The sequence below is a fragment of the Trichoplax adhaerens genome, genomic scaffold, assembly GCF_000150275.1.
Source record: "Trichoplax adhaerens TRIADscaffold_5 genomic scaffold, whole genome shotgun sequence".
Lineage (NCBI taxonomy): Eukaryota > Metazoa > Placozoa > Uniplacotomia > Trichoplacea > Trichoplacidae > Trichoplax > Trichoplax adhaerens.
The window spans coordinates 486,355-544,083 of record NW_002060947.1 but is presented as its reverse complement, the minus strand read 5'-3'; the positions used below and the strand labels follow the sequence as shown (position 1 = coordinate 544,083).

The 57,729-nt window shown below is 33.4% G+C and overlaps 7 protein-coding genes across 7 annotated transcripts in view; 4 read left to right on the top strand and 3 right to left on the bottom strand.

Annotated features, from left to right (window-relative positions):
- The window catches only part of TRIADDRAFT_56158 (uncharacterized protein), a gene marked incomplete at both ends in the record, with an annotated part of 9,530 nt that extends 703 nt beyond the window's left edge, over positions 1 to 8,827 (top strand). Inside the window, 15 exons of the mRNA XM_002112698.1 lie at positions 1,569 to 1,592; positions 2,529 to 2,596; positions 2,833 to 2,898; positions 3,122 to 3,181; positions 4,052 to 4,099; positions 5,205 to 5,266; positions 5,410 to 5,485; positions 6,089 to 6,199; positions 6,362 to 6,475; positions 6,572 to 6,631; positions 6,901 to 6,955; positions 7,100 to 7,157; positions 7,240 to 7,319; positions 8,472 to 8,562; positions 8,707 to 8,827. Of these exons, the coding sequence (XP_002112734.1) occupies positions 1,569 to 1,592; positions 2,529 to 2,596; positions 2,833 to 2,898; positions 3,122 to 3,181; positions 4,052 to 4,099; positions 5,205 to 5,266; positions 5,410 to 5,485; positions 6,089 to 6,199; positions 6,362 to 6,475; positions 6,572 to 6,631; positions 6,901 to 6,955; positions 7,100 to 7,157; positions 7,240 to 7,319; positions 8,472 to 8,562; positions 8,707 to 8,827 (1,094 nt within the window). The remainder of the gene's footprint in view (positions 1 to 1,568; positions 1,593 to 2,528; positions 2,597 to 2,832; positions 2,899 to 3,121; positions 3,182 to 4,051; positions 4,100 to 5,204; positions 5,267 to 5,409; positions 5,486 to 6,088; positions 6,200 to 6,361; positions 6,476 to 6,571; positions 6,632 to 6,900; positions 6,956 to 7,099; positions 7,158 to 7,239; positions 7,320 to 8,471; positions 8,563 to 8,706) is intronic.
- An 11,916-nt stretch (positions 8,828 to 20,743) lies between these two features.
- Positions 20,744 to 26,792, top strand: TRIADDRAFT_56157 (uncharacterized protein; the record flags this gene model as incomplete). Its single annotated transcript, XM_002112697.1, has 12 exons — positions 20,744 to 20,798; positions 22,755 to 23,039; positions 23,241 to 23,540; positions 24,010 to 24,086; positions 24,196 to 24,421; positions 24,500 to 24,615; positions 24,717 to 24,900; positions 24,992 to 25,288; positions 25,875 to 25,988; positions 26,093 to 26,275; positions 26,372 to 26,554; positions 26,665 to 26,792. The coding sequence occupies 12 exons, from the start codon at positions 20,744 to 20,746 to the stop codon at positions 26,790 to 26,792; spliced, it is 2,148 nt and encodes a 715-aa protein (XP_002112733.1).
- A 1,232-nt stretch (positions 26,793 to 28,024) lies between these two features.
- Positions 28,025 to 34,757, bottom strand: TRIADDRAFT_56156 (uncharacterized protein; the record flags this gene model as incomplete). The annotated part of the gene is made up of 21 exons (XM_002112245.1): positions 28,025 to 28,103; positions 28,241 to 28,444; positions 28,631 to 28,731; positions 29,385 to 29,480; positions 29,684 to 30,039; positions 30,223 to 30,335; positions 30,451 to 30,599; positions 30,905 to 30,979; positions 31,075 to 31,245; positions 31,342 to 31,432; positions 31,548 to 31,651; positions 31,898 to 31,988; positions 32,065 to 32,135; positions 32,392 to 32,442; positions 32,572 to 32,643; positions 32,720 to 32,849; positions 32,931 to 32,986; positions 33,089 to 33,161; positions 33,296 to 33,336; positions 33,448 to 33,524; positions 34,718 to 34,757. The coding sequence occupies 21 exons, from the start codon at positions 34,755 to 34,757 to the stop codon at positions 28,025 to 28,027; spliced, it is 2,241 nt and encodes a 746-aa protein (XP_002112281.1).
- Positions 34,758 to 42,339: 7,582 nt separating this feature from the next.
- Positions 42,340 to 43,185, top strand: TRIADDRAFT_56154 (uncharacterized protein; the record flags this gene model as incomplete). Its single annotated transcript, XM_002112696.1, has 4 exons — positions 42,340 to 42,360; positions 42,593 to 42,661; positions 42,773 to 42,880; positions 43,012 to 43,185. 4 exons carry the CDS (start codon positions 42,340 to 42,342, stop codon positions 43,183 to 43,185), a joined length of 372 nt encoding a protein of 123 aa, XP_002112732.1.
- Positions 43,186 to 45,088: 1,903 nt separating this feature from the next.
- On the bottom strand, positions 45,089 to 47,598 carry TRIADDRAFT_56153 (uncharacterized protein; the record flags this gene model as incomplete). Its single annotated transcript, XM_002112244.1, has 3 exons — positions 45,089 to 45,486; positions 45,750 to 45,812; positions 46,653 to 47,598. 3 exons carry the CDS (start codon positions 47,596 to 47,598, stop codon positions 45,089 to 45,091), a joined length of 1,407 nt encoding a protein of 468 aa, XP_002112280.1.
- A 1,612-nt stretch (positions 47,599 to 49,210) lies between these two features.
- TRIADDRAFT_26014 (uncharacterized protein) lies at positions 49,211 to 52,369 on the top strand (the record flags this gene model as incomplete). The annotated part of the gene is made up of 14 exons (XM_002112695.1): positions 49,211 to 49,320; positions 49,651 to 49,787; positions 49,946 to 49,996; positions 50,228 to 50,324; positions 50,393 to 50,474; positions 50,553 to 50,657; positions 50,751 to 50,843; positions 50,918 to 51,067; positions 51,168 to 51,269; positions 51,357 to 51,449; positions 51,543 to 51,661; positions 51,783 to 51,922; positions 52,037 to 52,230; positions 52,310 to 52,369. Coding segments are annotated over 14 exons (1,533 nt in total), but the record flags the coding sequence as incomplete, so codon positions are not given.
- A 167-nt stretch (positions 52,370 to 52,536) lies between these two features.
- On the bottom strand, positions 52,537 to 55,230 carry TRIADDRAFT_56151 (uncharacterized protein; the record flags this gene model as incomplete). The annotated part of the gene is made up of 1 exon (XM_002112243.1): positions 52,537 to 55,230. The coding sequence occupies one exon, from the start codon at positions 55,228 to 55,230 to the stop codon at positions 52,537 to 52,539; it is 2,694 nt and encodes an 897-aa protein (XP_002112279.1).
- Positions 55,231 to 57,729: the final 2,499 nt, after the last annotated feature.

The following is a 57,729-nucleotide window of genomic DNA, read 5'->3' as shown; positions in this document are numbered from 1 at the left end:
TCTTAATAGCAATGGAAATATAATTAAGGCCTATCTGGAAGGCATGATTAATAAAAATACAGCTATATTTAATAAGAGTGCTCTAATACAGTAGCCTTTGATTTTATTACGTGCAGTTAGTAATGACAATTATCAAATGATAAGTCGTGTTCGAAACCAAGATTAATCGTCTTGTACGTCCTACCGCTTATAATTTTTACCTTAGTAAGCATATATATACAGTAGTAAGAAATAATCTAGCTGTAAATTTTCATTTTAATATATTGCTTTGTGTAGAATATATACCCTTTCATTTGAAACGGGAACTTTACTATAGCTGTTTTATTAAACGATATTCTTTATAGTCTATCGTCATTTCTCACAGTTTAGTACGATCCAATTTCAATAGTATTCCTAAAGTATTCCATTACTCAACGTTTTAGATGCAGTCTTTGCAATTTAGCTTTCGCAATCAAAAAAATAGACATAATCGATATAGTCTTACTAATGCTCACTCACATCTATAGTATCAACGGTTCCTATCATTTAATTCCAAGTCATTCATGACCAGCTTTTAGATTATAAGCGATGTTGTGATACTATAACCATTGAATATTAGATAAGATTAACTTTGACTTGAGACAGGATTTATACGCTTAATATACTTTATCAACTATCCAACATGAATGAGATATTGACAAATATTAACCTGCTACAAACTATTCAGTGTTCTAAATCGTATCTTCTCGTAGACTTAATTTATAAAAGTATGGATACTGCTAAAATCAATTTATATCTAAGCTGCATTTATTGGTATTGCTAACTAGTTGCTTTCGGCCTACTTTACAATAATTTAAACGCTGATTTAATGGCTATTAATCACTTATCTATGTCTAATATTTTACTTTGGAGTCAGAATGATTGTTTTCTGGATAAAAGTATTTATAAAAACATGAAGAATTAACCGTGAACCTAGTTCTATCGATGCTTAAAACTCTTCTTCGTTATCTTTGATTCAAATTGTTTGTGGTACTTCATAATAATACGTATGCCTACCGTAAAACATCTTATTACTGTCAACCTTAATGGCGTGCAAGATAGTATTTCCCTGCTTTGAATTAAACTATAAGGTCATACTGATTATTAAAAATTTTAAGCACAAGATGGCCTTTTACCGATAAGAATTGTACAGTTACATCTTAAGAGATCAAAATAAACAAGTCAATAACTCTTTTAATTATAATCAAATTAAAATATTATAAATTTTTACACAATTCTAAGTCCTAAGAGACCGACTATGCTTTTATAAGCAAATATGTGAATGAATAGAAGAACCAACTGAGATCCTTAACTCTCTCTTTATTCCTTTACTGTATATAACGAAAACAATTTTTAAAGATCACCAAAACTATGCAAGCAGTGTCTTGACCTATCCCATGTATTAATATTCGACTTCTATAGAGCTTTAATCATTTAAAATAAGTAATAAAATTGATGAAGGAGCATCGTCAAGAAAGCTTAAAAATATTATAATTTTGTCATGATAGAAATTTAACGGTCTTACATTATCCCTTAAATTAAAATGATAGGGAACGTTAATAATATAGGTGCAGGTAATCACATTTTATTTTGATTAGTATACAATCTAGAAATAATAGAATTTAAGCAATAGTATAATAACTTGGTACTAAATTTTAATTAATTTCATCTTCATGCATAGTAAATAGTTACCAGATAGATAGTATTGTGCATCCCGCATATAGAAATATTAGAAAATTTCTGCAATCTAAAACGTTCAATAATCAACTATTCAGATATCCGCTTTCTGTGCGAAAGTAGCCACGTGATTTTTACGTTTAATTGCTTATGTTTCAATGATGGGTCTCAAAATAACTTCTTCAATTTTATGTTAGCTTGACGGCTCATTGAGGCCAAAATATCAAAAGAAATAGTTTATTCAAGCGGAATCTTGCTCTAATGCCGATGATAACTACGTTTCCTTTGTACGATATATTAATGTTATTTTTATCATAGTTTCTTTATTATTACAAATAGCTTTCAGGCTATGTGTTTTTAATTATACGAAAATATTATATTTAAGTACATACTAATGATGTTAGTATGTTAGTGGCTACATTATATGTGATAGTATACTCGTATTTAAATATGCTACTAAGCGTTGTTGCGGCTATGCAAGTATTGCATAATGAATAAGGAGATTTATCCAATGCTATGTCGATCTATCTGTATTAAACTGGGTTAATATTAATAATTCAATATACCACTATGCCTGATGATACTACCCATGACCTACTCGAACTTAGCGGATACGCCTTGGTTGAATTATGTTCGAATATACGTCTACACAACTTTACTATCCTACTGCATATTAAGATTTACAGCATGTTAGTGTACTTATTTTCGAAATTTTCTCAATAACAAATTGATATTAATTTATGATGTATACCGATATCGATATTACGGTAGACATTTTGGTTCAGGAGTATGATATAGGTACCGTAATTAAAAAGATTCGCTTTTTTTCTAAGTGATTGAATTATGGCTTCGCCAGCTGAATCATGAAATCGATTCTATAAAGGAGTTATTTCAACAGATTGTAAGTATATGTGTATTACGATTACCAATACAAGTATGACTAGTATTTGATCAATTTTTTGCTACTATGTATAATTTCAAAATCAATACACTACGAATTGCAAAAGTCAATTTTACAGATATTCTAACATACAAATAAATAGCATATTAAGTGATACGCTACCTTTGTAGCTTAAAAATTGAATGATTGAAAATATTAAATCATTTTGTATCATATTATTTTTGCAATATCTTTAGATGAAAGATGAAAGAAAGGGACTTGATATTGTTAGAAGACTAAGACGATGTTGTGAAATTCTGAAGGTAGCTAATTTCTATATTAGATTGTAAATTATCTAAACAGTATTCATTTTCAAATACGTATCATTATTATCATTCGTAATTGTTTTACTAAGCGATTGAAAAGCATATGTTGTAAGAGACGAAGTTAAAACAGGAAAATTCTCGCCTATTATTTAATAAATCTTCCTCAGCATGCTGTTTAGTAATTTGTTTAGAAGTAATCATATTTATTCTCACTATGCAGTCTTTAGAAGAGCATATATCTCGATTAATCTCAATCATGACAACAAAAAATGTATCTGAGGTTAATATCAAATTATACTTTAAGTTAACACCCATTATTTCCCGTGATGTATATATATAACATCAATGCAATATATACATGATCCATAGAGCTTTATGGTTAATTTCCAAACCTTCTACAGTAAAAATGCAACAGGTAAATGTATTTTAATTGTAATAATATTACATCAAGTTCGAACAGAAAATATCACTATTAATACCGTGACGATAACAATATCTAAGCGCGATAATGTTACGATTAATTTTAACCGCAACAATAACAGATATCGATGTTAACTACTTATTTATCAGGAATAGCTCACACAGGAAAATCGATCGTTAATTATTAATTCTATGAGATGAAGGATATGTAGTACATTGATCCCATTGTAATCACCAAAATATTACAAAAAACTGCATATATAACTGTAGTAATCTGCACAAAGATATCTTCAATTAGTACTACTAACTTTTCAGAAGGAACAAAAGTTAACCACGCATAGGTCGGTCGCTAATTATTACAAATTAAAGATGGAATCTGTAATTCAATTCAGAAATATTCATCTATATAATCTAATATGTCTTTTAATAACGATTTATTCTAATGCAATTAGAAGAGTTGTTGAAGTCTACTATAATGACGTGAATGAATGGTTCTATAAATCATATTATCGCATATCGATAATTTGCTACTAGTATGCAGAATAGCAATAGCTAATACCAAGATATTGAATTTATTAAAGTACATCAAATGTTTTATAGATTATCGTATAACTACGTAACAGATAGTACTGGACCTTGTTTATCTTAGGCAAAACAGATTTTAGTTTCAGTACAAAATTTAATGCTGATACATATTACATAATAAACTTATCGCCAATGAATATTATAGTCACTAGCTACCTTAAATAAAATTCCAGCAAAAGCTGTGCAAGCCCAGGTTTTGCTATTAGTCTAAATTTTGAGGTAAAGCCATATCGCTACTAATTATGCAATGATAAAGCAAAGGATTGAAATCAAAATCAATCTATCTTCTAATATTCTAAAAAAGTGACCGATTTATTTCTTCTATATCATGATATTGCCTCGACTATAGTAACACTAGAAATGCCTGTAATGGTAATGAAAAGCAGGCTTATTGGCTTAAGCGTTTTCAAAAACAGGATTTTTTCGTTCCAAGAAGTAGTCCGCTGATATATCTTTTAACTTACTTGCGAGCAGTTACAAGAGTGTATAAGTTACCAGATTTGAACTTTTACTTGCATATACAAGTATACATGTACGTTAACATTAATTAATGATACTAGTTTTCGAATATCCTGAGACCTGAAACATGCATTATAACTTTATACTTTAAAACACCTTATTATACCCACATAACACGAGATTAATTACCATAAGATTACAGTCTGACCTGAAGTTCACACATAAATTATATACGATATCGAAGAAGAGCAGTTATATGGAGTAATTCTAAATTTTACCTACATTTTAGATCTGTAATATTGTTACGCACTAAAATCAATATCGTGGCACTTATCTATAGAGAAATACAAATGCAGTAATATATTACATGATAAAGCGTCTTAAAATTAGAAATGATCAATAATTCGATAATTTATGATGTTCATTTTATCTATGCAATCTACTTCTTCAATTAAGAACAAGACTAATTAAGTGCGGGAGAAGAAATCTTCACCTTATTTACATTATGATCTAACTATATCTATAATTTTGGAGTAATCTAGCATCAAATTACTCGCATAGTCTCTAGTTATCAACCACTTTAATAAGCAATTCCTAATCAAAGCTGCAATATTTTCTGTAGCCATTCAGCACGAATACCCAATTGACACAATCTTGAATTTCAAGTTAATCTACAATCTCGGACTTATAGTATCAATCTTACAATTTTGCATATCACTTAGCGATTTTCCACAATCTATAAAGCTATTTTTGAGAGCCGCACCACACATTAAAAAGAAAATATGTATTAAATTGATATTATAATCCTTCGCTTACTAACTTTTCATTATATCTAATAGTTAGTAAGCAATGAAGTAGCCATTTTAAATACAATGCACACAGTGGAATTTTTTGAATTCAGGTAAGTAAGATATATTGTGGTTGAACGTATGAACTCGTATGCTCAATGGACTTTAGAATTTTAGATATTAATAGAATTCCAAGACGTCTTACTAGTAATTCGGTAAAATAGTAAAAATAATGCTTATAAACTAAACCGACTAGATCTACTCTTGGTCGTGGCTCAGGTTTTCAAAGTAAAAATTTTCGGCTATTGGAGAATAAACTAGGACTAAAAAGGGTAAATTACTCAATTAGTAATCTTAACGTGAATTTATCAGTTCATAATATAGCTGATTACAATATTTTGAAAGACTATTTTAGCTGAATAAATTAGTTTTACTCTATAATATATTGAATAGTTAGAATATTTACAATTTAGGCTCTTTCAAAATGAATTTATATTTCTATAACATGAGCGCATTATTATTACAGTATGAACTGTTGTCGATGAAAGTAATTTCGATATTGAAACCTATAAGCATATTACTTTAATATTGTGAATAGCTATTTTCTTTTTTCATTCCCTTAAATGAAAATGTCTAGCTATCGACATGTTGTGCGCAGATTTGCTTAGTACTGCAATAATATGAACTCATAATTTTGAAAATATGAGTTATTCATTTTTTGACATCATTTTATCATCTAACCATTAACAGGGTTGCAGAATCCAGTCAAAACGAAAGCAATACTTGTAACTATGATTTATCGATAATTTATTTTAATTATTTAATATCTTAAGGACAAATCTCTGGCCATAATGAATTGTATCGTACTATAACTTATACAACTGAATTTGAACAGGAAAAAATTTAATAACATGTATTATGCCTTGTGATATTAGAAAACCATTAGTTCTCTTCAATTCATTCTTAATAGTGAAGAGCTTGCAGAATATGATCAAGAATCTGTTATGGCTGAAGAAAACAAGTCTTCTCTTCGTGATGTAGTAGAAGTAGGCTGATCATATAGCTGCAATCGGACTATTAGATAGCAATTGTAGCATATATTCCAGATAGAATCCAGATTGAATCGTTGCTTAAATTATGTGAGAAACTTCATTTTCTAATACTGTTTGCAATTTCCTTGCGCCATCATGCACGCTTGACATTTTTAGCTTTGGTTGGAAAATAGCAAGGTGATACAGTTCGTGTTCCATAAAGACAATTTCTGGAAAAAATTTACAAATGTTGTAACAGCGATGTTAAAAGCTAATCGCGAAATAGCGGAGGTATCCTAATGACTAAATTAGCGTACTCTACTCACTATATGATTTACTTCGCCTCACTGCAATTACTAATATTTATTATCTATAAACTTATATCAGCAGAGAAACGACGACAGTGAAGAAAAAGTTGATTCAATTAGAGAGTGCGAAAAGATGGAGGTAGCTCAATGAATTTATTTGATGATATATTTTAAGTTAGTAATATTAAGAGATAAAAGCAATATGGAATAATACATGTAGCAGGTACTTTGTATCATTTCGGATATTTGTAGCGAAAAGAATTTTTGACAATGATGATAGTCAATTTAAAACGAACTCACCTGTTATTCAGAACTAAAATTAGTCTTATATTATGGCCATCGGGCAAAAACATATCGTACCACTTTTGCCTAATACGTAACTTCCACATTACGATATTATTTCTACAGAGATGGTATGATTCATTATTTGATCCAGAAAAGCACAAAGCTTGCATAGAAAGAGGTAAAAATTGTATGGTTCTGCTTTATATTGAGTGCTTCTCTTATAGATGGATGAATAGTCATTGATTTAAGTCTTCTACGAAAACTTGTATTTAGTTTAGAAAACTCTTAGCCAATACATTAGCAATGATTACTTTTTTTTAAGGAGAAAGAAATTTTTCTCTGCAGGCCTTTAGAGCTGTTATCGCAATCTATCGTTATAGGTTTGTGATCTTAAGACAGATACTTTAACAATACTTGTCACTACTAAAATTATGAATTTTTTATTACTTTGAAAAATCTTAGGTATGAGATGCGATTTCAAGTGCCTTTCATGATTATAAATTTATTGCAGGACTTAGATCAAGCAATTCTTGAATTTCGTTGTAAGTTAAGCTATTCATCATCATATAATATTTTATAACCAAATTTAGTTGAGCTTCATTAATCGATACGATATCTTCATTATGAATTTTTGTTCTTTCGCGATTAATAATTATATAAGCGATAGGCACTGCATTTATTTTAGCCGTTATAAATATCTACAAATGGTATTTAAATATACTGCCATAACACAATTCTATACGTTAGATCTTTTTTAATGTTACGTGGAATGCTACTTAATATAATATTCTTCTACAGAGATTCCTAAAAATATATGATTAGCCGAAATAGTGCTTGTCTACATATTAAAAGTGTATCTATATTAACAGTATCTAATATTTAATCTCGTAATACTGTTCGGTTTTATAAAATGAACGTAAGGGTCAAGGAGAAGTTTAAATTTTACTTAGACGTTATCAATTTTATTAATAAAAATGCTGTATAGTTGAATAGCGTAAATCTGTAGCTAATGTTTGTTAGGCTGTTAGATATCTCTTCATCTGTCAATGAAGGTTTAAGTACTTTCTTATAAACAGTCTATATTCGATAAGAATTTGACTATGAAAGTTTCAGTGCTTTGCTCTCTATTACAAGATTACTAACAGAAAATTTGCGACGATGCAGCTTTATCTTTAGAATTTTTATCACCCGTTCTTACGGAGTAACTATTGCGTAGTAACCATACGATAGTTTTCGCAAAATTACTCATCGAGTAATATATCGATATTAATTTATCTATGATGTCTTGTATACTTTGAATAGATAATAGCTTAGTTTTATATTATTATCTAAGTACTGATTGCTCACGTTATTGTGACTGCACGATAAACTAACTGATTTTGCAATAATGTCTGAGTTCAGTTTTGACTTAAGTGAGACTATTGGTTACTTTTCCTCCTGATGATGGAGAATTTATAAGTATTAGAGGTTGATATCAGAAAGAAAAAACCCGACAGTAAACTCACAATGTTTCGTTTTCTTGTAGTAATTTTTAATTTTTCTCGTTAAAAATTTCGAGTTATAACGTCCATCAACTAATATTTGCATAATATTTTACGATATTTTTAGCGCAATATATCCATGTACTCGTATGTATTACTGCATCTCACTCGTATGTCAACATAACTACCAATACTAATTTTATGAAAATATAGTGAGCCATGCAGCCATGGTGCATAAAATCATAGGTAACAAATCTGGCTTGGCGCAGACTTCCGGCTATACTTATTTAAAAGCAACCACAGGGTAAATTAAAATAGAGTTACATTCAATTAAGAGCTGATACAGCAGAGATACTTGCAGCATTACTTGTTACTTTACAAATTAACATATTGGCTTATGTTTCGAACTTTTACTAATAGTTATTATAATTATTTTATTATATTACAGGGAAAGGCTCCGAGTTTTTGTCGATTTAATTAATATTTCTTCCTTCTTGATCGAAGATGACAAGTTACCAGATATACCCGAAGATCTGTTTAAGAAGCTCAATTTTCCTCCGTTACCATGAGAGGCCATTTAAAGAATACATTGAGATATTTTCTCATAAAACTACCGCTGCCAATTCAACTCTATGATTATCCAAGTGATAAATTAAAGAGTGTTCGATCACAAGTTCCGTACAGTATGCCATGAAATCAACATTAGATCCTTAATTCCTTTAAACGAAGTTATGTACCAGAATTAACTTAATACACAAATTTAATCTACCCGCCTATACCAGTTTATTAGATATTTATCGTAACTCTATCAACTTAATATATCAAGCGCTATTTGCTTGTCAAGAAGTGTTATTAGTTAATCGATAGCTTAATACACAAGAAAAAATGGGATGTTGGTAAAAGAGCAAGAATTTCTCGAAATTTAAGAGGATGATTTTTCAAAAAATGTAGTATACAATGTTTGTAACATCTATAAGCAATTTAACTGTATCTTTATATAATATTGCCATCTGTTTGGAGTATTTTAAACATAGTTATATGCTAAAACGAAATAAAGTAAAGATGAACATCCTTATTCAAGTACTATAATATTTTAAACTTCTATTAAGTCTTAGAATTAAGTTGTCTACTCAAAATTCTATGATTAATTAGACTGAGCATAAATGTTTCTATTTTACTATACTTTAAATCTCTCATTTAATTCAAAGTGAAATGAGGTAAAAACGAAGCCGGAATAATTGGCTTCTTTTTCAAAGAAGTCTCATTTAGAATTACAGTGCCGAAGTTGGACTAAAGCATAAACGAGTATTATGGTCAAACCTATACTATAAAGTAAATTTGTAGCTTTAGCAAATACTAAAAGATAGAATAAGCACTAATCATTTAAAAAATTAGGATTCTACTATATTTCTCATTTATAAATCGTTAGAGGCCTTAACAGCTTAATTCATTTAAGTTTGAATCTCTTATAACGCGGAAAAGCAATCTTAATTCCTTGCAGTATTGAATGATTAGATGGTTTACTATGACGCTTACTGTATATAGGTTTATTTTCTAGCTAGACTGGCAATCACTTAAACTTTGAAGCTCTTTTACCTATTAACTGCTTAGCAGCCATCAAATATCTTAGCTGATCTTCCTTTATAGCATGAATTATAGCATCTCAAAGCGTGTTTAATCTGTAACTGTTCCATTATTATTACATTCACTAAGTATATTATTCAGTGCCATCATGTCAAGACGATACATTGATTGAGATTCTGTACTTTTCAGCTTTATCGTCCATTTCTTAGTTAATAATTTACTGAAGAGTCGTGCAGAAGAATAAAGTAATTTTATAAGAAAGAGGATTAATATGACTCCCGCGCAATTAAACTGAATCTTTTAAAATAGCACAGTATAAGCGTCAAATCATGCTGGTAATAATCATTAAGTGTACTATTGAAGTAAGATCAGTGTAATTAACTTAGGGATCCGAAGAAAGTCCAGAGATAATTAGACAAATTTTTAGCTTCAAATCTTTGCATTTTACACTTAAAATTTTATTTTTTATCTAAATAACTTAACTAATTAGTGTAACTCGTTTAAATAGGATAAGATAGTACAATTTCAGTTCTGAAAACGTTCTATGAAAGACTATAACCTTAGGCAGACGGGCCACTACAAACTACTGTACTATTATTTTTTCTACTCTAGTTATCAACCTTACAACAACGAATTATGCTGATTTTTGCTTAGAGCCTATCACGCTATTGAAACCCGTTTCCATCACATTTCAAGCATAAACTGCCCTTATCCTATTTACTATCAACGATTTTGTGCCATTTTTTGGCTTGAACTATACCATAACTGCCATAACGCTAACGAAATAGGATAACAGAACGGTATGAGTCATCAACTAATAGTAAATGTACTGCTGTTTAGTTGCTGACATTGATGCATTAGTGGATGCTTGTATCGTGATTCTGATTATAATTTAATTTAAACTTTGACTAAGTATATTATAGCATTGATTTGTCTACGGTAAATAATACTATTATGATGAATGCTATGTTAACTGATAATATTATGTAAATTATCTTACGATGGTTGTCTAGCGCTGACTCATTTTAATTAGCATCAAGGGATGCACGCTTGCACAATCATGCTAGACGATCTAGTCTTAGGCCATGGAGGCATATTGACCATTCATATACGGATAAAACTGCCGGAAAACAAGGTAAAATTGACCTAGTATGATCTTATGAAAATGAACAATAGTATTAAGAATATGTTAGGTTTGAATAATATGTCTTAATTGGTCGATTAGCTTGAAGCAAAGCCGAGGCATGCAAAGGAAGATGGGTAGCGAAACATAATTGGATAACGCTATTGGCTAACCAAATGTCGATCATTAATGACCACCGAAACAACGTATTATGTTAAAGGGATATGATTCGGTTATAATTATAGCCTTAGTTATTCTTGACGGACCGCTTGCTATTATATAATTAATTATAGCTTAATTGGTTAGGAGCTGATTTAAAATTGAATTACTGTAATAAAAGACTTACAAACGGTAACTGAAGTGAACACTGCTTCTATCAGATTAACCTTTAGAGATTACTTGAACGTTATTGAAAACTAGCATAATCTGCAAAAGCTGAAAGCTGTTCTATGTTAGTTCTATTTTTATGCCATCGTATTAAGTTTTTGGCTAGACTGAATTCAGACGATGAATAGAGATCTTAAGTATTGCTCTATTCCGTCTATGACATCTCATATAGGGTATATTAAGTTGCAAATCGACTATAATAAAATGTCAGACAAAGTTGAAATGATATTCTATGAGAATTGAGTCGTAGGCCAGCATATTGTATCGATTAGTGTTTCGCGTATGTCATTTGAATATGGAAAGTATCCTGATTGCTTGATAGCTAATTAATAATGTGATGAAAATAAGTGATGACTGCTAATTGTAGCGTTGTGTTCCTAGCACCTTATTCTGTGCACGATTAGCGATGTAAGCTGAGCATCAAAGGTACATTGTAATTTAGTCAATCCTATCTATCTCTTTGAGTTAACTTTTTATTTCTTGTTTAAATTTTGAAAAGTAATTGATATGGAATTGAAGCAATGAAGCATCACACCACATGAATGCTATGTCGTATCTAACGCAACTCTTTACGAACGATCTAGAAATATCTTGTTACGATTCATGTTGAATAATTCAAAATGATAGCTCTGTCACAAACCAAGCAAGCCTAGCGATTTCGATCGAGGTGTTCTATTTTATTACAGCACGGATGCCAGATTGAGATTGTGTTTATGTGATAAAGAATGACTACAATTTATTGCAATAACGTATCGTCAACTCTCCATCGATCGAAGACCGATTTTAGTCTCGGTACCTTACATTTCAATCAGTTTTGATTACGGCTAAGGAATTGAAGCCTAAAACATCTTTTCCATTTATTTCCTCATCCTTCATCATTATCATTATTATTGATCGGCATAGTATTTTTTTAAAACATTGGAAAATGACTACAGTTGAGTGCTATTTCATATCAACTTTCTATTTGTCGATGATCGATTTTAGTCTCGTTAAGTTTCATTTCAATCAAGACCAAGAAATTAAAGCCTAAAATATCCGATCCATCTCTCTTTCCATCCCTCATTGTTGTCATTTTATAATTATCGATCAACATAGTTGATTTTTTAAACTATTAGAAAATGTCTACAGTTTAGTACGATATCCTATCAGTTCTCCGTTAATCGATGATTGATTTTAGTCTCTTTGCGTAGCATTTCAATCAATATTAATCATGGCCAAGAAATAAAATGCCTAGAAAAAACTACCCATCTCTCTCCCCGATCCTCATTATTTCCATCTCGAGATGCTAATTTAGATAATTTCACGGCTAACTTGTACCCAATTTTCTATCCTCTGCAACAAACACTTTATGACGTGGCTTTTCATCCACTCTCATGATAATAGACTGTTGTAGTTCTTCTTGATAGCAACCTAACCTTGATCCTGCCTTGCTGTATTCAAATCATTTTTATCATTCATCGTATTTAATGTCGAGAGAGAGAGAGAGAGGAAAAAATAAATTAACCGATAGAATAGCTTTGATTATAATATGTAATCAAGATAGAAAAGTAAAAGAGAACACAATTGATGATGCCATTGAACCAATCGTATTGCATGTCTATTGTCTAGACATCAGCAAACAATCATTCTACTTTCAATACAAACAATCGATGGAAAGTGAAGACAGTAAGTAACGGTTGGCCCCCTACCGCTTATCTATTGCAAAACGGCGCCCTATTATCTCTTGGATAGATATTGACAATAATTAGAGAATAATAACGCCTGGCGATTAGTAATCGATTGCAACTCTTCGAGGGTTTGAAAACAGGTTTAAAGCGTCTAGAAAGGAAATCTTTACTTCATCGTAGACCACCACAGCAACACCTGAGACGACGCGATCGAGGTAAGTTTATCATCAGTGTCATCATGTCTGAGTTTAAAAGATAGAAAATGTGAGTTATTAACATCGGATTAAAGCCTTATAGCTAATCGATTGCAAGAACTATTTCTCCCTTGTATTGACTAAATCAATGAATATTTAATCTTTCATCTGAACATGGGCTTTATTTATCTTTTTATTCATGTCCTTGATTAGTAAGAATAACACCATTTTCCTTTTGGCATTGTATCATGACTGAGTTCTTACTTAATCAAGTTATAATGATAGCAAGGAGATCAAGAGAGAGAAAAGCAGCTCTATTTCCAATTATATCCAATAGGGCTTACAATCCTTCTACACACATAAAATTGCATTTTAGTCTCATAGTGTGTGTAGAAAAGTGATACTTTTTTTCTCTCGGTCGAACAAAAGTAGTCTGATATAATCCAAGGTAATGGATACGGAGAATTTTTTATCCTTCATCGTTTTAGTTATAGTACAAAATGGAGATTGAAAAGGCGATGCTATTTATATCCGGATTGAACTTGCAATGCTTCAAAATTTATAAAATTTTATTTCTGTCTGATTCGATAGTCAATGGATGGTTTTTCCATCGGTCTTACGATACTAGACTAGCAAAACCCGTTATAATATCCATACAGTGTAGAAATCTATCCTTTTGCTTGTATACGTTATAATAACAAAAAAAAATGAGAGAGAGAAAGGAAAAAGACAGCACTATGAATACGGTAACCAATTAACTAACTATAAATCCTTCTGCACCCATAAAACTTTTATTTTTGTTTAATTAGATAAAAAATTGGTGAACTTTTTTCACCCCTATCACTATATTAGCTTATTATAATCCCCCACTTAGTTTCAGCATCATTTATCCTCCCCGAAAAATTAAAAGACATACAAACAATTGGTATAAAGAACTGATTAGCGATTTGATCATTTTCCTCATCCTTTCTTTCGCATTAATTTTAATAACAAGACTACATTATACTCTGGACGAATTTGACTCACCTAGTAGTACTGCCATCATCCTACCGCACGATTAGAAGACACATTGTACGCTTTTTGACATAGCTAGTCCTAACGTCCTTAATTCGATCTTTTGTTCTAAAAACGATCATTTTGGACCATGACTATCTACGCGTACATTCTATTTGTTAAAAGTTTGTTCAAATGCAATTCTGGCGTTAATGAATTCATCATTTTCGCGTTAACGAATTGAAGACTGTTAATGTGGTCACGATTACACAATTTATTATTTTTATGACCTCACTACCAGACATTTGCTGTGATTAAATATCACTTTTCTTTTAATCATAAGCCTTGCGAATAAATTCCATTTTTTCCTCTACTTTTTCATCAGTCTCAATTCTTCTCAGTTCTATTCTCTTCATTCACCGATTTTTAATGACATTTTAAGTCGCACTAGCTTTTCTATTCAATTATTTTATCGATACGTTAGCCGATTAGCCTATTCTTAAGTCTGTCATTTAGTAATTGAATCTTTACGAATTTTCATCGCTTCTCTATTTACAGTTTCGAATTTCTGATTGCAATTTTATGTGGGCGAATATGAACGCCAATTTGATCCTATTGAGAAGTAGTAATAAAAACTGATACCAGCGTGCTCGATTTCTTTGTTGTATTAGGATGAAATAGTTACTGTAATCAATATTGAAAACATTTTCTACCGTCTTGCACCTTTCATATATAATTATTAATGGATAGTTACCAAAATGAGGAAAAAAAATTCAGTAGATCGATTTGAAAAATGGCTAGCATAAGATTAAGTTCTAGGCTTAGCTGATAGAAAGCATTTTCGTAATTTAGAATGATGACCTCTAAACAACGTGGACGAGTTCTCATGTTTTTTATCGTGATTGGTGAATAAATTTACCCTGCGTGTCAATATTATTTTATAAAATCATCCTTTATCCGTCGCTATTTCTGTTTGGGTCTGATATCCGTTGGTACCTTGATGAGATTTCATCTACTCAACAAGGGCAATAAGATGGATAGACGATGAATTTAAATTGATATCTGTTACCATTTTTCCTTAATGAGATTTCATCTACTCAACAAGAACAATAGGAAAGATAGACTATGAATTTAAATTGATATCCGTTACCATTTTTCCTAGATGGGATTTCATCAACTCAATAAGGCCAATAAGACGGATAATCTATGAGTTCAAAATTGATATTTATTGCTATTTTGTCGGGATAGGATTTTATCTACTTAACAAGACCAATAAGATGGATAGCGTAGAGTATGAGTTGATATCAACGCGGAATAGCATTGTTTCAATGTACGAATCTAAAGAATGGTCGACATTTTGATCTTTTAGCATGTACTATTATCATGGCTAAAATAAAATGTTTCTCTTCATTACAATGTTACAAGTGATGATTGGAATATCCTATTGGTTAGTTGATTGATTACGATTAAAAAAAATGATCAAAGTTAAAGATCAACATGTTTGCCCTTGATTTCTATCCTCATTACTATATTAGATTTTAGACATTATTGTTTAGGCTAGTCTAACGGTAAATTGAATTTTAAATAGTTCCAATCGATTATATTCATATATATATATATATATATATATATGTATATAGATATACGTACTAATTAGTTGCTCATCATAAGTACAGTAAATAATCTTGATTCTCTTTGGAAGTTCTCCTTCCAAATCAGTATCATCAACCTTTGAACTAACTTCTATCATGCAAACAGTTTTCATTGTTATCAAGCACGGAGAAATTGTCTATTCTTACACGATACGTTGATATCAGAGCACACGCTAATTTAAAAAAAACTGAAATGTTTTTCTATCTAAGCAACGGTCGCTAATTATAATAGCATTATTAATGGGCAATATGGTCGATTTGGATAGCAGGGGGTAGAAAACAATATTGTTGCTCAAGCTTAACATGTTAGCATCATGGTTTCTTTAGCCAATCAAGTAGGCTTGGCAATTTAGTTAGCATGATAACTCCGGTCTAGGGGATTCATTTTTCTATCCTAATATTATTTTTACTTTTTCTCTTTCAATCTCAAGTCTAATAGTGATCGAATGATAACCTTTTCTAGGTATTGCCAATCAAAGCATGTGGTTGCATACCCTAGTATCTCCTATCTTTGCAGTCAGAACTGCAGCCTTGGAGATTTCTATCCCAATCTACTCATGCCTTTAACGCTTTCTTTTTATAGCTCAAAGCAATTAATGACTGGATGATCGTTTTTTCTAGGCATTACCTCTTATTGCTATCAAAATTGTAGTCTACAGGTTTATCTATTCCAGTAGACTTTTTACTATTTCTTTTTGGAGCTAAAAGCAATCAGTGCCTAGATTGCCTTTCCTATCGTTGCAGTCTAGGTAGGGGAGCGGCCTATCTCAGTATCCTTTTTCCCTTCTATCTAAAGGCAACTGGAACTCGATGATTGCATTTCCTATACATTGCCAAGCAGTCTTTGAGTTTGTATCGTATTTATTCTCCTATCATCGCCGTTGTACTTGATTGCAGTTGGAATTGAAGTTCATCCAATAACAACCGTGCTTAGTCGGCACAACTAGCAAGAAAGAATGATGAGAATAATGAACTCGATCATCCATTTTAAACGCAATTTAAGCATTACTGTCCTCGGCAGAAGAGAGTAGTGCGAGCTAGAGAGATCACCTTATTTTAGTGTTAATTGTATTGGACATAAACCATTCTCATGGTAGTACCATGAACTATTTAAAAAATAGGCAACCAGCAGGAGGTGATCCAACATTAGATCAGCAGATATTAAATTAAGCTTATAAGGAAAAAGAATTGCGATTTAAGCATGTTGACAAAGTATAAACTAGACCACGCTGATAGAATAGATTAATGTATAGGTTTTGAAGCACGTTTTTGGGGACCATGTCTTCCGTTATTTAGAAATAGTAGGTGGTCTGAATAAGACTAGAAAGTTATAGCCAATTTTGGGTTAACGTTATCTGCCGTTGCTTGTCGATATCGACTGATAGTTCTTTAGCTGCGGCGTCCTGGTTATGATCGCTGTTAAAAAATTTCTGATCCAAATTTCGTTCAAAATTATTTTTAATGTATTAGATAAAGCTTCCATCCACAAGGTAAACCTAAAGTAGGCCATTAATACATTCTGTTGTCAACACCATGAATATGTTTGCTAATTTTTCCTAATCCCCTTTGATCCAGTCTGTTATGGCGTCCTTCTTCTACACAATGAACGAAAGAGTCGTTTTGTCAGCACTCAAACAAACGAATAACATCAACCTGTTGTCTAGTTTCTTCTCTTTCTCAAAATACTGTATTCAAATCTAGTGCTAATATTGCCTAGTAATTTACGAAAAAGTTTTTATATCTTCCCAATTCAGATCTCATTAATATTAGCGAAAGCTTTTACTAATCAATTTTAAGCCATGATTAGTCTAAGCCAACGCTAATGCTACCTATTGTGTGTGAAAAAGTTTTCATATCTCATTGATTAATATTCACGGAGCTTTTTACTACTTAATTTTAACCACGTTTAGTCTGCCAATGATGATATCACTTTGTAACGTGCGAAAAAGTTTTCAGATCTCATTAATATGAATGAAAGATTTTACTGCCCACGATTAGTATAAGCCAACGCTAATATTACCTTGTAGTATGCGAAAAAGTCTTCATGTGTCATCTCATTCCGTTCGCATTTCATTAATTAATATTCACGGAAGTTCTACTACCTAATTTCAACCCACCATTAGTCTATGCTAACGCAAATATTACCTTGTAGTGTGTGCGAAAAGTTTTCATATCTTATTAATATGCGCGGAAGTTTTACTAACCAATTTCATCCCAAGGTTAGTCTACGACGACGTTAATATTACCTTCATTTCACGGAAGTTTCACTACCTAATTTTAACCCACGATTGGTCTATGCCAACGCCAATATTAACTTGAAATATTCGAAAAAGTTTCGCATCTCATTTAATTCAGATCTCTATAATAATTTCGTAGTGGTTTCAGCTAATTACAGTAGTTTAGAGTAGCGAGCATCATATTTGAAATCGATTTCTTAAAATCCTCCGAGATTGATGGACATTTGACCACCAAGTTCTAGCCGACGATTAGTATTGCTGGCATTTTGCCGACAAAGAACGGGTAGAATAATGTGTTATCCTAGAATACGCATCGTCTTTAAAACCCGTTTTTCTTTCAAGTGCAGGGACGTTTTACCTTTAATTTTAACTAACAAATGGGATAATGTGCTATCCTAACCGACAATATCTTTACAATCTGCTTTTCTTTCAAGTTTACGGAAGTTTTACTCTCCATTTTAACCAATGATTAGCATAGTATTACAGTACTGCAATTTTGGAGATAAATAGCGAGTTAGGGATAATGTGTTATCCTAACTCGCATCATCTTTAAAACTTATTTTGCTTTCAAGCTCACGGAAGTTTTACCACCATTTTCAAACTAAAACGATTATAACAGCATTACTGCCATTTTGGAGAGAAGTAACGAAGAGAATAATGCGTTACCTAAACCCGCAACATATTTAAAATCTAATTTTTCTTCGATATTGACGGAAGTTTTTACTCTACATTTTGAATCAACGACTAGTACCGTACTATCGGGATTACGGAAGAGAAATAACGAGTAGAATATGAGCTATTCCAAGGCTCTAAAGTGCATCCTATTTAAAATCTATTCTTCTTTGATATTCAAGGAAGTTTTTCGAATCAATGATTCGCATTGCTGCCATTTTAGACCGAAAAAAGGAGTAGAATAATGTATTCTCCTAAAGCGTATTCTAACTAAAATTTATTTTTCTACTCCTCCATCGGGTAATCTCGAATTCTTTCTTTTAATCAACTTAATTATAAAATCAGCAATAAGGCAAAAACTAGCTTCCATCCATGAGACTAATTATATCACAAGATGGTATTCATTTTTATTTTAATTGATTCCGTATACAGCAGTGGAACAGCTAGGATGTTGTCCTATTTTATTCTGCCATCAAAGCAATACAATCTGTCATCTCTGGTAGAAGCGCAGCAAGATAGTTTAGAATAACTTCTTTCCATCATTGTAAGGCAGCCTTCAGTTTTTTCCTGATTTACAGTTGGTATTACATCTGATCCAAAAGTCAAGTTATTTACCATGAACAGGATAGATCAAATAGAGGCTTTTCTAGTCCATTAAACAACCATTCTACGTTAAATGTGTGGATAATATACTTTCTTCGTTATAGGCAACTGGAAGTTTTTGATTTAAGAAGCGATTTCTTCTTGATTTTTGATTTGCTGACGCCATTTAGGATATTCTTTACTGACGATGTGGAGAGCGAGAGTTTAAAACGAAGGCCTCAGAGCCTCGGATAGATCATTTACGACACCAATAGCTTTGTCATGATAGAATAGCAATCTAGAATCATTATGGCTCAAACAGCAAGCAGTTAGCGATGGAAATTGACAGTAGGAGCAAGTGTTCCGCTCTACATTTTCTTGCCACCTATCCTTGATGCTGATGAAAGATATTTATTTATCGACCATAGCACTTAATTTAAATTGCCCCTGATACAATTTTTACTGCACTAAATCGTCCTTTTCTTCTTACCAACTGTGCATGATCGATGCCAATCAACGTTTTCGTTATTTCACCCATGGAGACTTAAGTATAAGATCATTTCTATTGTACACTATCGTCCTTAGATCGATCTTTCGGCGTTGCTATAGCGTACAGTCTACTGAAAGGTCAATAACGAGCGGCGATTTTTCTTTCACATGATTTCAATCGAAATTTGGTGTATACTAATTTTGGCTAGAACAGAAATTGCCATTTCCATCGCACCCCATCGTCCCTAGGTAGATCTTGCGATGCCACTATAGTCTGCGATTTTCTGAGATGTCGACAACGAGCACCGATTTTTCTTTTTTATAGTTCCAGTCGAAAAGGAGGAAGGGACTATTTGTTAGTCTCGGTAGAACGAGAAACTGCCATTTTTCAATCCATTCTATCGGTCTTAGGTAGATCTAACGGTACTAACCAGTTAGAAACGGTTGCTCAGCTATCCAATAAAAGGGCCAGCTAATAGCATCTGATGCTCTCTAGGGGTATTACAAATTTGATTTAACATCAGGTTATGCAACCAGAACATTCTACTGAGAAAGAGGATATTGTTTTCCTATGTCAATAAAATCAATATTGATATTTTGCTTTAGCCATTTTCATATCGTACTAAGAACACCTCTGCTTACGTAGCTATTTTGCTAAATGTAACTTGAAATATTGAATGATTAACCTTTTATTCCATAGCATAAAATGCATGTATTCTAACTTTGGCATTGAAATGTTAATTTGCCATCATCATGCTGATAGTATTGAGCATTATCGCAATCGAGTTATGTATTCTAGTAAATCGACGATAGAATAAAAAAATTCCATTTTTTCTCATCTATTCTCTTCTGCTTATCACAGGAAAAGCTTGAGTGACTAGGACCGAACAACAAAATTATACAACATGAAACGGCAATACCTATTCTATTTAATCGCCCTAATTCTTTGCAGTCATTCTGGTAAGATTTCAAATTTTTTGTAGCATCGAATGTTAGCAAAATGTAATTGATCAATTCCAATGTCCTCGATGATTTGTATTTTGTAGATTATAGCTTTAATTTAAAATAACTTTTCATGATTTCCGACCGATTTTTTGATTCCTTTTTATTCCTAGCTAGTCTTTTAAATTGTTCTTTCCTAGCTCTACTGTTGAGATAATGAAACTCGATAGAGCTAACTTAATGCCTAGGAAGTTATGACTTATAGGTTGATGATCATTTTAAGGATGTAATGGCCATTTATTTCATTTCTATTCGATCGCATATTCTACTAGTCATACTTTTAATGTTACTTTCCACTTAAGCAGCCATTTTAGTTGGTCCATTTAATGAAAAGCAATGCAATCCTGGAACTTTCATACAACAATCAATCATGTCTGTCCATATCATTTCTTCTACTATAAAGTAAAGCTTGTCTAATTCAATAGGGTCATTAGAACAGATTTTGCACTTAAATCATAATCAAGGTTATCCGAATTGATAGTTAAGTTTTCTTTTACTAAGCCCTCTATAATTGTTTTAATAAGTCTGTTTTAGTAGCTAGTATCGTTGAAGTTTACCTACATAGCGTAACCATAAATAATAAACATAATGATCGAGTATGCTAAATACAATTTTTCAAAATAATTTGACCGAAGAAGAATTCTTGTTGCTTAAACTTACCTTCTTTAAGTCGTTAGAGTTGATAATTAATCATGCAGGAAGTGATATTTGCTTTGCTATGGTTGCAAGCATCTAAAGTGGGAGTCATTACTTTCAAGTAGTGTTAAAATGTTCTGTAAGAAAATCCAGCTACGTATAGAATCAAATCAAATGCTAGACAGTGTTACCCATTTTAGGGTTATGCTTAGACTACCACAAGATGTGATATAGTATTGCAAGAGTGTCAATAATTCTTATTTGTATTAAAATCAATTTCTTGAACTGATAGGATATGAGTTAGTTGCTTAGTTTAGAACTTTATGGCAGGGCCAAGGCAGAGTATAACTAATCGAATGATTATTACTCATGATCATTTTCAGTCATAAGAGCGTTATTGATTGCCTTACCCTATCTATTCCTTGACTCAATGATATACATGCCTTACTCTGACAGGTCTATCAAATGGTAATACTATCTGTTAAATGAGCACATTATCGTAAACCGTCAGCAAAGCGACGGGAGTTTGCACTAGTTTTCTTGAAATGATTGCTTTTAAACTAACTACAACTACCGTTCAAGGAAAGTAGATTAATAGGTGCCACAAAACGAAGCACGTATTTGCATGTGTTGTAAATGACCTTATTCCATATATTGCCTGACGAAATAATGTATTTGATCCTAGAAATCAGACATATACTGCAAAAAGTATCAGCTTTGGTAGCCTATTAGGTGTCCAAAGAATACGCTAGCATAGCACATTTCCTTATCCCAGAAATGATTGCTTGTAATCCAACTATAAACTGCTGTACAAGTTTAATATATTAGTATGCACGATATAAGGAAGCATAAGCAAGCTCACCTTTTCCTTAACAACGTTCTCATTGGTATAATTCACTTTTGGACGAATATTGATCCAGCAAATGGATTAAATAACAATCCAACTTTCATTCAATATCTATACTTATTAAATAGGACTGTAATGAATTGAATTTTCCAATTACGCTTCCACTCACATGACATAAAATAGTTTAAACTATATGTCAATAATGATTTACGTTTCGCAATAATATGGCTATCGAATTATTCCGATCGAATCATCAATTTTCTTATTTTAGAAAAATTGCTTTAAATTATCTTAAAAGTTGAACATTTGTTTTACTTATAATGTCATCGTTCATGTATATGGTAGTATTTAGGTAAATACTAAGGTAGGAAATGTACTTATAACCATATCATCTACTTGCTAATATTACTCCTTCTTATGTATTGAAACAGCTCAGGGAATCTACTTTACAACGACTTCAGCTCCATACATCGTCTATCGTACTGGATCACGCATTGAACTAAATTGTTCGGTTGATGCTTTTCCAAATCGTAATGGCTCGTATATCATGTGGACTAAAGGTGGCGCAAGGGTATTAAACGGCTCTCGTATTTACGTCAATACAAATAACACTTTGATCATATCCAATGCATTACTACCGGATACTGGCTCCTATCAATGCTCAGCACTAGCCGGAGGTCAAACTATTTCTACCACAACACAACTGACTGTTAACGGTTAGGTTGCAATAAAGTTGTAAACATCGATTTTTCTCTAGTTTCTATACGTTACATTTTAAAATTAATGATCACGAAATTTTGCGTATCGATCTAAGAATCATGACTTGAGATTGTAAACCAATCTATTTTTAAAATGGTATCCTAATCTTAATAATATATATATATATAAATCTTTCCACCTGTAATTATTATCTGCAGATGTTCCTGGCAAGCCACGCTATGTTGTACTATTCAATAAAATGAAAGAATCCGTCAATGTCTATTGGACATTCACTCATGGCCAAGATCATAATAGTCCAATTCTTGCCTATCGTATCGAATACAGATCCAATCATAATCAAACTATACGTGTGCAAAATGTAACCCATCCTATGGCCAACAATGCTACTGTCAAGCTATCACCTTGGGGACAGTATGTTTTCCGAGTCGCTGGCATCAATACAGTTGGAGTTGGTGAAAGAAGCTTATGGACAGCAGCGTATATTACTGAACCAGCAGGTAAGTGAGTAGATAAAATTTACCATCGGTAATTTGTAGTAACTAACTGTCACAAACCAGTTTCGTGACAAGATAACGTAAAAAAATCTCGAAATTTACTATAGTCTGCGGGATTCAGTATCCCTTAACTATCTCACAAGAACTTAGACGCTTTGCTTCTGCGTTAAACAACTATAGAACTCTCTTTTATTCAACTATCTGCCGAGCTTAAATACCCTTCGGCAGCTGCTATCATGTATGAGTCATAATAGTTCATGAAATGTAGTTCATATTGGATAACTAAATTAATACAGAAATTATTCATAATCTTAGACATGTACTGAACGATTCTAGATAATTAGATTACAGTATGTCCAAACACAGAATTATTTACAGTATCATCTATAATTGAATAAACTTTCTTTACAATGCTGATCTTTAACGTTTCGCTATAACGATTAAACAACACTTGGCAAATTTTTTGCTCTAGTACCTTACAATGCTCCTAAAGGTCTCAGAGTTGAAGGTTCTGGACGTTATCCCAATAGACTCTTTGTATCATGGATGGTATGTCTATTCTAAATTGAATCTAAAATAAGAGTGTTATGTGGTGCAGCTCTTTTATAAAATAGAGAAACAGTAAACTGTTACAATTCTTCTTAAACTTCTTTCCTAGGCTCTTCCTGGTGAAGAACAAAATGCTCCTGGTATTGGATACATGCTATACTATAAACTCGACAGCGACCGATTTTATACCAACTTAAATGTCTCCAATGTCAACTCCTACTTTATTAATAACTTGCTTCGAGAAAGATATTACGATATCTATATCCAACCTTATAATAATTTAGGTATTGGCCTGAGGACAACAACCATAGTACGTGGGTTCACATCAGAAGCTCGTAAGTTAATTCTATTTAATATGAAAAAACGAACCTTTATTAAGTGATAATAATTGAATTTTAATTGGTAAATCATAGCTCCTAGAAGTCCACCTGTCAATTTTAGAACTACCGAAATTGAAGCAAATTCGATTGCTGTTCGTTGGGATGGTATACCCCAGAATTTTATTGAAGGAACACTACGTGGCTATACAGTAAGGCAACATTATGCACATTCTCTATGAGAGTTCTAGCTGCGGTGAATAGGGACTATTTCACTCTTGAATCAACTGACTTATGATTGTTTAAACTTTAGCTGAGGATATGGGATGTCAGAGCTCCAGGCCGATCAACTAACTATACTGTGGGACCCAACACTTTAACTTACGTATTTTATGGCTTGATGCCATATACTGTTTATGAAATTGAAGCTTTCGGAAGAAGTCGTAGCAGTGGAAGGAGTTACTCTGCTAGAATTGTTGTTCGTACTAGATCAAGCAGTAAGTTCATTCAGAAATTGAATTTTCATATCATTAACATGATAGTCTAATATTTAGCTCTAATTTGAATGCACTAATTACTTCTGCATAGAACCTGATCCTGTTATGCAACTTGCTGCCGGTGCAATATCAACAGGAAATGTTGTAGCGGCTAACTGGGTACGTCCAGCGCGTGCGAATGGTATTATTATCGGCTATAGCTTAAATATCACTTATACTCTAACTGGTCGAGCTTATCAATACTATGGATCATATTTGCTTCCTGGCAACGTTCACCATTTCAGCCTAAGTCGTGTTCCGAGAGGTACATATGTATTTACAGTATCAGCGGAGAATGCCGCCGGATTTGGTCCATCTCGAAGAGCACAAGCATATGCCTCTGGTGATGGTATGTTGAGAATCATACGTCATATTATGCAATATGTCGATATATTGATTATTTTTTAAATCCTGCTAAATTCCTTCTACAGTAGCAAATAGAGTAGCTCTATAGTAAAATTCATGTTCGATACATTTTTATTTATTTTGATGCAATGGTATTGCTTGTTTAATTTCTATTATACGAGAATTCTACTGATGATATGGAGCAGTTATAGATTTAATTACTCATCTCTAGGTACTATCACTACTTAGAATCTGCTCATTTCATTATTAATCATAAGAGTGATTTCTTCTGTAATTTTGAATATTAGACATATCGTAATTTAACGCATGACCTTTATATATTTGAGTATAATTTTAATTATTACTCCAGTACTGCGATCTATAACGTTACTATTTATCCAATATTTCGAAATGATAATATCCAAGACTACACTCATTTGCAGTCTTTACCTTACGGTAACACATTCTTTACACAGATAAAGTGATCTTTTTTTGTCACATCATTATAAAATATCCTATGAAATTATTTTAAACTTATCTGAGATTCACAAAGCTGATCAAAGATCACTTTCTCTAATTAACTTAAATAGACTATGCTCCATACAATTACCTTGCCAAGGCTGTATCGAATAGCCGCATCGAAATAAGTTGGCTTGTTGTTAAAAATCCAATACGATTTGAAGTTCGTTTGCGAGAAGCTCGAAGTAAGTATAAAACTATCAAAAATATCTTTGATGTAAATAGCAAAATTGTATCTTATCTTATGTTCTGAAATCTATATAACATATAATAATATTTGGTATTGTAGATGATTCAGTATGGTACAAGTATGGTGCTAATATACCTGGAACTGCTCGCCAAATTACTCTAGATGGTATCGACGGAACTAAGAATTATTACGTTCGAATGGTTAGTATTCTTAATACCGGACGTAACCCACTGGAAAGTAGTCCAACACCTCAAGCATTAGCCGCAATGTCGTCATTCGAAGGTAAATTAGCTATTCCTTAACCATAATATAAATTACATTTTAGTCCCATTTAACTCAATTCATTTCTCTATTAATCTTTTCACTTTAAATGTATAGAGAATTTGCCACCTTTCAATCGGGCTTGGTTCGTTATTCTATTTGTTATGGGTGTTATTCTTGCTTTAATACTCGTATATATGATTTATCGCCAATTCCGAAGTGGCCCAGTTCAAGAACCTCCTAAAGAAACACATCGAGCTCCTCGACCTCCACCACAACAACAACCACTGGGACAAAAAGGTAATTATTAGGTTACTTATGGCTTTCATGAATTTTGCTATTACTTAAATTACGGCAGTTTGTGCAATAAGCATTAATAAGTTATTTTAAGCATTATATTTATGGAATAGAATTACTCTTAATGATGATTGTCTTCTTCGTCCTCTTACAGTTTAATCGGGTTAACCAATTGATTTGGGCTCCATTACTCATTGATGATGTATGCGAGAGAAGATTGATTGATATCTTCGGATATTAAGTAGTGATCACACGTAGAATCGAAGATTAAAACGATAGCATTAATTTTCGATCATCATAAATTTCATTAAGGTACCACTATTTTCGCCCATTAACTTCTGCAATATAGTTTAACTGCCTAATCAATCACTCAGTAAAATTTATCGATCAATTTTTTCTGATTTCATATATCGAAAATGAATTTAATTATCATAGTAAACCATTCTTTTTGTTGTCTAAATTTTTTCGCGTTTGTAGTCGATATAGTGACTGATCAATGGCTTTTGAGATATAGGTTTTATAATATATTTGATGAATTAAGGGCGAATTCAATTTATCTGTTTATTTAATCTATACTACAATTGATTCTATTAGCTGATTATCCGTTTTCTGGTGTATTATTGCGCAGTTAATCATAAATAATACATACCAATATTATCTCGTAACTGAGCTGCACTATATTATGTAATTACTTTTTAATATGGTAATGTGTAAGATCATTAGCTGACTTCATACGATAGGGTTTAGTCACAATGACCATTTTATTAATCAATTAATTGCATAAAAAGAGTTGATCATATCTCAATTTGATAAGGCCAATATTTGTGAATCAATGGAATAAAAACAACGTTTTAAATCAACACAAATTCCCCTCTATCTTACCTCATAGTGATAGCACTTAGTTATTATAGGGTGTCTATCGGAAATAAAGACATCAGTTCATTTTTCCTTTTATTTTAAGCAATACAATCAAGGATATGAATCGCCATCTTCTTAAAATAGTCTCTACACATATCGCTAGTTCTTTAGTATATATATAAAAGCAAGTTAAATCTTATTTAATAATAAATCAAAGATACACACTTTTATTTCATTAAACTCTATCTAATAATTATCAATACATTATTCAGTCGATAATAGAACTAAATTTCTTTACATTAGCTTATTTCTTTGCTTACAAGGATTGAATTAAAAATGGAGTAGTTAATTGAGACTGTATCAGGTTAAGAAAATAATTTTTATGATTTAAATTAAATGAAAGAAAGTTCGATAAAACATATTAACGATTGAGAGTGGGATAAGCTTAAACTTATTTTATCACCCTTTAAAATAAAATTAAAAGCCATAATGGAGAAAGTCTCTAAAGCTACTATAGAAATAGGAAATCAATATGATTACATTAATACATACTAAATAAATTATAAAATATGTATTACACGCTTGCTTTCATATATTATAGTTCATATATTTTAGTTATAAATAATCAGATATACGATTATAGCCTTCAGAAGACGCTCTAGAACTGCCATCATCCAATAACTGAGACCTTGAACTGCGAATGTAATGAATGAAAATATTTATCGGTGAGGATTGTAGATGATCTGTTTGTAATACTATTCGCAAGGTATAAAGATTGACTAGAATACTTATTATAATTGTTACAGAAGGCGAAAGCCTGATTGCACTCACCTACTTCGACTACTTTTAATTTTTTTAACGACTTGGGGCTTAACTGTAGAAGGCTTAGTTTGAGAATTAAGTGGTTTATCAGTAAGTATAGTAGGATTAGCCATTCCGCTGTAATTTCGTAAAGGAGCTGAAGATTGGATGTTACCACCTGTTGTATTGAAAAGATTGGATGATTCGCCTCCAAATCTTCTAATTGATTGATCCCTAAAACAGTTGATGAAAAAAGTTTTAATGGAATGGATCGATCATCTGCCTACACTTAAGCTTAATTTTAGTATTTATAGCTGTTTTTTAATGATTAGTTTGGCTTAAAATGAAAAAATTCTATTCAATCAAATTTTTTAATGCGCTCTTCAATTCAACCGAATTTAGCCAGTTAAGGTGCTATACCTAAACGATCTTCCAGATTCTAATCGAAGTTTATCAATTTCTTTTAAGAGTAGCTTCCTTTCGTCTAGTATTTGCCTCTCTCTGGACAATAGACTTGAAAGCTAGAGATGGCAAAATTGATTAAGCATACATTTCATTCATTTTCCTGTCTTCTAATATTGGTTATTATTACAATACTATAATTATCGGATAGAGTCCTCATAAAATTTTGTGACATTCCAATAAACGCTTAGTCATGATTAAAAGGCAATTCTATGCATCTTTAGAATAATACGAGGGAAATACTACTTTCCTGTGATTACTAGTGAAAAATTTGGAGATTCAAAAATTACAGCCCTTATACTATTTATAGTACTTTAGTCGTTTATAAAAGAATGAAAAATTATTGATTAGGCTAGACTCTTTTTTCACTGATGCCTCTGTGATTATTCCTAATGGCACTCTAATCATCAATTTTTAATGTTACGGTACTCTATAGTAATGAAATCTCTAATCAAGGCCCGGGAAATAATTCGTTCACTGCTCTTAAACTTAAATCATTACAGTTTCAAGCACTGCTAATATTTTATACAGGAACCTAAATTAATTATTACGAACAATGCAATAACTTGGGACGCAGCTACTAAAATTCAAAAAAGTTATATAAAATATTGGACATAAAGCACTCAAAGCTTATTTAGAGTTTTACTGAGAGCTACAGTCCACGAAAAAGCTAAACATGCACTGCTATATATGAAAGTTATTTCAATTCTACCTTTTGCGATGATTCCTTCATTTGCTCTTCAGTTTCCTGTAAGGATCGTTTTAGACGATTTTCACTAGCCTGAGAGTCTTTCAATTTTCTAGTTAGCTAATTAATATAAATATGAACAAGCTTAATTCTAATTCCAAAATTTAGTTAATATTATGTATAGAATTGTTTCTATTTATCTAGCTAGTAATGGACGTAAGGATGAAAGCAAGACATATAAAATACTGTAAAGTTATAGTAATATACGTTTAGTAGAAAAAATTATGACAATATTTATTTCAGCTATGCTCCATTAGCTTCACCTTTTCTATCGCATCCTTGGCTAATCTGGAGCTGGTTATCAATTCTTCATTTTGCTGCTTTAATTTATGTACTTCGTTCCGTGATTGATTAACATGGGCTTCATATTTTGAGGCCATACCCTTTGATTCCTCTCGCCATTTTGTCGTAGCACGTTGTTGTGAAAGTAAAAGAGTTCTTATTTCTTGAGATGATTGCCAAGAAACATTTTCGCTATTTTTTAATTGAGCTTGAAATTCACGCTCCCTCAACTGGATTTTATTTTCTAAAGTTGATATTTCTTTTAAGTATTTTTGTTCACCAGTCATTTGTTTCTGTTCCGATATCCTAACTTCACGTTGTAAAGAATCGACTTGGCCTAGAGTGTTAATTAAAGAACCATAGCAAGTATTTGCCATGAGAATCATAATAGAAATGAAATCGTAATTTTGTCTACTACGGTCATAAGCCGAACCATGTTATCAGTTTTGACATTCATTTCATTCTATGTTGACTTATAATAATTGTTCTAGCTTTCTTTCTTATATAGATTTAGGCTTACTTAGTATTTTTAGCCTATTTTCACTAATAGTTTCGCATTCATTCTGTAGTTGTTTTAGACGTTGCTTTAACTCCTCATTCTGAGTGAGGAGATGATTTTTATCGTCTCGATAACTGTCGTTGTAGAGATAAAATGCAAAAACATGAGCCACATTGTTATTGCCATTTGCAGTTGGTTATTAGAAATATTAAATAATAAGATGTAGTATTATAATTGGAAGTGCTCTACCTGCTGTCCATAGACCGAAGAACAGATTGAAGCTGATCTACTTTAAGAAGAGCTTCATCTCTAGCTCTTTCAGCGATACAGGCTCTGGATTGATATTGTTCAATTTGATTATATGATCGGACATCTTCCCTAGTTTCGGCAGAGTTTGCCTATTTCAAATCCGATGGTTAATTACAATGCTATTACAAGCATAATATCACACTTCTAAGTTGCGTGAGATTTTAGTTCTAGCAACTATATGAGCCAGCTTGCAGTGCTGAAGCTTCAGTATCTTACAATACAAGTACGGCAAACAGAAAAAAACTGAAATTTTATAAACAATATTGGTGGTAAAGAAATCATGTTGAGAAGATATACGTCGTTAATTCTAGATAAGGTAAATTTTCCCGTAAACTATGCCACCATATTACATGAAATGGATATATACGATAGTAATATGGGTAGTGTTGCTTACCTTGAGTAATTCTTGTTCTAGCAATCTCTTCTCTCGTTGGAGTTTTTCAATTTCTAATTTTCTCTCATCCAATTCCTATAAATATTAGTATAGACAGATATGTCATTACTATTACAACTTGGAACATTACTACATAAAAGATATTCGAGATCTTTACTGTTCCAGCTTACAAACTCTGCAGACTGTATATCTTCCGACAATTTATTAATAGTCCGGTTATAATGTTTCCGAGTAGCTTCAACTTCATCGCGCGTTTTATCTTGATTTTGATTCATTAGTTTAGAAATTTCTTCTTGTAGGCGCATCGCTTCTAAATTTTTTTGTTGTTCATTAATAAGGGCCTACAGTATAGATAAATAAAGAATCGATAGACTTTTGTTATGTCTAAGCATTAAGTCATGTAAATAAAATGATTATGAATTTATCGAAGGTTAAACCTGATCTCTTTCTAGCATTGCATTCTCGACTAATTGAATGCTATCTCGAACTCGCTTAACTGCTTCGTATTCTCGCTGTTCATAATCAGCTCTAATATAAATGAAGTAGTTTGAATTTTAGTTGGAATAGAACTCTATATTTGTTAAAAATAAGGAACAATCAAATTAATTTTACATTAACAATTTAACTTTCTTGGTTTACATACCCTTTCTTTTGTATGAGTGCTAATCTTTCCTCTAATTCACCGCGTTCTAATTGTAAACGCTTAACTTCTCCAACTGAAGTTTTAAATCTATTGGAATAATTCTTCTATGATTATTGTTAAGGTAATGATTAGATATTATGTATTCACAGTAAAATTCTGTGCTACCTTGCATCCATTTCAACTAATTTTCTTTGCATGTCTTGTATTTGTGATTCCATTGTTTTATCTCTATACGATGCCCCTTCCACTTGTTTTTCCTTTCAAGTATTGATGAACTTTAGCCAATTGTTTGGTATGTGTAATATTATTTTAATCTATCACACTAACTGCTCATTCCACAGTTACATTACCTTTTCTTTCATTCTATCTGATACATTATCTAGTAATCTTCTCATTTCTAGCTTATTGGCTTGTAAAGTTCGCATTTCCGCCTTGCCTTTCCTAAGGTAATTACATCCATAGATAGTAAGATTGCAAGAATCCTATAGATAAAATTCTTTAACTTAATTCACCCTACCTCAATTCGTTTTGCAATGTCTCCAGTTCTTCAGTTTGTAACTTATTATGGTGACTAGACTTTTGATATTCCTGCAAAAAAATATTGGCTGTAATTAATAAGAGTGCTCCACTAGCTAGCAAGTATTGCTACCTTAAAGCAAATTAATAATTGATGATCGAAAGCATACAGATTTTAATCGCCGATTTTCCTGTTTTGTTTCTTCCATTCCACGCACTATTTCATCCAGTTGTTCCTATTAGAAAATAGTAAGTTGTTGATCTATGCCACTGCTCCTTTACTACTAGAATAAGGATAAAGCTATCCAAATGCATGAGACGTGCATACCTGAGTAGCAATTAATTCCAAAGCCTTTTTCTGCAGCTCTTGTGATTGTTCCTGCCCGATATGATTAATTAAATATATTAGAATGGAATATTACATTGTACTACTTCATATCCCAAAAGTGGTTTTATTAGATATTAATACTTTATACTGTCATTTTATTGGAGTTATTATCATTTTTACCTCAAACTGTTGCCGAATAGATTTTAAATCTCGAGATTGTAGTTGCCATAGTTCAACGTATCTATCCTTTTCCTATCATCAATTTATAAGATAGATAAAGATTTGGATTTTAAAATATTAAATTCTGTAGTACTATTCTATTAGTTACTTGTGATAATGCTTGAAATCGTTCGTGTAAATCTCCTTTTGCGGTATCCACGGGCAATATAGGAGGACTATAAGTTGATGCCTTCATTTCTCCAGCATTGAGAGTTATTTGCTTTAATTCAGTATACAATCTATACAAATAATGGATCGCTTTAAATGTTCTGTAGTACAGTATATAGTAGTGCTGCTAACTAAATCATTCTATGTCTTACTTTTTGTTTTCGCTAACGAGCTCACCGGTTCTATCCTTAAATGAATCAACTTGAGACTAATCATAGAAATTTAATGAAAATAAATACATACATAATCATGATTAGTTTTTATGAACGTAAAAATAATGTTAATAATTCTACAAAATTACGCTAGTTACCTTATAAAACTGAATTTCACTCTTAAGTAAGGTGATTGTGTCTTCATATTCTTGTAATAATGGTGTCATCAAACTATGTGTAATCATTGAAAAGCAGATCACATGAACATAACACAGCTAGTACATAATTTCTATTATCATTATTTTAAAATGAATGCAGATTGTTACAATATTACAGTAATTTACCATAATGTATCTATATTTTACCTTCGATCGGTCGATAATTGCAATAATGTTGGATCGAGTTTCTAAAATATGAATACATGGATTAATTATTGCTAGTGTTTGCAGTCAAGGCTGATAAAACATAAACGAAATTCAGCAATTTTCTGTTATTCCATGTTATTATAGGAGTTTACCTGAGCAAGTTGTTCGTCATCGCTTAGTGGAGGATATTTAGCCCGATATCGGGCTAAAGCTGTATTCAAGCGTCGCACTATAGTATCGGTGTCACATAATTGATGAATATTAAAAACTTATAATTTGATGGCTTTAAGTAATGTAAAATTTCTTTAATTCATAATCAGCTGTAATTATGTATTAGTGGAATTGAACTTGGAATCTTTATAGATGTACTACTGTCTTGTCTATCACTATATCAACATGGCAAATATTGCAGTCATAAGTAAGTGAGTCGATTAGCACATAACGCGAGAATTTTACTTATAAAGAGTATGATACAAATAATTTTTGTCTTCTGCAATTTAAAATGTGCAAAATATTAGGAAAGATTTAGAGCACGCCAATATTGATATGATCAAAATAAAAACGTTTAGTGTGATAGTCTTCGCTATAACAACAACTGTTATATTTCTTTGTAATTAAATAGATTGGTACAAAATTACTTCATTGCAATTTTGCAAACTATTTGAATTTATCCATTAGAGAGAGAAATATTAAACATAACTATACGACATATCCGTGAATATCAATATTTGATCAATTTAAATTATTCAGACTATAAACACTACCACTAAGGTTTAGTATTCGTCGGTTAAAATATGTTAATGTGCATTTAACATCTTTCCGCAGTGTACATGTAAGCGACTGTATGAAAATGGATAGAAATATAGCCAACACATTGCACTGTTGCATTTTTAGTTCTATTCCTATGATGTAATGATACACTGATCATGCAATAATGTAGACAGATGAACGATAACTAATCATAATCATACATTGGAAATATTTAGGTCATTCGCATAGGGTATCAATATGACTAACATGTTGTTCATTTTATGACTATACGCGTACGTCAATATTCTGTGAGAGCTCTATAACTATAGTATACGAGTGTTGAAATTGTACGTGGAGACGTTGAACTGGTGACTATGGCAGTCGTGAAATATATCGTGTTTTCAATCAGAAAAGGCTAAATGCAATCATTGTAGGATAGTAAGCAATCACATAAGCAATAATAATAATGGACGAGCGCAAGTGTATCATGTTGATTGATCGATGTTGGATGACTTAGCCGCTATCCTGTATTGTTATTACGCCTTGTTGATAGTTGATCATACAGTAGTATCAATTTATGCGATCGTCTACTTCAATCCATATCCTCCGCTGAGATATCACAAGCATCCTTTCCTAGTTTGAATTATCACCACATTGAATCGTTTTACTTACCTTGATCTTCTAGAAATAGTCGATCTGCGTCAGAAGCCATACTGCGGTCCATGCTATAATGATCCCCTTGCCAATCCAATACTAATATAAATAAACGAAATAGCCGGAACTACCGTACGTCTACTGGTCCAATTACTTCTATTTTCCTTGTAGATGATATACTGATGTTTTAAAAATTACAACAATTATCCAATACTGACGTTAATGATGATCTTATGAGTTCATTATCATATAGACGTTGACGAGTAGGCTAAATTGCCACTTCTTGTCATCTCATAGCATCCGTTCAAATTCGAACTGTTTCCTTGGTAATGATATCCTTTCTTTCAAGACTGGATCGAGACGTTATGCGTAGTTCTGTCCGTCTGTCAGAATTAGTCCTGATTTTGTCCAGCATACAAGTCCCCTAGCCTATCGCCGCGATCGTTTTACTGGTTAGTATGAATACGGCAGTAGTGTGTAATACAGTAGTATATCCTTCGCATCCATTTTTACAGACACCGGACACCGGACGTCCTTTGGAATTTGAGTTGGCGACGTTGCGTTTTCGAACGCTGATTGGCTAACAGAAAATTGAAATGGTTGGCGGTTATAGCGGTAGGAACGGGCGATAGTATCACCGATACTCGATGAGACTCTAGTTAAAATAGTTCAGTGCAATCTACTGAATGGGATACTATATAATCAAGTGAAGGAGACGATTGATTCCTCAATTTTTCATCAGACTTGTCAACATTGCAACTTAATGCGGTGCTACCTATCGCATTTTGGAAGCAAATTAGGGATTTGGGGGCTATAATTCTTCCATTTTGCTAAGAATTAGTGGGTCTGTGGCTTATAGATGGACAATTGGATGTTGTAGAGTAGGCCAAACTCAGAATGATAAGTCATACTTAGACAATTTGGTAGCGTGCAGGCTAATCCTTCTAAGTTTCAACTTGGAAAGATGAGCGTGCTTGCACAAGTAAAATAGGAAAAGACATACAGTCTAACTGCATGGCAATGCACAAGGTGCAAAGTTTTTTCTATCTCATCGAATTAAATAAAGTGGCTTCATAGAGGCAACAAAATGTATTGTATGTAGAGGAGGAGGTTCGAGATACTGTATTTGCTAATACAGTCCTGTACTCTAGTCGATTGCTGTTGACTCGAGACATGCACGGTACATTGAGCTGTACACACACCGGCATAAACCGTCGAATAAATAACCGAATAAATTAAAATTTCAAATTTCAACCGCAAATAATATTGCAATCCTGACTTAACGCCTACCAAAGCCAATAGTAAACAACAATATTTGGACCGATATTGGTCTCGAATTCGCTACTACGTGCCCAACCTCCCTTAGCACATTATTAGGATCCGTTGCCTCTGTCACTCAGTTGGATCATATTAGTCCGATCTCGTTGATTGAAATAGATTGCAATTCGTCTTGGTGATCACAAATCTGTCAACGAGGTAAGAAGAAACAAGTTATAGCCATCTTGCACTGGTGAAAGAAATCTATCTTACGCATAGAAACAAATTGTAGTATTACGTTGCAGAATAGGAAATGTTCCCTCGAGCAAAACGATTCATCGAAGAAGGTAAGTTGCATCATTGGCAATGTTATGTAATGGATTAACATCGCGATCAAGTCTAGTGGGTTGTTACCATGCTTACGTTCGATTTTTTTTGGATAGCCGATCGTCTAACTAGTAATGGATTAAAGAATTACCTCCACGTGCATTGATTACTAGATCGGATGCACAGTATTTTGTTGATTTACCTCCATGTACATTGACTTCGGATAGACAGTAATTTGTTGATTTAGAAAATCAACAAGAAAAGGATTACCTCAGTGTACAGTACAGTCACTTCTACATCGGATAGCCAATAATGGGTTGATTTAGAAAATCCTTGGATGTCTCACTTAGCTGATACTATGTGTTAATGCCATACACTCATAGTATTGCAAAAACGTAGTTTTCAAATTCGGTAATCAGTCAATGGTCAAGGTAGAGGAGTAAGCAATACCTATTTTTACAAGATAAGAAGAGGAATCATAACATCTTGCCTCATAAATTAAATTAAACGTATATAATATCCACAGTATCTAGGCTGATTTACTGTGCTTTACTACTTAGCAATAATCAGCATGTTTTGCTTGCATCCTATCTCGATCGTCGACCAATCATAGGTTATCAAATATAAATGTTGAAAATCCAATCCTAGTTGAACTTTTATTAAATCAAAAATGAAATGGGCTCGATACCTGCTTGACGCTAGTTTTACCACTAGTCTCTTTTTTGATAATATGATATTTTCTACCGCAAACTTGTAGTTCCACAAGGGCCACCTGTGGGCAGTTACGAGACTTTTCAGGCGGAAGCTGGTACTACCGGTGCTGCTATATTTGATAAAGCGAAACGGTTTTCGCAAAATGGTATGCTATAATTTAGGGTGCTTGTAGTGTCACAACTGGTCTGTGAGACATTTTGTAAACTATTAACAGTTATTCATTTTCCTAGATATAATCAGTTCTTTTAATTAGATTACCTGATTCTTGCGAATGAGTTGTGATAATTGTTTGATTGAAATTTTAAAAATTCATTATTATAATCTACCGTACACGCAATGATTACTGCATATCAGGTCTTCAAGACCCATGCAGGTCTCTGCAGCACATGTACTCGAATACGGTTTAATATCTTTTTAAGAGGTTGTCATGATCATATAGTTCATTCTTTTTAACAACTCATGTCATGTATATGAAAATAGTTTGATAAATAATTATACTGAATGTTGTAATCTAATCTATCACATAGAAGATGAAGATGCTGCCGGTTATAGTAATAATAAAATTAAGACTACAGGTAAGAAGATTCAATTATCGTACCGACTTATGCCTGTTTCTGTACATAACAAAATAGTGCAGATAATACGAGGATATTTACAAATCTTTTGGATTGATAAATTGAGAAATGGTAGAGATGCAATGTACAATTATACCATCTTAATAATACACAACATTAGGCCATACAATGCTTAAAATAATACATTTTCATTTAGAATATAAATACAAGCATATTAGAATAAATAAATGAATATATGTGTTGTAATTTCGAACGTATAAATATATAACAGCTATTATAGCATTTACCTTAACAGAAATATCCACAGTAACCTGTCTATTTTATTGATACACTTAATCTATCTATCCAACTATCTATTTCCTGTATCTAATAATGAAATATTAGTATGATACGAATATCATTTATTTATTTAATTAATAGAGACTCCCGCTAAAAGGCATTGTGGTGTTAAACCGGTAACTAACTCTGAGGTATATACAGTATTTCTTTCGAGTTTTAAAGCTGGTGTCCACTCTAGCTAGTAAAATCAATGCCATTACCAGCAGTTCTGAACAAATATTTTTCTTTTAGGCTAGCATCACTACGTCTAGCACCAGGAAAAGGAAAGCTGCAACATGTAATACTAACGATTGCAGCGGACTAGAGAAACGTATTCGACAGCTAAACTATGAGCGAGTTCAGCAAGACAAGGAATTGCAGAAACTTCAAGATGAGAAAAAACGAATTGACAGCAAATTAAATGTATGCCAATACTTCATTTTTATTATATCAATCGGGCTAATTTGCACTGATTTCATCGTACCTTAAGCTTTGGCTAATATATATATATTGTACTCATGTCACTTGCTTGGCAGATGGCATTGCAAGAGACTACTAAGCAGCAATCAACTATTGCATCACTACAGAAAGAAATCAATGATATCTTACATAAAAATGAAGGTCTTCAGCGTGAGGTCTCAAAAGATAAATTAAATCTTGATTAGCGACTGACTCGATTTAGATTAATTTTGGAAAGTTGATTCAATAGTGATAGTTCCGTAATAATTTATTTTCAATTGATGCTTTTATATACTAGATAGCTACTACCTTTAATACTTCAATAACCTGATAGTTTGTCATAAAGCTTGTTTGCATGAATCAATTATTCATTGGTATATTGTTTAGATGAAATCAAGTGTAAACGTTTCCAAATTAAATCAAGTCCAAGCAGAGTTAGCCGATATAAACAAAAAATTAATTGTAAAAGACGAGGTACCTACTATGGTCTTTAAATCGCCTATTTTTGCTAACTTTTCCTCAAATGGTACAATGTCGCTGAGATATCAGAGCATTTTCTTGTTAGGAACTCATGAATACAGAATCACGATCGAAATCTGCCGTTAATGCTCTAACTCACCAAATAGAAGAAGCTATCGCTGAGAATGAGTTACTTGAGTCAAAAACTTTAGAGATCGGTAAATATTTTATAACCATATATGTATTAATGGAATCCATTTTCGTTCATCTACAGTATATCTATATTTATATATTTTAAAAAATTGATATAGCAAATGTTGCGTGTTTATCTGTAACAATTATTGTGCGTAGTAAATGGTACATTTATGTTGACAAATTTTTGCTGACTGTGTGCTGATTACGATAGCAAGTAATATATAATTCACATCACATAGCAAGTGGGCAAGCTAGCAATTTTAATGTAAATGCCAATGTTATCTAATGATATTTATAGAAAGTAAGCTCATCGATGTTCAACAAAATTGTGATGACATTCGACAGAAATTATCAGTTAGCCAAGGTTGGAGTTATATAGAGCAACTATAAAGCTGCTGTGGTAGCATATAATATAAGTTATAAGGCTAAGCGTACAGTATACTTCATGTCTATTCATTTCATTCGATCAATTAGACTGCAAAGCGAAGCTTGAAACTGAAAATGCCTCCATAAATGTGGAAATTGGCCAAATAAAAATGGATCGTGAGGTAACAGTACTAAGAATGTGAAAGCAAGCTTTCCTAAATTGTAAAAATAGAAATTGGTCAAATTTACAACTACATCCTCATAGGCGGTTTCATTTTATTTTAGAAATTGCAAAATCAAAATAGTGGCTTAGCAAAAGCTCTCAGCGAGCAGGAGTCCGAAAATAAAGTAGCCACCCAAACAATAAACGATTTAAATTTAAAATTAAAAAATTTAAATGATAAGATTGAAGATGCTCAAGCAAGCATCAATGAATTGCAAACTAAACTTGCATCAATGGAGCAAGCTTTAAGAACAAGTAATGAAGAAAATATTTCACTTCGTGATGAATTGCATGGCATGTCCAATCAAGTCAACGAAGCTAAAGAGGAAATGCAAAATATGAAGGCATCTTTACAACAAAAAATATCTAGTTTAACAGAAATTAACTCGAAAATAGCTGGCGATATGCAAGAACTTGAAGAAAATCTTGCTGAAAGTCAAGCACACGTTGAAAATTGCAATCAAGAATTAGCTGCAACCGAAAATACTTTGATCGCTACTGAAAATACAGTCAAGGATCTAGAGCAGCACTTAAAAATGGCTTTAGAAAAGCAAACTCACTGTGAAAGTGAGATTAACAAACAGTTCTCTGAGATAGAAAAACTACAAGAAATTAAGCGCGATTCAGAAAATGAAATTACAGTTTTAAAGAAGCGTTTGACACAGTTAGAAAACCAAAATCATGAACTAACGAAAGCTATTGATAGATATCAAGTCGACATCGAAATTGCTGAAGAAAATATTAATGTCCGTAATCAGCGTATTCAAACACTCGAAACGGAAGCAGATGAAGCCAAAAATTCGATCCACTCCCATGCAATGGAAAAGTAAGTAATATCATGTAATGCCGATGAAAATGAATTAAAAATGCTGTTATTGTTACTCATTCACTTAATTATGCCGGACAGACAACAATTAAAAAATCAAGTGAATCAAATTACAAAGGAAGTTATGACATTAACAGACTCTAAGAAGAGCATGGAGGAAACTATTCTGTAAGCTTCGATGAATTTATCTATAATTTTTTCCTAAACACGTAAAATTTCCACATGTTATATGATAGAAATCTAATTCTGGACTGCCGCTATATAGTATGCATAGTTTGATTTTTATCGATTGGGAAAATGGATGACAACTATTACTAGGCAATCACCAAAAATTGTTGTTGTCTAAATAGCAACAACCTATTTACTAATGCAGTAAATTTATATATACTGTAGTATATACTTTCCGAAGAAATAAATGTCTTAACCACAGCGTAGATATACCAACACTTGGCTATAGTTAATGTGATGATTCACTGTTTGTGTAGAAATTTAAAGGCTGAAGTTTATACCATGCAAGAGCAGCTAGCAGCGCGTTCTTTAATTATTGCTGAAACTGAAGGAATGATACAAATGCTGAAGGATGAATTTAAGAAGTAAGTGTACTGTAACAAATAGAAGCAAACCAAGAATTCATAGCTTATCGTTATGAAAGTAATATCTTTGATGCTGTGGGATTTGACAATGCGTATAATTATAATAATAATCAACTTTACGAACAGAAACGAGGGATTTATCGAGCAGGAAATGAATTCCTTATTGGAAAAGAATCGTTTGGCATTAGAAGCGCTGACTAACGAAAAGAAAAATGCAACTAATAGACAGCAGCAACTTTTAAATGAGCTAGCAGAGAAAAAAGAGCTGATTGAAGATTTGTTAGTTTTGCAACTGTGTAAATCCGCAATCGCACTAGATTAAAGTATGCGTTTCAACTCACCTAACTTACTAAAATTTTATTAGGCAATTTGAGAATACCAACATGAAAAGGAATATAAATGAACTTTCTGAAAACTTGAATGAGCTAAAGGTTATTACGCAATTACGTAGAATTTAAGATAGCTAAAATCGACCTAAAAGCTAATTTACTGGCAGTCTTACCTATTAACAACATTAAATTGTTACAGAATGCTGTGTTGGAAAAAGATAAAAGATACGATGAATTAGGCAAAATGTATGATGAAGTGAAAGCAGAATCAACTCATCAAATTGACTTAGTGAGTAGATGAATGAAGATATGTCCGCAGATATTGGACTCATTTGACTTTGTTGTCAATATGGCTTTAATTAAACCAGATTACGCTATATTGTCAAAATATTGTAAGCAACTCTCACTAATAGTATTTGATAATCTTGTAATGCGTAGGTAACCGGCCAACTAGTGGAAGCCAAAAAGTTAGCTGAAGCGCATAAGATGGAACTTGAAAGTACAATCGAGTAAGAAATCTAAGCAATACACATTTAAGTTGGTTAAAAGCCGAAACGATTGAAAATGTTTTGTTATCAAAATATAATCCGAATGCAGAGATCTGCAAAAAGTATCACGATGGGAATTAAAAGCTAAGGAAAGCATTACAGAAATTAATAATCTCAAGAAAGATATTACAGCATGTAGAGCATCTATGGAATCGGAAGTGCACAAGGTAGTTGCGGGTGCTATAATACGATTGCTAGTTATCAGTTGTAATTAATGGTTTATTTCATCTACTGAACTTAACCCATCTATCAAACATTTAAATTTCTTGCAGTTTAATAATTCACTAACAGCAGCTAAGGAGGAAGTCATTGCAACATACCAGGAGAAAAGCCAACAGTAATTTAAATATACTAATGAATAAAATCTTTTTAACAGCATATAACCAAGAATTGTTTTTAAGATTACATTTTAACTTATACCGCCCGTTAGATATTTGACAGAATCACTACAATGGCGTACAGAGGCAGAGAAGTAAGATATTGGATTATTGTAGCTAGTTAGTATACCATTGATAGATTGTAGTCTGAAATATGAAAACTCTATCTTGTATACTAGATGGAAAACTATGTATGAAAATTTGAACGAAATGATATTACCTTTTAAGGTACGCATAATCGAAGACTGCTATCCTACAATCTACTGTATATTGCCAATATAACTTTTATGCTAATTAGAATATCGCTAACGTTAATATTAAATTAAGGCACAATTGGAGGAGTATGAAGAAGAAAAGAAATTACTTCTCTATCAAAATAAAGAAGCAACGAAGGAGGTCATAAAACTTCAATTATACACATATTTAGCAGAACGCTTTTATTACTGAAAGCGACTAGACAGTACATGCTACTTTCTATCCAACACTTGGATTTCATTTAATTTTTAGGTCAATCAATTAAGTAAAAACTATGCTAAGCTTCTTGGACATCAGAATAACAAGCAGAAAATTCAGCATATTAAACGCATTAAAGAGGAGAATCTTCGACTAAAGCAGGTATGTGAAGTCTCTATTTATGTAATTAAACACTAAATTTCATTCAATTCTTGTTTTCTTGCATGATACCTAAGTTACGTAATCATATAAGTCAACACCAGGAAAGTTATATCACCTTTTTGTGTATATAGGAGGTAGTAAAGCTTCAAGACCAACTAGATAAAGAGAAAAGGTCAACAAGAAAGCTGGAAAATCAAATCCTTCATGAAACAACGAACACATTTGATAGACTTGCAACTCCACTTAAGCCTTGCATCAATTCTGGGAATATTATGAAAACCACTTCGGTGAAAAAGTCTCGTTAACCGGATATTTTGTAGAAAAATCAAAATATTTTTGGCCTTTGCCATTACGTCATGAAATACGAATATTCGTAGTTTTAGCATATCACAAAAATGATCATCACTGTGTGATGATGGCGTTACAAACATGTTATTATTAATAGGCCTATAGATGCGAAAAGTTACAGTTAGGGATTGCACCCGTGCCAATTTTTTTTGCCCGTTACAATACTGCAATATGATAATGCAGTATATCCTCGAATTATTTAGTATTTTTATTGACTTCGAATTATACGTACTGCATGTAAATACACATTATCTGTATCATAACCTGTTAATTCCGTCATTTCTAATATGATGATTTAGAAACTATTAGTCATGATCCAAATTCAAACTTTTATTTTCTGAGTGAATGTTATTGATGAATTGTTTTGGAAGCCCATCGATAATTAATTGATTCTATATGATTACATATTATCGTTAACGTCTTATAGTAGTCAATCAATTTTTTCATTATAGCAGACTTTGTAGCCGTAACCAGAGTAGAGTAGGAAATTAGAATGAAGCGGACTCTAATCAATTTTGTAATCAGATTTATTTAGCGCTTACGGCAACGTCATAACATTCAGTATAGGGATTAATATGGTCTGCTAGACATACAATGTTACAAAGGTAGATTCTACAATTGTCATGACCTACAAGGTAATCCTTTATAGTCTGTACAACTGTTTGACTACTCTGCATTTTTTCATTTTACTGTCTTGTCAACTATTTTATAAGCCTTCCTGGTACTGTAGAAATTGGCTTGTCGTTGATCTATCGTTCACTTTGTATGTAGCAATTAAAAGCTATGCAAACCAAGAATAAACTCTAGTAGCCTAAAATAATGTTAGGTAGCATTCTCTGCTATGGATATACAAGGACATACGTTCCTATAAGTTACATTGCCTAGAAATACTCTTGACGAGGGTTTGCATTACGCGGTATATGGTCAAGTAAGGCTATTATTTTAGTGCAGCCATCGCAAGTCCACGATAATGTCAAGTAAAAAGTACAAGTACAGTACGTGTAGTTTTTATAATTTTGAAAAATAGCAAGTAGGCCAGCTCATACTTGTTTATTTAAACTGATTATGTTTATATCTTGCGTGTGCCAGCTATCCAATAGATAGTTCAATCAAGGGCTACGTGAAAGCTACTAGTTATTGGTAAACGACATATACACTTTCAACCAGCTCACCTGGATTTTATTAATTAAGCGCCGTGGCATGGTATCACTGGCAGCAAGCATACGTGCAAAATTACTTAAAAGCATAGCTTGACAATTCGTATATCGCTTGACTAAGCGGATACAAATATTTTCCTAATTGTCACAACCGAGATTGCTACATAAAAAAATTAAAGGGGTTCTTTCCTCTAAAGTAGTGCTAACTATCGAAGCAAGTAGCTCTAAGCGCTCTTTAATCTACCAAACCTAGATTCCAGTCTTAGACGATAAAATACTGACGTTAAGGATTAAAGCTTTATTCTAAAGGCTTTTTATTAAAATGACCGATCGAAATCATAACTTACAATCTACTACTAACAACTGATAACCATCTGTTATCGACTAACTTATCAACTCCTTCAATTAAGAACTTTGAGGCTTTTAGATAGCCTCACAAGCTTCGTTGATGCAAAACAATGATAAATTTATAGTCAAGTTTACATGCTGAATAGAGCAAGAATCGCAACACACTTTCTATGATATTTAATAGTCGTTAATTAATTAATGGCTAGGTGTTAACATATGATTCATTACTCAACAAAATTATATCATTGATGACACTATAATTAGTTAATTGTCACACTAATTAATTCATTTATTCAAAGTACTTGTACTGTAATAAGGTTACAGTTTGAAAGTGAATATGAGAAGTTGGAGCAACTTACTGTTCCCGTAATCTTTTATACAACGTTTCGTATAGGTAGGCATCATTCCAGTCAATGCGCTGCGCCTTTGCAAAAACGGTCTCACTTAATCTTGAAAATTTTTCTGGATCACATAGTATACACGTAACTTGAGCAGTTTTTTTATGATACTTTATCCATGGTTGATAATGATTCTGCCACTTTACAGAGTTAAAATTGCCGTTTAAAATGACCAAAATCTTAGCCGATTTCTCAATTGTTGGCTCAATAAGAGAGTGTGTTAAACCTTCTAGCTTTTTATCGTAGACCTTTAAACTGAACCAATCTGAGCGCAGTTTTCCCACTAATGCTTGTACGTATTCTGTTTTTTCTTGATAGGTAACAAATACATCGTATTGTATACCCTTGGGTAACTCTATGCGTGAATAGAATAGGAAAGTTATAAAAATTATTTTATTAATCTAAGAAGTTTTTTGTAATAACTAGTGAATTCTACCCGTTCCAATAAGTTTTTTTTAATATAGTGTTGAATTAATGTCAGTTACAAATTATTATTCAGATTGTTTCATCTTCTACTTTAATGATATCCTCAATTGTAACATCTCTTGACATTCTAAACTGACTTATCGATGCAGCAAAATTGCGTTGGTAGGAATTAACTCCTAGAATATCGAATACCTTGACCCTTTCGATTACGAAGATATTGGGATAGCCAAGGTGCAAAATTACTACTTGTACTTCCTAAAAATTGAATAAGTTGGCAGGAAAAACATTAAAAAATTTTCAATCTATAAGCTCGCAAGCTGTATTTTAAACCACTCTTAAATTATACCTGCAAATACTGCAAAAAAAATTGAAAAGAATATAAGAGAAATTTTTGATATTTCATGAAATTATTGCTATCGCAACTTGTAATATAAGGTATTCATTTCAAGCGTAACTGCAAATAAATCTTGTCTCTGATAAAATAGTTTCAATGGACGCGTGAGAAAGATATTACAAATCCATCTGTAAGACTAATTGCAGTAAAATACTCCGTGAGGTTACTATGTAATCCCACCAGTCGTAGAGTCTTGCCCTTCAAACTAACGCATTTTTGTACTATAGGTATTAGAATTAATTAAAGCTGCGTTATGATGTAGTCCTCTAACAAGCGCACAAACACGTCCATTCTATCAAACAACTGATATTAATAGGCATAGTTAATCAATCGATGGAGACGAAACGCCAATTTCTACAAGGGCATCCATCACAATATGCCAACACATTTCAAAATATCTCAAATAGGAGCTACAGTAATATTTAACTTAGTCTACTCAAGTCGGGGCATTAAATTGTAACCAGCAGAAAGCTTCTGCTAGTATCAACAACAGCTAATTTGCATTGTTATCAAGGCAGGATACTGAATGTTGGTTATTGAAATTGTATAGCATGATATTGCAAATAGTGAGTTATAGCATTATTATTTAATGTAATAAAAATTAGTCAAAATCAGTTGATTACGATTAAGATAGGTATCTACTTGGATAGAAAATTGTGCAAAGCAAATTTCACTATTAGTATTATTGTCAATACTGTTACCTTCCTGTAGAATATGATGTACAATATCGGCAACGCTTGAGGGCCCTCTTAAACCTTCGATTTTGTTTAAATTACTTAAGCTAGGGCGGCAATAGCGATCGAATTCATGACTTGGCATACGTAGAACAGGAATTATAACAATATCATCGAGTCCCCTGTTTGTACTAGCTGAAGGATCAGCTTCATCGCTTTTAAGTGATAAAACATGATCTAGCCAGTTATTCGCACGGGTAAAAATGTGTCCGCTTAAAATAAAGATAAAGAGCTTCTGAGCAAGTCTACCAAATTCTGCACTTATGGACTTTCCTGGAGTGAGTGATTTATCAGTTCTGAAAACCCTTACACCGAGCTCTTTCAAGTGTACTTCTAATTTCTTGCCGTAGGCAATGTCATTATCGGAATCGGAGTGACATAAGACAACCTCTGGTGTAGTATTATCGGATTTAGAGTAAGCTGAGATAACCTCTGGTGTAGTACTATCAGAAATGTCGTGGTTGGAATGAGAGTGAGATGAGGAAAGCTTTGGCCTAGTGCTATTAGAAATGTCGTGGTTGGAATCAGAGTGAGATGAGGAAAGCTTTGGCCTAGTGCTATTAGGAATGTCGTGGTTGAAATCAGAGTGAGATGAGGAAAGCTTTGGCCTAGTGCTATTAGGAATGTTGTGGTTGAAATCAGGATGAGATGAGGAAACCTTTGGCCTAGTGCTATTAGAAATATCGTCCTTGAAATTAGAGTGAGATAAGATAGCCTTTGCGGTCACGTCGCGCTTGGAATTGGAACGACCTGCGAAAACCTTTGGCGTGCTGTTGTTAGAAATAGCGTCGTTGGAATTCGAGGGAGATGAGATAACCTCTGCGGTAATATCGCCATTGGAATGAGAGTAAAATGAGATAGCCTTTGGTGTCGTTTTATTCGATACTGTCCAGCGCCTCCATATCGACTTCATTTGAGAACAGAGCTAGAATTGCAATAATCTTCGACTTACTCGTATATCAATACAGTTTGACGTACATGGCATTGCACAGCAGATATGTTACGATAAGCTGTTGATGTACTGCAATATATATAACATGAACTTGTTTCGATAATCTATTTATTTATTTATTTGATGCAAGGGGATTTTTCGTCATAATTGATGGACTAAATTTAGCGCATTGCCAGTTCTGGGTATGGGGATCCAAATTGGACAAATTGTCAGTACAATCTTGATAGTTCTACTTTGTCAAATGTATTTCAACGCTTATTTTTACTTGATGAATGATATTAATAGCCGATTTTCGATCATTCACTGAATTTATCATAGAGTTACTTATTCGATGTTACTCGTCTTCTTCTATTTGTCAATTTAATAGGGTATTCATTAAAATAATGATTAGTAAAATTCAAGCTAGCCTCGTCAGCCAAGTGACAAGTATGGATTGTCATATAGTCGTAGTACAGACTGTGTGTCGACTGTTGCACTTAACCCTTCGAACGCTTAGTACTATCCTGAACAAGAAATTTTTTCAAAAACGAAGCCATTTTTTAGCTTTAAAATCTTGTAAAAGACTAGTGCTAGAACTGTAGGACAACGTCCATCTTGTGCGTCATTCAAAGACGGTTGGTTTGCAACTACTGTACTAGTGTACTGTACTATCACGCCGGGCAAAATTGATTGTACTGTATACTGTATACTGTACTGTACAGTGTACAGTACATACGTACAGTACAGTACAGATTGACAGTACTGTACTGTACTGTACTAACCTTCTATACGTAAAAGATGTTAAATGAGCACATTATCGTAAACCGTCAGTAAAGCGACGGGAGTTTGCACTAGTAATATATAAATTATAATATTACTAGTACAAACTCCCGTCGCTTTGCTGACGGTTTACGATAATGTGCTCATTTGACAGATAGTATTACCATTTGTCGTAGATCTGTCAGAGGTTCAGTAACTTTATACCGTGTACTGTACTGTACTAGACGATGTACTGTACAGTGTACAGTGTACAGTACTGTACTAACCTTCAATACTGTACTGTACAGTACAGTACAGTACAGTACAGTATACTAACGAACAAGCGTACAGTACTGTACAGTGTACAGTGTACAGTACAGATTGAGAATACTGCAGTACAGTACTGTACTAACCTTCAATACGCTTGTTCGTATGAACTCTACAGTACTGTACTGTACTATCCTATACCATAGATAGCAGTACAGGGTACACTATACACGAGCGCGGCGCGGGCCCTACCAGTACAGTACTTTACTGCAGACTTGCGACAGTTTTTTGTACTGTACAGTACGGTACACGATCAACGTTGATGCTAAACTGGTATAATAATGTATAATGACCCACTGTAAAGCGAAGTCTGTACAGTACCACAACGTGTCCGTCCGTGGAGAATCAAAATGGTGAGTTAATGCTGTTATTTTGCTAGAATAAAAATCGAAATCAACTCATGTTAATCGTCTTCACCGACCATTTCCACTGTAGTCACCAGACTGGACAACACTATTATTCAAACTGTTTTGTTCAATGCTTGCTAACAATATTATCTTCTGCTTAGGAAACCCAACAAAAATTTTCCGCACATACAATGATATTTCGCTCACTCAAAAGAACCCACGAGATGTTCATGTCCGATCTTATGAAACCGTTACCACAGGATGATATTAGGTTTGATTCTCCAACATCGACTTGTCTCATTCCAGTAGCATGTAAAATGATGTTATTGATTGAAAGTGTATACCGTCCATAACGACATTTCGCCAATAAAGAGGCTATCGTTAACACACTACGTTGATCCACTTGGATCGTTCATTTGCCAAGCGTAATACTACTACGGTATACTGCAATGGGTCCATGCTAAAAATTGATTCTGTATACCAAATACACTTATACAACGATTTGAAAACTTGATTCAATGTTAATCCTTCTTTCTTGTTCATGCTTACATTTGCACATCATTCATTGCATTGCTTTCTATCTTCACTACAATATTGACAGCGACGAATCTCGGATGAACTTTAAAGTTATGGATGAATATTGCAATGTAAAAGATTTACCACCAATCAAGCAAGCCATGACAGGAATAGCGACCTCCAACGATAACGGAGATCCAGAAATCATTGCAACGACAGAAAGTAATTCAATGTTATATACAGTAATAGAATGGTGCACTATACAAGAAGCAGTTGATAAATGACTTGCGTTTGAAATTTGTTTCGCAAGCTCATTTCCAGGTTCATAATGGACTCTTATATTAATTAATTATTGTACATATAATGACAATCCATAGGAGATACTTCACAACCGATTGTAACTGGAGGTCATCCATACCCGTCTGCACCAGGTTAGATGGAAAAACGTATTAACACAACTCAAATTTGTCCGATATCTTTGACCCTTGATAGACTATGAATTTATCACAAAATACTAGCCATTGCCTTAACTTGTTAACTCAAACGTAGTAGATATTGATTGCTTTGGAAAAACTTGATGTCTTCCTTTATTGTAACAACGGAATATATCATACTTGTGTTTGCTCGTATTCGTTCAGACGATCATCTTTCATGTGTTCTAGGCGTCCAACTTTCCGATAATACTATGGCTAAGGGAAAGCCTATTTCTCAAGCCGCCAAGGACCAAGTGTATCGTTCATTACCTCCTTCCAAAGACCAGTAAGATTATTGAAAGTTAAACTATTATGCATTGACAATATCATCACCATTAGATCGACATCTTATAGGTTAGAAGTGCAGAAACGTGGCGCTGGAATTGCTGACATTAAAGGAAAATCGAATAATGTATTTCTTAATTGTTCATCCTTTGTGTTGATAATAATATTGATTTGGTTTTATAAAAATCAATTTGAATAATTTTATCATTGATGCCTTTGAATGATGTAGTCGAAGGCTGTAGCCAAGATACAACCGTCTAGTAGTCAGTTAATAGCGCGAAAAGCATCATCTTTACCTAAGCCACAATGGCATCCACCTTGGAAACTCATGAGGGTAAGAACAGCATCAACCACACGTTGTTATCAAAGTAGTGATTGCGCACGCTAGGAATCATTCGTATCTTAATACTATACTCTTATTCATTAGGTAATTAGTGGCCATCATGGATGGGTCCGGGCAGTAGCTATCGAACCAGGAAACGATTGGTTTGCCACTGGATCTGGAGATCGTACGATTAAGGTAGTGATTGTATTAACTTTAGTAATGTTACCATTTTATTCCATAACTAAATAATTCAACTATTTGTGATGAAGATCTGGGATCTAGCGTCTGGACGATTAAAGCTATCTCTAACCGGTCACATTAGTGTAGTACGTGGGTTAGCTGTTAGCCCAAGACATCCGTATTTGTTTTCCGTAGGTGAGGATAAACAAGTGAAATGTTGGGATTTAGAATGTAACAAGGTAAGGACGGTTGTCAGCTACTTCACATAAGTAAGGCATTATTTCACCCTTGAATAAACATCTCGCTCTAATCGGCAGTCATGATTTGATGCTATATTAGGTCATTCGACATTATCATGGGCATTTAAGCGCAGTACATGCTGTTGATATCCACCCCTCTATAGACGTCCTCGTTACTTGTGGTCGCGATGCTACCGCTAGAGTAATCTTATAACCATGACACATTAACAATTTGCAGTACCTAACTAAGTTACAGTCATGAATGAATCTTAATTTGAATCCATTATAGGTTTGGGATATGCGAACTAAGGCAGCTATTCACACGCTAACTGGTCATACTAATACTGTGGCTACAGTAAAGTGCCAGGCTGTTGATCCGCAAGTAATGCATGTCCCGTGACTAGAACGATTCGGACACGGCTTCTATTCACAATCCATCTTTAATTAGTCTATATTGTTTTCTATTACATTGTAGATAATCACTGGAAGCCATGATAGCACTATAAGATTATGGGATCTTGCTGCTGGTCGAACATTAACGACTTTAACCAACCATAAAAAAAGTATTAGGACAGTTGCCTTACATCCTTCTCAGTATGTTTAACATTATCTTACATATATACATTTGATATCCTGAATTTTTCGTTATAAAATTATCATTTATTTATTTATTATTCACTCATACTGGTCAATATGTATTTATGATCAATTATAGATTTGCGTTCGCTTCCGCCTCATCTGATAATATCAAACAATGGAAACTACCCAATGGAGAATTTATGCAAAACTTTTCCGGGCACAATGCTATTTTAAACTGTTTATCTATTAATAATGATAATGTTGTCGTTTCTGGAGGTAAACACTTCAAAATTGCTTTCCTGTTGAATAGCTTCGAATCAAAATTTTAAAATTTACCTTATCGCCTTTACGAATGATGTATAACGTCAATTTTTCCTTTGCCCTATGTAGCCGATAACGGAACACTCCATTTCTGGGATTGGAGAACTGGATATAACTTTCAGAAGATTACTACTGCTGTACAGCCCGGCTCCTTAGATAGTGAAGCCGGTATTTATGCCATGGCTTTTGATAAAAGTGGTAGCCGCCTAATAACATGCGAAGCTGACAAAACTATCAAAATCTATAAAGAGGACGAAACTGCGGTACGTTTTAAAATTTTAAAAATTTTATTACATGAGAATCCTAGAATGATGACATTATTATCATTCAATTTGCATAAAGACTGAAGAAACTAATCCAATCAATTGGAAACCGGATATCATTAAAAGACGGCGATATTAGTTGTTTGTACAATTATTTCTATTTCTTTCGCTATATTTCCATATACTTGGATTTTATCATTCACATGTATATTTCTAATCTTTCCGTAAAAATACAAAATAAAAAGGAACAGTTGATAACCGTTGGTAATATTTTCAAAATTGCCTTTACACAAAATTTACACTAAACTACGCCCTTTTAAATATGATCAACACGCATATTAAGGTTAATGGCGGTAACAACATTGTTGTTGTCATATATGGGCTTAAGTTGCCAAAGATCCTTTTCGATGTTGTTTCATCCTTACTGGAATATTTGTTATTGAATTCATCGCTCATTCGTTCGATATTAGTTATTAAATCAAATTCAAGATCACCAGCAATTTCTGCATCGGAAGGGTTAGACTTGACTGCAAGTTTAACTTTTTTAAGAACACTTGACCGTACAGCTGATAACTTGGTATCTTTAGTAGTGTATTTGCAGCATTGGTATGCATGCATCGACAAGTCGACCCCTATTTCAGCTTGACTATCAAAAAACGACAATAGCGTATATAAAATTTTACTATGTCGCTTTTCAACTTTATTCTTATCGCGCAAAGTCTGTTGTAATAATCGATGAATAGAATAATTGTCATCGTAGGCATATAAAAATGAATAGTCTACTAATATGTCAATATAATGTTGAACATTTTCTTTGTCCTTCTTACTATTAAAATTAACTTTACGTAACAATTCACGAAAATACCAATACCAACTGTTCCTGATAAAATTCGTTAAATCAATAATTAAACACTTGGGAATATTATCCGGCCGTAAATATGCAAGATATTGCATGATATAATAGCACATTTCTTCGTTCTTACGCAATGAATCCATAGATATAGTCCAGGTTGTCCTGATAGTCTTCTTTTGGGCGATTACTTGCGAATGTTCTTGCGAATGTTCTTGCTCTGATTGCCCGTACTGTTTGTACTCATCTGGAGCATATTTAATATGCCATAGTTGGCTACGCTCTTTTTCAAATGAATCCATATATTTTTCGATCGTGTATTTATTTTGAATGATATATCTAGTTGCATGCGATAACGCTAATGGTAAATCGCCTAACTGATCAGATAATTTATCCAACAGGTCTTCATCTAAAGGATGATGTTGGTATATGGCGCTCTTAGTTAATTCGTTGGATAAATAGCAAATCGATGTTGGCCTATCGAAGGGGCCAATGTCAATAGCATTAGGCCAGTTCCTATTTCTAGATGTTATTATAATATGACAGTTACCACAAGACGGTATATAACTAGAAACCATTTCAATATTGTCGGCATTGTCATAGATTAATAGAAAGTTGAGTTGGCGTGAATGTTGTATTACCTGACGGCATTTACTAATGATATTTTGAACACGATCGTTAGAACCTATGGCCGTTAATATCTGGTTATTCATATACGATGATAAAATGGGTCGCCCTTGAGGATCATTGTTAACTTCTTCACACAAAGCCTTAATAGATCGATCTTGATCTAGAGATAACTTGCTAGCCATTTCATAGGTCAAACTTATTAGGCTACTTTGTAGTGATAATACAGTTTCCGAATGGATCCAATAGACAATATTGTAACGTTGCCTTTCAAGGCACGTACGAGCATACTGAAGAGCAACATAGGTTTTCCCTGCACCGCCTAAGCCGGTAATTGCGACCTGTGAAATGGACCATTTATCCGTTTGAGATATTTGCTGATCGATTAAGCTAAGTTCTTCCTTTCGTCCTATACAAGGTTGAGGTAAATTGGGCAAGGAGAGTACTAACAGTTCGTTGTTGATGTTACCATCGATTTGATCGAGGTTATTATTACTTGTGTTTGCATTGAGGTTCTCTTCTGTTTCTAAATCAAGATGACTGAGTGCACGATTTAAATAGGGCGTAGACGCTTTGGTTAAGACTAGTTTTAGATCAGCTCGTAAACTGGCTGAAATAGAAGGAGATAATTGATCGTTGAGGCGTAATAATTTAGTAGCATCTTCGACATATTTAACAATGAGCCTTTGAGGATTATAGTTAGCATTGTGACGATCAGTATTATCCACGTCGTTTAATAACTGATTCAAGTAATCCTGTAAACCATAGGTAAATTGATTTTCGTCCACTGCAAAAGCATTATAATTAATTTTAAGGTAAGCAATTTTTTGTATAATAGTCTGATTATGTTCACATTGTAGCAGGAGAGTAGAAAGAAGATCTAAAGTGAGGTAGATACGTAAATCGAAGGGGTTGTTATTTCGAAAACCACACAACTCCCATAAAATATCTTGAAATTTATTCTGTCTTGGTCGTATTTGATCCATTTGGACACCATTTGGATCTTCGTTGTTATCATAACAATTGATTAAGTCTTGGACACTAATATAAATTGGATTGAAAGGTGCAAAAACCAAGTCGGATTGTTCATCGATGCAATCAGCCAACTGTTGCTCAATAATTCGTAACTCATAGTATAAGAGGTAAGGCGGCATGATTGATAATTGTCGGGATTTATGGTAACCTATATTGGAATCTAAAATACCAAAGACTATCGCAATTTCTTCGCATAGTGATCGATAACATTTCACCGTTGGTTCATCCAATCGTCTTTCCTTCAAATGTCTAAGTAAGCATAAACGTACCACTCGGGCCACTTGCCACAACCAAGCCTGTGATTTACCATCTTTCACAACATCCAAGATAAAAGAAATTGAACGTTTAATCTTATGATTGTCAACTTCATCCAACGCTTGTTGTAACTGTTTCAATAGTTTACTGTTGACGGAACGTGCACCAGCGTCCACTGATTTTTGTAATTGATGGAGTACTTGATCGATATCCGATACCTCTTGTGCGGACATGATACCGTGCTAGCCAAAGTGCTGCAAATAGCAACCACAACAATTGATAATAATAATAATAATAAAATTTTGGGTAGTGGATTTCGTCACTTTTTCTCCCGTGATCTCCACTCGGTCGGTAAAATGGTTAATGCACCTGTAGCGTGAGCATACAAATGTATAGAAAAGAGAGAGAACAGCGTATTTGTAGCAAAGCGACGCGCTGTTAGCTCCACAGGCGCCACGGAATGGTCCGGTCCGGACCGGCGCGGTGCGGCCCGGTGCAGTACGGTACGGTACGGTACTGCCCACTTGCACATCGATATGTTACTATATATAGAAACATATCGATACTGTACAGTACAGTACAGTAGAGACCCTCTATGTCTGTACAGTATAGTATAGTACAGTACTGGCTAACTACTACCGATTACCACCAACATAACACCATAGACGATGGACCTCTCGTCCATGGTACAGTACAGTAGAAATAGAGGGACTACTACTGGAGGTCTTTTTTGGAGTGTATGACTCAGTAGACAGATTCGTACACAAGTGTCATGGACTCATGGCAGAGTTCAGTACAAGTGACAGTGTCCACGACTGTCGGCCCAATTTCGTTGCTGCAAGATTCGATTATGCTGTCGATTTCTCGTCCTTCTTGCTTTCTTTAGCCCTACTGAAGACAAGATCGCCTTGCTGAATGATGAAGATGTTACATGGCGATTGAGTATTCATCATTAATAAGGCAAACGAGGAGCGACAAGACATGCACAGTATGTCACCATGTTAGACAACAGGTCGAATGATGCATCTCGTTGTTTTGCAGCATTCTGCGATACTGCACTGCTAGCGCAACACTTGGATTCATCTATATTGTAGAATATCAATACTGTAGTGTCAAAAATCCTGATTTGTTCAGCTTTCTAGCGTACACTCAAGACCCAAGAGGGACTCTAGGATACATACAGTACACTAGACCCCCCACTAGCTTATACCAAATTGTCCATTGACTGAAGTAAACTTAATTCAGAAGCGGCTCAACCTCAGGGTTAATCACTTTCTTATTCTTTATTCTGGTCTACAAGCCTGCCGCCATAAAACTCTCGCCAGTCTACAGTACAGTACAGTACAGTACGGAAACGAGTAGGCCAGAGTACTACAGTACTACTGTAGTAGAGACTGTAAGGTAAACGCCCTCAACTGAAGCGTAGCTGATGTGACACCCCAGTAAAAACCTGAGTGGAACGAGTATAGCGATACGTAACAGCCTTATCTAGTCTCCGACACGAGTAAAAATCTGAGTGGAATGAGTACAAGCGATTTGTAACAGCCTTATCTAGTCTTCAAGTAGCGTATCCAAGGCATATTGAAACGATACGGCTGTAGACACGAGTAAAAACGTGAGTGGAACGAGTATAGCGGATATGTAATAACCGTATCTAGTCTCCGACACAAGTAAAAATCTGAGTGGAACGAGTAGAGCGATTTGTAACAGCCTTATCTAGTCTCCTAGTAGCGTATCCAAGGCATATTGAAACGATACGGCTGTAGACACGAATAAAAACCTGAGTGGAACGAGTATAGCGATACGTAATAGCCTTATCTAGTCTCCTAGTAGCGTATCCAAGTTATATTGAAACGATACGGCTGCTGACCATTGTTATTCACAACACTCACCTGTCTGCAAGGCAAACTGGACCGTCTATCATTGCTTGATCATCTGTCTACTCTTTACAGCCTTGAAATCGCACACATAGACTTCAACTTAGAATAAAGACATGACTGAATTGCAGAATTCAGACACTAATTTACCTGCAATGCAATTGGATACTACAACAAGTAGTAAAATCTGTGCTACGGTGACCACCAGCTTTGAAGCTTTAGCTGGTCAAGAGTGCTCTGAAAAATTAACCACCGATGCCCAGTTAGGACGAGGTCGGATTTATTTTTCCATACCTCCAGCAGACGTCAATAAGGTGAAAATAAAAAATATTGATATATTGCTATCACTTGATCGAAAATCCAGCGTTACCTGATTCTCACCTAGGGATTGACTATTACAGCTTAAACACTTGAATAACTGTAGCATAGCTTGGTCAAGTACTAATAGTGAAGTCAAACACTCATTACCTTAAGATGGGGTGTATAGGCTGGAGAGATACTGACTGGATTCGCGTACAACTTGCCTTCTGCGTAGGCTGATGGCAGTGCTGTATAACTACACCGTACATGTAGTTGTCAGTGGTTTAATTTATCTTAAGGCAGCTCACATTAAATTAATATGGCGTATAGGCTGAAGGGATATTGACTGTATTGGCGTACAACTTGCCTTCGGTGTAGGCTGATAGCAGTGCTGTATCCCTACACAGTACATGTAGTTGTCAGTGGTTTAATGAATCTTCACGTAGCTTGCATTTATAGGGCAAATAGGCTGAAGGGACATTGACTGTATCTGCGTACAACTGCCTTTTGCGTAGGCTGATGGCAGTGCTGTATCCCTACACAGTACATGTATTT